Source organism: Orussus abietinus, unplaced genomic scaffold, assembly GCF_000612105.2.
Source record: "Orussus abietinus isolate OABI.00-Male unplaced genomic scaffold, Oabi_2.0 scaffold64, whole genome shotgun sequence".
Taxonomy (NCBI): domain Eukaryota; kingdom Metazoa; phylum Arthropoda; class Insecta; order Hymenoptera; family Orussidae; genus Orussus; species Orussus abietinus.
This window is the reverse complement of record NW_019394435.1, coordinates 290,140-358,881: the sequence shown is the minus strand read 5'-3', so window position 1 is coordinate 358,881 and position 68,742 is coordinate 290,140. Positions and strand designations below refer to the sequence as shown.

Here is a 68,742-nt window from a genome sequence, read left to right as displayed (position 1 = left end):
GTACTCTTGAATTTCCCGCAGAAAGTCCTGTAAAAAGAAACTTAAGTCACTTAACCAGCGAACAATGTCAAAACTACTTTGGCACCTTCTAGATGAACCTTTACACGAATTTGCGATACCTTTTCTTCCTATCCGAGGTTCGCCGAAGAGGAGCTCTCGGTCTAGGAGTCGGTGAATTGACTTTTTAAGTGACTTATGAATTATACCAACAACTTAAGTAGGCTCAATCGCTACTTAAGTACTCGTATATTTTGTCTCGTGCCTTCATCGCTATAGGCTTTAGACGTCCATTGTACAAACGACGAACGAGCTATTGAGATGTTAATATATATTATAAAGTATATATATATATATTGACGTTTATAAGTAATATTAATAACATTTATGTCTGTGAAAAATCCCCGCGCGCACGGGGATATTATTACGTTCAGAGAAGAACTATATACAATGAGAATACCTTCCATAATTATATACATATATATTTTTAACAGAATAATTATATGATATATACTACGCAGTATAGAAATACATCTATCGTTCTTTACGGTGTAGTCGCTGTTATTCAATGCATCTCTCCGTGTTGCATGTCAGTAGATTATACACTCGAGTGCACATGCATGTTTCTAAGCACATCTGTATAGAGTAGACCGAAGATAACATTATTTCCTTACACCGAAAATTACCTACACGTGGAGTCGAAAATGTCTACCATCGCATGATCGAAATACAAATTCCTAATTTCCTAATTTTAGACGGCAGAGATTTTGTTTCTAATCAATAGGCTCTCGTCGGATAACTGAATAAATTATTAGAGGCGTACTTGTAAGGCAGTGAAAAATCTGTTTCCCTTCCCACTGCTGTATATTGGTTGCTCTTGGCAGAATTTCGCCGAATATTAATTTGACAGTTTTTAAATATTAGACGTCAAAAATAGAGGTAAACCTCGGGAGGATTTTTCGCAGCATTCGACTCTCACGCATACTCGTCGAGTGTAGCGCCGAACGCACGCATACTCAACGTCTGGACCCGTAGCTTGGCGCTTGGCTGGTTGGGACGCGCGAAGATTTCTAGGAGCTATCGCATTCACACTGATTCGCTGCATGAGAGTTCCGTACGCGACACCGACGCGGGCCCCAAAGCTCCGCATCACGTCGACTTCGAGGCAACAATGTACTTAATAGAAGTAGATAAGTAGATAAAGTCAAATAAAGCGTCACGAGTGTTCTTCCTTTACCATCAAAAGCGAGCAGTGTCGGTAAGCGTAGGTAAGCCACCACCAACTGCCGCATGGTATTACCATCACGAGTACGTGAGCCGCCAACGGCGACTGGTAGATGGTACCGCCATCGCGAGTGCGCGAGCTCCTATCAGAAATTCGTTTCGCCGCCCTTGGGGGCAAAAAACCGTGAAAGGTAACGTAGGAAACCAGAGGGCAGCACAGGATGCGATCGCACGATTCTGCCCGTAAGCAATCTCCCAACTCATCTCTGGTTTTACTCCGAAATTCCACCTACAAATGAATATTCATCGAGCGTAATTCGGGGCGACCTGTATTAATATTTCCGGTTCTCGACCTTTCAGTCTTGGCCAAAACTTTATTGAAAGCCACCATCGATGTTACCTCCCGAAATTTACCTTAAATAAATTGAATCCTTTCATTTATCATCATGAAATTGTTCACTCAACTCACTTGGTCTCCTTTTTCTTTTTTTTCTTTCAAGACTCGTTCGCCCGGACGAATGTTTACAGCTTGTCTTTTCGTAACATTAAACGCACGTTTTATGCCCCACACCAATGCAGATTGTGCACGTAGATGCACCACCACTGCACGAGAGATGCTTATCGCAGCACTTTTCAGCACAGTGGTCATTTCCAGTGGTGACCTTAAACGAGAACCGCAGAAAATGAAGTCACGGTTCGTGTAATGAGTCCTTTACAAGGATAGCTTGGAAGTGTCAATTAACTTGGTGAAATCATTTGATCGATTGCGGATAGTGACGAGCCCGTGGCAGTGTGGGTGAGCTGGGACATCATTGCGGTGGCCTTTGGAAAAAGTTCCATCGAGGAGTTGTCGGAAACAGCAGTGCTCTTCTAGGGCTCGAAAGTCTAAAAGCAAACAGTGGATCTAACATTAATCTCGAGAATGTTGTAGCGTTTCCTGGGGCTCGAGTCTCGCCGTCCAGGCGGAAATGACAAAGTAAAACCGAGTTTAGGTGTAATGGTATTCCCACCTGGGGTCACCGGGTTAAACGAAGCATTCTCGACGTCTCCTTTCCGAGGCTCAGTACACGGCAAACCTTCTCCGGTAGAATACAAGAGGGTCCCGAAGAGGCCATCAACGTCGACGTTGACGGTGTAAACGCCGAGGCCGCCTCCGCGGCGTTCCAGTTCGTCGTTTGACGTTCCATTGAAAATCTCGAGGTTGCAGACCTTACCTAGGTGCTTCAGAAATGTCCCAAGGAAACGGCGGCAACCCGACGCCGAAGAAACGCGAGATCAACTGGATCCTCGTGCTCTGGTACATCCATCTCCACGTGCTGGGACTCTACAGCTTGCTTCTCCTCTTCACCGAGGCTAAATGGATGACGGTGTTCTTTAGTAAGTCAACGTCGTCTCCGGAGACTTGTAATAACGATTTCTTACTTACCTGCATTTATGAAAAAATTCTTTAACACCGAGAGGCATTAGCCACCGGATTTAATACAATGCTGGAGGACCTTGTAACGACGTCTTCTTCTTCATCTGAATTTCAGAAAATTCTTATACCATTCTTCACCAAGGATCGTTAGGAGATAGGGGGAGTTTGCGGTGTCGTTATCTCTTTTACCTAATTAAAAAAAAAATTCTTTTAGCTTTTCTTATCATCGGCCTGGCCCAGGTAGGAATCGCTGCCGGTGCTCACAGATTATGGACGCACGAAACTTTCGAAGCTTCAAAGCCCGTCAGGATTTTTCTGATGTTGGCGCACACTCTGGCTGGGGTTGTGAGTACCTTTGCAAAATCTGGGGTAAAGTTTAGAAAAGCGAGGAATTTTTAGGCGAAGAAAAAAAAATGATCGAGTTATCGGTTCCTCTTAAGAAGTCAACTGACCTCGTCTTCCAGGGTCCGATTTACGACTGGGTCCTCATGCACAAAATCCACCACAAGTTCTACGGCACCGACAAGGATCCGTTCAATCACAATAGAGGCTTCATTTACAGCCATTTTTTAACCAACGTAATGACCCCCCATCCCGATCAGGAACAAATCGAACGAGATATCGACATGCGCGACATCGAGAGTGACGGAGTCGTTTGGATTCAGCGGAGGTACTTTAACGTAGCGATTAACGTACAAAGTCATGGCGAAACACATTATCTTTCTTTTTTTTCTTTCCATATCCTGTGAGTCGTCCAATTACTTGCAAATTTAACCGTTCGAAATTCACCCGAGTTCTCGTTTCTAAATTGCGAAATGAGGACGACGTGGGCAATTATACACTTTACTCGGGTTTAAGTGAAGCTCCTCAGCTTAGCGTGTATTGTTTTGCAGGTTCTACTGGTTGATGTTCATCATAGTTGGTCTTCTGCTTCCGATAAATGCTCCTGCCGAATATTGGGGCGAGTCGATAGCAAATTCCGTCCTCATTCTGGGTTTCTTCAGACTCGCCATCAGCTTGCACATGTCCTGGCTGGTGAACAGCGCCATGCTCATATGGGGCCTGAGTCCTGGAGACAAGTTAATGTCCATTATTGATACCGCCAAGCTCCTTTACAAACTGTTTGTTAACATGCCCAAGAGCCACGGTACTGTAATCATCGACGGCGACGGTATTCACAGTATGTAGGGAACAGCACCGACTACCAGCTGGAACAATTACAAACATTTCTCTATCCACTCTTCTGTATTTCTATCGTATAAACATGCACATTGAATGCACTACCGTGGCTGAATTATTCACATAAGAAATTGCGAATGCATTGACATTGGCCGCGAAACGTTCCATTATGTCCCGTTCATTACTATTAATGTCCATTAACGTCAAGAAAAACTTAAGCATTGAAAAGAACTCTCTCGTGACCTAATAAACACGTGTTTAGACGATCGAATAAACTCCGTCTGAATATCTAATGTAGAAGTACTTATCACGAAGGAAGTACCCAAAAGTAAAAGGACATTTCAGGATACCGTCTAAATGTCGACGATTTGATTATTAGAGCGAACTCTCTGTCGATATCCTGTATTCTTCTCTTCCCTTCGTTTAAGGGGATGTGAAATTGGCATAAGAAAGCTGAATCGTTCATAAAACTTTTCTACGAACGGGGTGTCTCGAATCGTTTCATACTTTAAAACGTGAATATGGAGACCCTAAGGTAGGTCCTGAAACTCAGGAAATTTCATTTTTTATATACTATTTTTAAAATACCTCATAAACAAATTTGAAAGGAATTGAAATTTCATGAGTTTCGGGACCTCCCTTATAGTCTCCCTATTCACGTTGTAAAGTTACAAACTATTCGGTAAACCGAGTTGGGAGAAAAGTTTTATAAACAAGAGCTCTTCGACGCCACTTTCACATCGCCTTAAGAAGAATTAGAACGAGGCTCAACTTTCCGTCATTTTCAGGTACCCAGTAGACGATAATTCGGTATTCATCGTGAGAAAATCCTACTGGCCGAATTATCACTATTTATTGCCGTGGGACTGGAAATGCGGTGAGTTCGGGACGTACGACAGTGGATGCATAACCTTCCTGATAAGGTCCTGGGCATCCTTGGGTTTGGTGACAAAGCTAAAAACCGCAACTACCGAAGCGATAAGAGACACCTTGGGAAAGGCCGCCACCAAGAAGAAGACTATGAAAGAGTCTCTGGACGAGCTGAAGAATGTATCCGAAGAGGACGCTATCAAAATGACGCTCCAGGCTGTACATTGATAGCGGGAGAAGTAAAGTTTCGATTAAGAAGTTAGGAGGAAACCTACGAATTGTCATTGCGCCCTTTATCATCGATTACGCAAGAAGCCGACTCGATCGTTTGCAACTTACTTCTGCGAACATGTCTATCGCGACTCTACATGGCCACATAGTGGTTTTCTTTAAAGAATTAATTGTGTTTAAGTGCCAGCCATCGTGCGACTTATTAACTTCGAGGATCATGTCGAAAAATTGAAGCATTGCGACACACATCATTACACCCTATCACCTTAGCCCGCTTTACGTAAATTCTGCAGCCAAGTTAACCGTATCAATTTCCCGCATTAAGTATTCCCGGCTCTAAAATAACAAAACACAGTGGATAAGATGATTCCCCGCATTAAAGTGTCTTAAAGAGAGATACGAAATATTTTAGAAAAAAATTATAAATTTGTCAAGGATCACACTGGAAGGGTTACGCCTGTAAAGTATGCAACCGAATGTACCAAGGTGCACTCGATGCATGGAGGAGCGAGTAGGTTTCGTTAACTTTATAAATTGAAAGATAAAATAATTCACCGACTTATACGACCCTACGACTATATTTCTCGCGTTCTTACAAAGACAAGTCAAGACAAAAAGGACTCCATCGAGAGTGCCTACCCCAGGACATAACAGGGCTTCGAAGTAACTGCTCAGCCTGACGGTGGTTTAGTTAAAAATATACTTTTATTAAATGTTTTATTTCAATTGTTATATATCCATTGTATAAGACACGGTACAATAAATGTAATTATGTGTAGCAATAATATCCATTCAAAATATCGAAGGTAGAGCGTGCTCCGCGATGCATCGGACTTTGGTGAGGAAGGGAGGGAAGTGAGGGGAGGATGCAAGATGAAAAAGCCACGTCTCGGGTGCATATGTAATCGCCGCATCTCTTTACAAAATCGACATTCAGACTTTATGCCACCCAAAAGCCCCGAGGAGACCTTCCTTGTTCCGAGTCTTGAGAATGAGAACCTTGCGAAAAAGGGGAAACGTCTAAATGAGCGCCACCGACCGCGACGATTTTGAAGAGACTTTTCAAAAAAGTGAACTTAAACCAAATCCCTTCGCCTCAACCGGTACAGGAGAAGTGTCATTTTCTTATCGTAAATAAAGCCAATGCGCACACGATTCCCGGATTCGAGAAATAAAGGAGCGACCTTCCACGCGGACAATGTATGGAATGCGCATTAGTAGGTTAGACGTGAGATTAAGAGTAGGTTTGGCTGTAACAACCTAATTTAAATAAATTACTCCTTAGTATATATACACATATGACGCGCCTGCGATGCGACGATACGCGCGAATCGCTCTTTGCAATCGCGCTGGATCGCAATATATTTATTTATATTTATATTTATATTTATATCTATGTAAGAGAAGTTCCCTCTAGTTCTCTGCCTTCCTCCGTTCTTTTCCCTGGGGCTCTTCCCTCTTCCCTCCGTGCCGCGCATTATCCCGGCCGAATCAGTCGACGATTTACCAGAATATGCTTCGAATATAATAACTTGCCGATGCAGAGACAATGACCGATACAATTTTATTGTAATTCACGTCCAACTGCTTTCTCGCCGCTTGTAAACTATAAGGGTCTTCTCCTCGTCCTCCTGTATCAGTTAGCCGCATGCCTTCTGCACGGGCAATCTAATGTATTCACGAAGATCGGGGAAAGAAGATGAAGCGGAGGTCCTGCTAGGTCAAAGGCCCAAATTTTGAATTGTTCGAAAATAATTGAGGAGGACCGGTCAACGGTGCTCATCCGAATAAATGACTCTCGCATACTTATCGTGCGGCTCATCATAGTTAGCCCTATGTACACCCTCGTCCGTACCTCGGCCTCTTCGACGTCTTACCTAATTACCTAACACCTAAGTCCTCTTTAAGTATCCGTAAAGGCGAAACCACCCCAGAGGAATCTCACTCGCAGCTTCCGACGACAAAAGAAAGCGGCCATCGTACGTATACACGCGACAGGAACTTAGAAGAAGAAAAAAGAAAAGTAAGATAAGCGAAAGGAAACAAATTAAGGAATCGCAAATTAGTGGCTGGCACTAGGCCATCTCGAGATAAATAAAAACCGCACGAGGGGGGATCTGTCGTTAAACAAATGCGTTTGTTCGCAACGTCTTGAGCACCTCATCGCACAGGAAGATTCATGCGTGAGTGGATGAGTGTTTCCCTAAAAGTCGTGCTGGAACGTTTCCAAGCTCGCCTTCCAAGTTTCTATGAAAGAACCCCCATTGGTATCTGCGGTTGACCTTTCAGGACTTCCGAGCGACTTCGTAGGAATTCGGAAGGAAATCGGAGAACTTCCCGCAAGACAAAGGAACGCGGGAGAATAATGTCAGGCTTGCACGTCTCGAGCCGGATGCATCGCGCCGTCTTTATTTTTCTTAGCAAGTTTCGGAGATATATAAACTAAGGGACTATATGTAGAAGAACGATGCACCTCCTCTGTGAAAGAATGTAACGTAAACGAAACCGACAAGGGAAGGAAAAAAAAAACATGAAGTACGCGACACTCGTAAACGAGTCATAAATTGCTGTATCCGTTTATCACAATTTTTCTAGGACTCGTGCCTCATTTAAATGCCATTCGATCTCACTGTGTAAATTACTGCAAGAGTACTTTTTCTGAACCTACGTTTCTGCAGATGAGGGGCCTTCCGAGACCAGTGATTACGCGAGATCCATTTATTCTGGGTACGTTTAAAGCGATTTCCCCGAGGTCCAATTCACCTGTTCAAATCCTAATTAAATCGACAATGGAAATGCAATACAAGACCGATGACGTGTAGCCTGACATTCTAACTCTAACATTTCATAGCGAAGGAGAACGGTTAAACACCGAGGACCCTGCTGGGCTTGGTCGAAAAACCGTCGAGGTTGTTGATGCAAGACGCGCTCTCTCTTCCTCTCGGCCTGATCGAATGATTCATCGATTCGGCGCATCACAAGTATAGGGATGATCGAGTCGAGTATCTGAAATATCTGGGATCCTAAGGGCCCGAGGAACCAGACGTAAGATTTCGTAGCCTCGGATCAACCGAACTATTAGCGATCTAGGTCCGCCTCTTTGGTCTGGGGTCGACAGGAGAGGTCTCTTCCGCAAATCAGATTTCTCTCCGAGACTCGACTCATCACCGCCGTGTATCGAGGTTAAACAGTGACCTGTGGCAAAACTGGAAATTAAATCGGCCTTCTTCGGAGTAGACGGTTACACGAGGACCGTTCACGGTTACTGCTCCTTTCCATGGTGCGTGATTACAGCCTTTTCTCGTTCCTCGCTCGGCTGGTCCTTGTCTCCCCATCCCCACAATTCGTGGGTGCCGTCTCCGGTTCTCTCCACCCGCCTTTTTATCGTGTCCACGTTAACGCTCTTCATTTCATAGGCCCAGCCGATCTTCGCGAAGAAGTCGATGAACGCCGTCGTGGTGTTGTACTTGTAATTCCCGAGCTCGGCCGTCTTGTAGTCCCACGGGAATACATGGTGATAGTTGTGCCAGCCCTCGCCCAGCGCCATAGCGGCAACTCCCTTGTTTTGTGCCGGGTTAATGAACCTGAAAGTCCCCAAGACACGTTTAACAGAATCGATACATTTTTTTTTCAGGAGTTAAAATACGCGTCGAGCCAATACCGCCCGAAGAGTCTCATTCCTAGCAACCGTTGCCATCGGGAATTGCGTAACTTCGCACAGTGAAATTTAAGTACCGCGTTACGTCAAGCGTCGCGGCTTTGAAATTGCTGCGTGCTCTATTAGGGTATCTAGGAAAAGTGACGGTCCCAGGAAACGAGGCAATTTCGACCGACTATGGTACCAACCTATCGTAGGGTTTTCCACCGAAGAGATGGGCGGCAGAGTTCACCAACCACGTCATGTTGAGAGTGAAGACATAGCGGAGAATGGCCGCGACGAAGTAAGCATTCGACCAGGTCTCGTTCCAGCAGAATACAGGAATGACGGTGGGTAGGATGAAGCAGAACAGCGGCATAAGAAGTACGTAGTACCTGGAAGAGGATACAGATTGATGAATTCCCGGCCCAAGAGATGCTCTCACTGACAAATTTAGATTAAGACAATATTTAGCTCCCGAGTTAAATCGGCTCAGTTCACTCTTCGGAGCAATGTTTTTCCCAGGCCTTGAATCGAAAAACCTCTTTGCGGATTATTATTCCATGATCGAGGACTCACTTTTTCTGGAACATCAAAATGGGGTCGCTCTTGAGGTCGCTGAGGTCAATTCCTTTTCCCTTTTCCTTGACATCGGGATGCTTGCGACACAGGAGCCAACCGACGTGGGCAAAGAAGAAGCCCCTCTTCGCATTGTGTGGGTCAGCATTGGTTTCGCTGTACTTGTGATGCACCCTGTGATCCCTGGCCCAGTCAATGGCTGCGTCCTAAAATTACACCAATCGCTGATTGACTACAAGAACACGAACCTTGACTCTTGGAAAGATTCTGGGTCCAACGAGCCAACAAAGTTTCAGGTGTCAGCCGAGGCTCGACTACGAGTATGCAACGGGAGAAGGGCCATTCGCTCGGCTACTCCTCGGCATTAAGCAACGCTTCGCGCACGTTGAGTTCCCTTCTCGCTAAACAACGAGTTAATTATATTACAGGTCGCAACGCGACACCAGACGTTCTAGATTAACGAGAAGTGCGTCCGCGAGTCCATGGAAAATTTTCACGTCGTATTCCTCTCGATCTATAACGTTAATTTAAAGAATTCGTTAATTATTGATAATGAAAAGTGCCGCTACCGGACTCACCTGGAAGGCAATGGTGTTGAAGATCATCAGAATCAATCTGAGTTGCCATTTCGCCTTGTAGGACCTGTGAGCCCAAAGTCTGTGCGCGCCTGCAGTGATTCCCAGACCGGTGCACTGGTACAGCAGGAAGGCTGGAAAATATAACATTTTTAATAAATAATTGTAATATTAGTTCCTATACAGCTGCTCCAAACTTCCCGACCCACGTCCCACAGTTTCGCCGCTTTAACAGGGACACCTGGCACAACCTACGAGGCTGTTGAATCGCATTCACGAAAATCTTGGCACCGGGCCAGAGACTTGAATGATATCCTCCTCGCGCCTCGTATCAACAAGTGCTACCAAAGATTTAGAGATGAAAGTCGAGATAATCCATTCACCGACAAAATTTGATGCTCCTAGACGCCGGCCAGTTTGCACGGTTCAGAAAAATAAGGACTGGTTAATTCTGCGATATCGTCGAGGTACTCGAATGCATTTTTCCCACCAGTTAAATCGCAGTTTAATCGGTCGTTTTAATCAGCAGTTAAACCATTAATATATTGCAGAGGAGATGCTATTAATGACTGGGTGAACGGTGTACCTCAACAGGTGATACCTCTGCATTTCACATACGCAACCGAGCATTCTTTGTAGATTTCCGAGGAAAAAAGTACAATACATCCACAATACCCCTCAGTCAATGTCAGATACGACGGTTAGCTGATTTCGTTTCTTCAACTCGTTAAACATTGATCTTCTGGCAGTCGGCAACAGGGCGCAGTGTACTTTTCACTCTCGTAAACCTTTGTACAATTGCGTCCAGCTTTATCGAGCACCTTCGTCGAGCTACGTGTAGAATTCCTCGAACTCAGTTCCAAAACATTCGAGGTGTTCTTCGAGTTCCCGAGTACGTTCACTAAGCCGAGTGTGCACATCAACCGAAATAATTTCGACCCTTCCCCGAACTTAAGACAAAAAGCTATTTAGGCACTTATGCTACCTGGTGCGTACATAGGTTTAAAAGAAAAAAAAGAAAAAAGTGGAACACCCGAGGTGCCTTCTAATTTTCCAAGAGCGTAAGTTGTCGAGGGAATAGGTGAGTCGTTCATCAACAGGTGACCACCTCCTCTTATTGTTAGCCACGGTAATCGAGGCACTCTGCTCCTACTCGGCTACCTCTTCTAGGTAGTTAATTATTTCCTCCATTCGTGCAAGGAATCAAATCGCTTCTACGTCACGTTAATTCCTTCGTCCAGGAGTAACCACCTCGATGCCAAGGAAACTGAAATCTCCCATAGCCTCCCCATGTGATTGATGAATTTAATTTCGGTCAGGAAGCATTCTTCAGCGTGTCGGATCCACCTCGTTCATCCGAGTTCGATTGATTTTCACCTGTCAGGTTTCGCTGGTATCGGGAAACGAGGTGGACAGGTGTGGTATTTAAAATTGAAAAGTGGAGCAGCCTGGTACTACCCTGATTCTTTCGTTTTTCAGGAGGAACGTCCTAGTCCCGATGCCTCGTTATTCGTCGGCTCGCCATTGTTCCTCAGGGTGGAAAGGACGCCGAAAATGAATCGTTCGAGAGATCCGAGATCAGCCGCGATATTTACCGAAGAAAGTGGTGGCCAGCTTAGCGGACGTGAATACGAGGTAGAGTCCATAGAGAGCTCCCAGGTGAAGATAAGAAAAGATCAGGACGTTCTTCCAGACGATGCTCCTCGTGTAGCTGCGCTTCTCCTTCAGGATCTCGGTCTCCTGGCCGGTCCGCTCTAATTCGATGGTCTCGTCCTCGAAGAGCACCCCCGTCGGAGTACTGGTAATATTAGGTGCCATCCTTTCCTGGTTTCTGCGGGGAAAAAGAGAAATAGAAAATTAGTCCCTTTGAAGGGGAAAAGAAAGAAAAAAGTGAGGAACCAAAGTAATTTCTAAAACGACCAAACGGGGACATTTTTCACGCTAAGGGAAAAATGCAAATCAAATCGGCACGTCCTTCCAATCCCTCGAGACAAATTACTCGACCCGCAAAGATGCATACTTAACGTCTCTTGTTCTTTACATAAATTAGTATACAAATACAGGATATATTACGAGGGTGATCAATCACCTCGAGCGGCAAAAACTCGGGGAGAACGCGAACCGAAGGATTTACGACGTTACCTCGTTTTCTACTACGAAGCGGAAGAAAAAAAAAATAAAAAGATGTAACCACGTCCTAGAGAAGAAGCGCCGTACTATGTAGCACGTACCGTCACGTCACTCAAGAAATGTTCATGACTCGAGCGATATCGAGCCCCTGGTAATAAGAAAAGACAGCGCGAAATGCCAATGAAATGCCAACGCACAGCACCCACTCCACCGCTGCGTCACTCCTTCGTATAAATCCATAATGACCAAGTCAAGGGTAAAATGATGTACGCCAAGGGTAGAATCATATATATACATCCCCGTACCGTAAAAGCCCAGCACTCCCACATTACAATTCCTGTCACTCACCGACATCAGCCCACCCATAAAGTACATTGTGGGCCCCTCCGCGCCACATTCTCTATTCCCCAGCATATGCGATCAACAAGGCGCAAACGAAACGTGCAATAAGAGCGTACGAAGTGACAGCACTCCACCTAACGAAGAAGGAAAAAAATAAAAAAATAAAGAGAAATAATTCCCCCGAAATTCCCACCAAATTCGCCTTATCAGGCCTATTGTATGAAATTCGTCGCGACACGAACACCGAGGGTTTGGAGCGAATCGGCTATTCGAAAGTAACGGCACTATCTCGCGTTACTCCTCGATCGTTGGGGACGAATCGAAACGCGGGGTCTCAGGTGGCAACAGAGTGCCGGTCGAGTGATCTCGGAGACCGGACTCCCACCGTCCTTCTTTGGTCGCCTCTTCTTCTTTGGCAATTACCGGCTCGCCGAGTCGTCGGGCTCGAGTACGGTCCGTCCATCTGGCCGAGTAGTCACTGGGAAAGGCACCTGACTTCGCGGCGCGCCTACGGGACGCATGGACGATCGTTATTGGGGCAGCGCACGGCCAGGGCTCGGGTCAGCGGCTGGCTCCCGCGGCGAGTAGTTCGACCCCGGCGCGCGGCCCGTATCGGCTGGGCCCGCGCGAGTGGAACCTCCCGAAAGCGGGGACCGCTTCGGGTATGGAGCGCTGACTGGCGGATCCCGAGGTCCGACCGCTGATGCGGGCGGTCGCGAGTACTCGCGAGCACCGCCGACCGACCGCGACTGTAGCCAGGGGTTACTGGCGGACTCCCAGCGGGCACCCGAGGGCTCTACGTGCCGGGGGCGAGAGCATCGCTCCTCTCAGCCGTACTCCGCGCCCCGCGGAGGCCACCTATCGACTGCCGGCAGCATCCGGAGTCGGCTCGGTCCGCGCAGGCGCGAGCCGGGACGCTAGGAAACGTTCCGCCGTCCGATCAGCTGATCGTCACTCCAGAACCTTCCAGAAGGAAGCGCCTCCCCCCGAGACGGTTCCATATTGATTTCCAGCGAAGAAATCACCTCCGCGAGAAAGAATTCCCGTGACAGGGTTTACCCGATATCGATACAAATGTTAGGGTTAATGATATGGAGTCGATACAGAAATTTGAAATATGTTACGTATTTTGTTAGGGGGTTAGGTTCCGAACCTCGGGTCATCGAAGTTAGATTTCCTGGGTATAAATGGGAATAAATACGAAATGGAATATGACGTCACTTCCGATACTATATTCGATACCCGAAGCGAACTTTCTGCATGAGGTTTAATTTGCAGGATCTGCATTATCATGGAAAATTGTCGGTTTGACCCGCAATGCCGAGGAGTACCGGATCAATTTCGGCGAAGCCAAGAAATTTCATTAGCTAGAGAGATCGGGATTGCTGTAATTAATTTCAGCTGGAAAGTGGATTTGGAGGGCGGAGATAATTTCTAGTCGACGGATTATGCTAGATGCGAGACGCAACGGGATTGGAAATTGGCACTCCGGGCGAGTGGAGGTAAACATTGAAGTCGAGAACGAGAAGATTTGTTGATCTCTCCGAAATATTGCGGCGAGGTCTAGAATCTACCACGTGGTGCTCCGATATTGGTCGGGCACGCTTGAAGCGTCCCTCTGCAAGACTCATGTAGACCGTACATACTCCGAGACCCCGGTAAACGTGTACCAGGTACGATTGACAGGGACAGGGTTTACCGTGGTGCATAAGGGGAGCCGACAGAAAGGAAGGCAGTTGAGGCAGCTGCTCACGTAACGTCTACTCGATAACGGGGAACGATGACTGTTGGAAATTCACTGAAGGAATTAAAGGATGCGACGTAAAAAGTCCTTAGAAACAGGCGCGCCCGAGTAAGAATAAAATAGCCCACATTGTCTGAATTTTTGAAAATTTTTTTTTTTCAATTATGGAAGTTCACCGAAGGAATTAAAGGATGCTACGTGAAAAGTCCTTAGAAACAGGTGCGCCCGGGTAAGAATAAAATAGCCCACATAGCCCGGCATTGGACTCGAACATTGTGCACATTGTCCGAATTTTTGCAAATTTTTTTTTTCAATCGTAGAAGTTCACCGAAGGAATTAAAGGATGCGACGTGAAAAGTCCTTAAAAACAGGTGCGCCCGGGTAAGAATAAAATAGCCCACATAGCCCGGCATTAGAGACGAACATTGTGCACATTGTCTGAATTTTTGCAAATTTTTTTTTCAATTATGGAAGTTCGCCGAAGGAATTAAAGGATGCGACGTAAAAAGTCCTTAGAAACAGGCGCGCCCGAGTAAGAATAAAATAGCCCACATCGCCCGGCATTAGAGACGAACATTGTGCACATTGTCTGAATTTTTGCACATTTTTTTTTTTCAATCATGGAAGTTCACCGAAGGAATTAAAGGATGCGACGTGAAAAGTCCTTAGAAACAGGTGCGCCCGGGTAAGAATAAAATAGCCCACATAGCCCGGCATTAGAGACGAACATTGTTCACATTGTCCGAATTTTTGCAAATTTCTTTTCCAATCATAGGTCGTCCAGGTTTTGAAGAATTTCACGCAGAGGTGCGCCAAGCATGACGGAAGGGAGCTCTCATACGCAGGAGGTAGCAGAGTACTTAGTCATACCGACGTCGCAACCGGTTCATGCCAATTAATCCTTACAGGAGGTGGAAACGCGTTCACCGACGCCGCCGATGGACGGTCGGAGTGACCAACTTCGACGCCGGCGTCTTTATCGGAGCCACGACGCGATTTATGTAGCGGCCCCGATCAAGGAGAAGCTCCCTGCAACTTCCGCCGTTACGTACGCCCGATAACCATGTGCGTAAGAGGCTGGAAGGAACACGCGGAACTCGGATCGCGACGCGTCGCAGTTAACCCTGACACCGGTGGCCTTGGCGTCGACGTCACGAGCGAGCGTCGACACTCGCGCGAACAGCTGACTGGCGAAGTCGTCGACCTACACGACCGACTACTCCACGAGCGATACGAAAAGCGGATTCGAGAGATCTTGCTCAAATTAAACGCAACCTCGGTATATCCTCCCAAGTGTAAGGGTGTAACAAAATTGGCGGCGACCACTTGGCATTCTTGTCGAGAATGGGTGCAATGTTTACCCGTCATAATTAAAATATACCCAACCGTCATGTCCTGGTTTCTAATTAATCATTGCGGGTAAACTGTGCAGGGTGGAGAGAGAAAAAAAATGGAGCAGGTCTTTTCATTATCAAGTGTTCAACAGGGATAGTCCTGGGTGAACCGTGATCACCGATTTTGCTGCACCCCGTGTGCACGTGAGATTCTAGGCTGGGAGACAACAATTCGATTTTTAATGTATTTTTTTTTTTTTTTAATGGAGAAGTGGAGGTTACTAAAAGGTGCAGTCCGAGAATGGCGTTGAAAAGAGGATGAAGAATTGTAAAAGCGACGTTTATACCGAGGATAGGTTCGGCAACGACCTCGGTGCACCTCTGTGCAGTCTCTTGCGAACAGCTGAGCCGATAAGTCAGTGACTTCAGTGGTTGCAATGAGAACGCCCTGGCTGCAGTGGATTGTTACCTGCACTTGAACAGGGAAGTGGCAGAGTGAAAGGATGTACAGGAGCCGCCTTGCTGCGAGGCATTACTTCAAAGACGTTTAAATGCTCTCATTGCGCCGACAGTCGCCCCTTTGTTACTCAACCTTCTAGCCAGACCATTTCCGGGTGGCAATTCGGATCTTGACCGAACTTCCGGTACCACCCATCTTTGACGTAAGTGGAACCCGGTGGAAAATTATCCTTCGGGCTCTAATGCGGAATACAGATGTTATATAAATATTGAGAAGGGGAGGTTACTCCTTGACCAAGTCACCGAGTATCCTGCTGAGAGTATTGCCCTCCGGAAGAGAAAAGGGTACCAAGAAAGTGTGCGGAAAGCCTGAAGAAAATCTGCAGAAAACCCGACGTTTGAGCCGCATGCCTAACCGAGCGTCGCTCACCTGTTTTGAATGAAGCGGTCGATTATGTAAATTACGCAAACCAAGATTTAAATACGGAGAGTGGCGGTACTGGTAGTACTCCGCGGAATTCATGCAATCAGCGGCGTATGATCCGTCCTGTTAGTACCGGTAACCTTGCCAATGACTCGGCCGAGAAATTTCCAGTTATACGAGATATTTATTATACAAGGGAACCTCTCGGTGGATAACCAAAATAGCTCACATTTCTCGAATAAATCTGAAATTAAAATTTTAATAACCCCTCTTGGGAATCAGAAAACGTCTTGAATTCAATCAATACTATAATGCTAATTTCACGTGGTTTCAATTCAACCTCGATAAAAAATTATTTTCCCGCATAAGACCCTATATGTACACTTTGATGAAGAGTTGCACATCGGTCGTTAATAATTATTCATCAGGTATTTCCGACGCACAAAAACGATTATCACCGTAACGATGCGAGTAGTCGGTTTTTCTTTATGTGTCCAGGAAGAGATCGTTCATAACCTCAATACATGGATCAAGTAGATTCAGCTTCTCGGAAAATATCTCGGACATCCAACGACCAGTGGAAAATCCAGTCCTGGTCGTCCGGAGGAAAATTCGATCCTCCACGTTGGTCGGGCAAAAACCCTACCTAGGAACAATGGCTTGGGAGTAGTCTACTTTCCAACACCCGAGGGTCCTCGTCCGCCGAGTGGGTGGCAGCCTTACAATTACGTGCGAATCCCGTCAGCCGCGAGAATTAATCGTTCATCACCGTTCTACATCCTTTACGAGGCCCCCGATCCCGATCCCCTAACGCGTAAACTCAAGTTCAACAATCCCGTTAAATCGCTCTACGGAATATTACGAGGTCGTGCCAAAACTGCGCGTAAACTCCCGCGACAAAGAACATAATCCCTTCCGCCATACGGGCGAGATTCCCGAGGCCGTGCAGGCAATAGTAGCCCAAACGGTTTCCATACATATAGTCCAACGCGATAAACTTTTCACCCAACGCCAGTATATATACATACCCTATTCAAACGGTTAAACTTAACAGTAACACGAACTTCCTAACCTAAAAAGTCTAATCTTTTTATTAAATATATTCACGCTTACTGCGACGTAGGGAGTGATGCTAAAACGCCCTACATGGACCTCGCACACCACTACCCGGAGAGCATCACCTGAGCCCGCCAATTACCCCCTCCCTAACCACGCGCGCAATGGACTCGTCCTGACGCAACTTCTCGCAGGGACGTCGCGACCCGGCGTCGCGCCGGTAGGGCCACGTGGTCGTACGAAATTCGATGCCGGCACGGCGGCGTGACGCGAGCCGGCGGGACGCTTGCCTTGGATTCGCCGTCGGGCTCCAGCGCCGCTTGCCGCAGTCGTAGGTCCCGGAGTCGCGGGTCATCGGTTCGACGTAGGATGGACAGACGGCGTCCGACGTGTTGCTCCTCAAAGTAAGGACCGACGACTGAGGAGGATCGCGGCGTCCCGGCACGGCCGACCCCTTGCCGGCCACGCCGTCGACTCGTCGTTCGATTCGGCCGGCTCAGCCGAGCCGGCCTCGGCCAATCGCAGCCCGCCTGCCGACTCGCGCCACCTGGGCCCGACGAATCCTGCCCGCCGACCGGAAAGCGCGCTTTCCTATAGCCGCTGCGCGCGCACCGCCCCCCCCACTCCCCCGCTACCCGCATCCTACTGCTACGCTGGGACGTTTATACGTTCGAATTATCTTCCGAGTGGGCTCACGCCACTCGGTCTGACTCGGCTTGACTCGGTCTGCAGGGAGTCTGCGCAACCCCCGACCGCCGCTTTTCCGAAACCTCGCATTTTAGGACGAGGCGAATTATCGAATCCTGATATTTGAATCGGCAGTGCCAACCATAATATTCTAGCCCTATCTCGAGGACGAGATTTTTCCTTTCTAATGGCTTTTTGGCGGCTATTTGCCGACACTCGTCCGCATAGGGCTAATATTTGTACTATTATTTTAGTCTGGTGTATTAAGAATTTTCAGGGGAATAATGGTAAACGAGTTGTACCTATTATTTCAACAGGAAATGGAACCGTGGACGACTTTGTTATTATTGATCGATGTTATCTTTTTATTATATTCTTCGTTTTCTTTGGTAAGATACTTATGCTTTGTTTAAATCGGGAATTAAACCGTTCAGTTTTTAATACCAGCTTGGTTTCGGTATTAGTTTCTTACTTGCTCAATTTCTAGTTTAATTGAATTTTAATTTAATTTATAGTTGGCGCGACGCTTTAACCACTTTGGTACGGCGCTCATCGGCTGGCGGGTTCATACCACTGCCGTCGGCTAAAGTCGACGCTCGGCTGTGAGCGTTCATCTGCGGCTGTCGACTATAGTCGACGCTCGTACCGAGGTGGTTAAGCGACGAACCTCGAGTTCTTCACTCGAAGTCAACTTTTCGCTCAACCGCGTTAAATTCACTACTTTTTTATCCGATTTACGTAGCGACAGAAAGCGTCTCATTCGCGCTATCACATTTGCGAACTCGCGTCATTTGGTCTATCGGAGGACTTCGGTGAATTGCATCACAGAGGAAATTTCCAAGAGTTCGCTGACGTCTTCCGTGGCCATTTTCCCTTTTTTTCTGACATGTCAATTAGCCCCGACATATTTTCTTTTTTTTTTTCTGTGCGCGATTAATCACCTTTCCGTCCTAACAGTGCCTCCAAAGCATCGTGCAACGTTCTCGGCGCATTCCTATTAACATTTACGTCTTGAGATTTTTCCTTTCTTTTTTTTCCCCCCGACTTTTCGTTAACTCGCGCAATGGAAGTTCCTCCGCGATTGCACAATGTTCGCGGCAGATAAGCGTTAACAAGAATCACCGAACAACGACGTGGCTTTATAAAATTTGCAAGTGTACTGGAAAGATCTGGACATCTCGGCCAGAAAGAGGAAGGAATCTCCCGAGTGATAAGGACACCGCGATATCACGTGCTCGGCCAGGTTCAAGGCATGCCGGATAACGTTTTTCTTCCCGCGTATCGCGTTTCGCCCTATCGCGCGAAAGTTCACGCAAATAAGTGAAAACCGACATCGTGATACCTAAAGTCCCCCGGTAAAAAGGGGAAACTTCTAATTACGAGGCGAAAAAAAAGAAATACACATCCAACCGAGTCGCGTGACCACTTTAATTGCAACTGCAACTGCAACGGATGTTCGGCTTGGGCTGAAAATTTCCATTCACGTGACCCGAGCGAGCGTTGCTCGGGAGAGAAATTTTCCAGCTCTTTTCCCATACAATGTCAGAATCGAGCCGCGATGTCAATGACATGGCAATGACACGTGTTATCAAGCTCGATTTGGCCACTCGATGGACTCGAGGTCTTACGAAAACTCGCGAAATTACGGAAATCTAGTGACAGGGTTGGCAGCTTGAAGATCTCGATGATCCGCGCGTGCGGCTTGACACGTGTCAATAACAGTCACATGCCTTCTGCTAATAAACAAAAGTCTATCGAAATCGTAAAGGCGCGTTCCCGTTGCGGGAAAAAAGAAGGGGAAAAAAAATTAAAGCCGTTGGCGAGTGTCGGTGGTTTTAGCGGAATGCGAGCGTATCGTAATACTCGAGCAGTATGTACAATTATAAAGTTAGCGAAGGTCATGTTCAGGTAGCGATAACTGAATTGCGGCATAGTTACACAAGCGGTCATGATCTTGTCGATTTAGGCGGCCACGGTCACACCGAATGGCGTTAGAACTCCTAATTACCTGAAATTAGGGAGATTACTCAGGGACCCTTCAAAGGAATACTCTGCTATATACATTTTCACGTTGTCTACACTGATTCAAATGAAGTAAAACTAATTTTCGGGGTTCCAAGACATCCTAAAAAATCCTAAAATTACGAGCCGTGATTTTCGGATACATTTTGAGTGGCGGCAAATTCTGGAACGCGATAAGCTAGCGAGAAGTTTCATCGAAGATACACTATTCCGTGGTCAAGGCGACCGTATGTCGTGAGAAATGAGGTAATGAGGCGGTCGTGACAACGTGGAAGATGACGGCGAATTGATGTCACTTTTCTACCTCGTTCTATCCGAGGTTAACTTCTGCACGATATGTTTATGTACGGAAACATGCGCTGTCAGATGCTCGGATGATGATTGACACCGTTACGACGGATATCATCATTGCCCGTCACTTGCTCAGGGGATATATTTGAAATGGATGAAACATTTCTGTGGAACCTAAAAATGTCGGCGTAACGTCACGTTTCAAAGTATTAGGAGAACGAAAAATGGGGGAGAAAGACGCACGGGGAATCCTTAAGGAAATTGCGAATCGGCGCATCGGGCGATCACGCCCAAGATACGTTCTACAATTCAGAGTGCTCGGCACGATTCCGCGTGCAAATCAGGCTTACCCCATTTTAATCGAACAACTGTGAATTAGCGACAATTAACGCCGGAAACCGCGAGTACTGTCACCGCGTGTCCGAATCGCCGATTACGCGCGAGCACCGATTGTGCTGAATGGCTCACTGATTCGATTACACCGAACCACCGAGTGGCAATAACCCACATTATCATACTCGGCTTTGTCAAAGTGCGCTTCCTGCCGCGAAGAATTTTTAAACGGCTCGTTTCAACTCGATTAAAACGGGATTGATACACGGCGAGCTTGATAAATGCAACTAAGCAAGAGTTCCGGTGATTAGTCTGATAGGAATAATTTGTATACATACGATATTGTATACTTAACGAGTACGAAAGTCGACCGAACATACGGGAAATTCGACGAGGTGCAACTCCACCTAAATGAAAATGACACGTGTTCACTGACCGTGTACATGAGAATTTATAATAACTCATCGCCCATAATATCACCTGCAAAGTGATCGCCAGTGATAAGGAAACCACCTCGATGGCTGTTCCTTGTTATTTGACTTGCATTGCGAATTCGAAAGAAGACATCGAAATGTCTTGTTCAGGGAATCATTTGTATGCATCATTATATATTTAACGAGTACGAAAACCGACCGAAAGGGTGAAGTTTCGACGAGGTACAATTCCACCGATTATGCCAATGACCGATGTTTACTGACCATGTATGTAAAAATTTATGATAATTCGTCGTCCGTTGCAATAACCTCCGAAGTGGCCATCGGTGGTCTATAAACAACCTCGTGAGACATCCTTCATTATTCGACTTGTATTGTAAATTCGAACGAAAGCGTGGAAATTCCATTGTTCAGGAAACACGTGTATGCGTCATCGATGAGGGGTTTTCAATTTGCAAATTAACATGGACGGTGAGTTTCTCGCCGGGACGTAGAAGGAAAAAAAATCGAAGTTCATCTCTCCGGTTGCCGTTTCACTTGCGTTTTTGCACGTGATCCGTGCTTCATTTCTTCTTTTTTTTTTCTTGGTCGCTGATTAACCGGTCCGCGATTATCGGCTTAATGATATGGGAGGTGAAACGCACTCGACACGCAAACACGAGCAGATTATTGTTTGAACTACCGATCGATATTATCGATACCTGGTACGCGACGTGACATATTCCCTGTATGAAATTGACCGCTATCCGTTTGCAGTCATTTTCAATAGGATTTTCTTTTGATAGGGTTAATTTGCATTTAAATCATGCTTAAAAGTCCCGAGTTATTCCGTCTTGGAAGCTTCCAGTAAACCGTGGAGGATTTTAAGCTTTGCTATCCGTCTAGGGGAATTAATTCTCATTATCTACCCGCAACGCGTGTACTATGAGTATAGTTATCTGCGGACATTATACACGACTATCTCACGTGAAAAGCCGTACGATCACACGTGACACCCCTCCTATTGACTCCTACCACGTGGGCTAGATACACGGAAATAGCTCACCATACCAATACACATTTACAATCGGTCAACTGCAAGCGTACCTCCTCGGAGATGAGTCGATAATTCGCGAAAAGCGAACAATACCGGTTACCAATCACGATCGGATAAGCGTCTGCTACGAGCGGATCCTAGGCAAACGAAAAGTCGCCGACAATATCGATCAATCGAGATACCGGTTACTCGAGGACGTACCTAATTACGTGTGTGTCGATTCGAACCCCTCACTTATCAATCACGAGGAATCATTCGACTTCCTAAACCAATTAGTCCAGAAGTCCAACTTCCCCTCGAAAAGTATAGTTTACCATACCGTATTCACATTCAAAAACCAAAAGAAAAAAAAAAAAAAGAAAAAAATCACGTGCGGACACCGATTCAGCAACGACAGCGATTGAAACCGTGAAAAAAATTCCCAGAATGAACCGTAGTAAATCTTCCTTTCTGCTATCGAACCCGAAGTTTACATCCTTTAATTAGTTCATTTCTTCTTAATACCGCTTAACATTACCAAATAGAAAATTTCTAGTTACCAGGAAAAGTAACGTTAAAGTAGAGTTGTTTGACCTTAGAAGCTCCAAAGCTGGGCTTAATACGAACTACCGGCGGATTTTTTTTGTATAGGATGGGCCATTTGAAACCAGTCATTTTGACTGTTCTTGGTAGTTCTAGTGTTAATGATAAACGGAAGGTAATAGAGAAAATATTCGGGCTCCGATAACGGGAACTCGCGTAAATTTGATGAAACCGGTCGATTTACTTTGGACAAAGTTATGTCGTTAATTCCGCGCGCGGTGTCTGAGTGAACCGGTGAATTTTCACTTGGTACCCGAGGACCGATTTTCTGGATGAACTTGAAAACGTTAGGACACAGTTTGGCTGCTTACCTTTTTGGAAACGAGCCGGTAATCCGTGGGGTACAACCGATACGGCAACCACGACACGGACGAGCGAGTGGCGCGAAAGGGTGAGAGATAAGACACACAACAGTCCTGGGGAAACTGAGAAGTACATAGCACGGTTCGGGAGTTAAATATGTTTCGCGACTCGTGACCTCTGGGACCCGCGTTCGCCGTCGACGCCAGCGCCGACTAGCGGACGCCGACTGAACGACGAGCTGCAAATTCGGACTTGTGCGCTCCTACCGATCTACGGGCTGATCGCATCTTGATTAATAGCATCGCAATTTTAAATCACGGTTATCCTCAGGGTTGGATAATTCCCCATGTTTCGGGGTTCTTGACGTATATTACGTAACTAAGTAGTTTACCGAAAAAAATCGTAGAAAATCTGTAAATTACGTCTCTAATATGAAGAATGCCGCAGATGGACGATATTCGGCTCCTGCTAGGTTATAAACCTCTTTTAGCACATATGTAAACACGCAAATATTTTAAGGAACAATTCATTATTTGTATTCAAAATAGTTTAGAATTTTACGTTTTCAATATGGCGGATTTCACGGATATGTGATATATGTATTCTCGTGGTTAACGTATTTTAGCGCACGTATAAGCACGTAAAAATTGTTAAGAAATAATTAATTTGCCGTTTGTGTTGAAATTCTTTCGACTTAACCTTGTTTAATATCAAATTTCTAATTGGATTTGTTATTTTCTTTAAAAAAAGAGAAGAGCGTAATGTACTTTGCGCTCGCATAGAAAACCATGTATATTACATGACGTATTATCCTTATCCAACCCTGGTAAAAAAGAGAAATGGTGATGACGTCCTGGTTGATCCTTTTGGATGGGTACCACTTGTTAAACCAATCGGCTAATTATCGAGAGGTTCAATGGTATTATAAGGAAACATGTTTGCAGAGAACGATTGGCTTGCATTGCGGATATCTACCTTGAAGACGATCAGGGGCATCAATTCGACCCCATGGAATGTGGAACCTTATTCAACGGGGTAGATGATGACGGGTTTGTGCATTCCTGAACAGTTGAGGTGGTCTAAGAAAAGTCGTTCTTCAAGATTATGTAGGTCGGCTTCAATTCGTCAATGGAAACTGTCACGATTAAGCCTCGAGTAGACATCACTTGTCTAGCAGTTTCGATGAATGACTTGGAATGACTACATTAAATAGTTTCATCGGCTGTACAATTAATTCTAATTTTAATAAACTCGCATGAAAATCAGTGCATTGTGGAATTAACCGCTTCGGGGACACTGTAAACATAGCTTTCATAACGTTTGTTGTTCCGACGATATTGAGCTTCGGAGATAACCAGCTCGGCCCAAGCTCTTGTGCAATGCAGATACTTTCATATTAAGTAATCTCTTAATTATTCAAGGTTCAACAAAAACTCGCAAATTACGTGACGTATCAATTCAATTAACCTGGTACATGTTTGATTGCGAAATAATGAATGTAATATTGATAACGTAGGAAAATATTGCATTACCCGGTGTTAAGCTTCAAAAAGTAATCTATCGCACAGTCGTCGAAATCAACTTCCGTGAATGAAACGAGTAGATTTGCGTTTATTGGAAAATCCGGATTGAATGTTTAAGAAATGGCAGAATCGATCACTTCTCTTGCCACTTCTTCTTATCAAATATTACAATTTATTTCATAGAGCAACGACGCGATACAAGTCGGCGCCAAATTATCTCCGATACAAATCGATGGTATGATCATTTTTCTTGTTTTTTTTTTCCTACATCTTCCCTCTCTGGAGCGTAGTGTTTTATTCCTTGTTACAGACATGCGTAATGTTTGACTGGCAAGATAGTATTTATAGTGCGTGCCGCTGAACGCGAAATCACGTTGCGCAGATTATCTCGATTTAACACGTTCCCTGCCAAACCGTTTTTTGAAGACTTTCCGTTCAGGCCGCGTGGGGCGTATACGCCCCACGGTCAAATGAGCGCATCAGCAATAGTATTAAGATGCCCATAATTGACTGCATAATGAATTTTTAAAAAATTCTTCATTTTACAATGATATTACCAAATGGCTTGAACGGAAAGTTCAGCGTGGGGCGCATACGCCCCACGCGGCAGGGAACGTGTTAAAGAGGATCCTGGCAAAGTTTTTACAAAATTATCTTTTCTCTTTTCCAAAGTTAGTGCAACGAAGTGTCTGCAAGTTTGACAAGTGTACAGACATTTGAGTGATCATTCAGTGACAAGTGAATTGTAAGACATATCAATTTAAATTATTTTTTCTCTGATTCAATTAGTACCCTGCCGATTTTTTTCAATACAATTATCGATTTTTCATTGTTTAGGGATTTTTTAAGTTAGTGCAACGAACTGTCTGAATGTGTGCCAAGCATCCGGCCACTTGAGGAATTATTGAGTGGTTCGAGCGAATTATAAGAAGTATTGATTTGAATAATTCCTTTGCCTGATATGGCATCGGGTGTGGAAAGTCGAATCAGAACTGCCCGTAATGATCATGCAATCAGCGCGTGATTTCAGATGGCTGAACTCGTGAGAATCATATATATATGTACAATGATATTAAAAGACGACTTTTAAGTGACAATAAGACAATCTGTTTACACGAAGTGTGCTAAAACTGGATGAAAAATATTTCATTACTGGCGTCTAAAATAATTCCATTCGATTATATCGAGGCAAATGTCCGAAATTATTATTATCCACGTTCGAATATTTATTCCTATTTTCACATCGAATTTGACGACGTGCAATGATATAAGAAGTACGTTATCGTGCAATGCAAATCAATATCGATTGTCGAAACAGTGCACCACGTAAAAAACTCTGATAAGAGCCGATGTGATAATTTCAAGATCGGGCGATAGCTTAACATCTGGTTGCATGTTTAGATTAGTAATTCATGACACTTTTAACCGATTCTCTTTCTAATTCGGCAAATTCAATTTAGTAAATCGATAATCCTCGATAGTAAGAAGGTCTCCTCGAAAACTAGGCGGTACTCGATTCCGGACCAAAAGTCGAATTAATTGCTTGATCCTCGATCAATTTTAAAGTCCAAGGTCCGAGAAACGTGAGGCCATATACAAATATAAATTCCATAAAACGAGATTCCATAGAAATACAGTTATTCGCAATTACAGGCCGGCTCGCGGCGATACTCGCAATTAATGCAATTAATGCAATTAATGCCTTCGGAAATTTTCGAATGTATTTTCACCGACGAGGAAAGTCGGCGGCTACTTTTTAATTTCGCGCTTGATTTCAATTTTGTTTCCGTTATGCGTATGAAACATGCGACCTTCTTCGCAGTTCAACTGTTTCGTATGCGTAACATTCAGACGAATCCAAAATAATATTACCGCTCATTACCACATAATATAGATTCACCTTGCAAATCTGTACAATACGCGGGTAAAAGATTCCCGCGACCTTCGGAATGGTGCACCTTGTACCCGATCATTTATGAAAATTCCGAAATAATCCCATTGGAGGACATCGAGTCGCCGTCGGAGACACGTCCTTCTTTCCTCGTAAAAAGAAAGTGGAAGCCGTCAAACAGCCCCCAATTTATAGACCCGATAACAGGCTCCAATTAATATTTTAAGATACCCCGTTAATCCCTGATACGGTCACAAAATTGTCGAGACTCATCTTTATCCAGACAGGGTACAAAAGCCGAGTTAAATGTAGAATTTTCAAGAGAGCCACAGCACGTTTAAAGTCCAAAGAGTACGAGATGAGCGTACATTCGACTGATACACGTAGACATCTCCCATTTAATCGAATTTACGGTTCGGGGCAGGACCCGACCATTTGATCGAGTCAATGTTTTGATATCTCTCCCGCGGTTATACGCAAAAAATAAGATAATAATATGCAGACGATACCACGAGGGTCTTACACAATGGAGAAAAAGTCATCGCAATAAGTCATGGAAACGTTATTAGCAGGTGCCATTGCACATCTCCACGAAGGAAGACTTTCCGCGGTGCGATCATCGCCAATTGTCAAATCGCTTTATTGAGTGTCAATCCAGTTGAGTTGTTGGTTACATAATTGCATCCTAGACAAATAACGAGCCTTTTTAGAACTTCTTGTCCAGAGGTCGTGATCCACTCTAAAATACAACGAGATACATGCGAACTTTCGTTATCAAAGTACGATGCAACAATGCACACGTGGTTAGGATAATTCCAAGATGTCCATTATCCTACTCTGGATCATAGGAGGTATTACGATCCTCACCACGTGCCTCGGCATCGGTAATCTCTACTATTACTAAATATTAATAATAAAATTACTAATACTAAATATCGTATAAATCTTCAATGATGGTAATACGCAGAACGAAGCTCACTGTACCGAATGTCGTGGTGATAATAATTTTAGAATTATTGTCGCAATGACCCTCGGTACAGTGAGCTTCGTTCTGCGCGTTACTATCACCGATGATTCATACGATGTTTCGAATCATGGAGATCACCAATCCTGGGACACGTGGTAATAATCGTAATACCTCCTATGACCCAGGGTAGGATAAAAGACATCTTGGAATTACTCTAAGCACGTGGGCATCGTTGCACCGTACTCTGGACTGTGATAACGAGAGTTTGCATGTACGTCGTTGTATTTTAGAGTGGATCGCGACCTCTGGACAAGAGATTCTAAAAAGACTCGTAATTTGTCCAGGATGCGATTACGTAACCAGTTGTTCAATTGTATTGGCATATAATAAACCGATTTGGCAATTGGTGATGATCTCACCGTGGAAAGTGTTCCTTCGTGGAGATGCGCAACGACACTTGCTAATAACATTTCCATGACTTATTGCGAGGACTTTTTCTCTTCATACGATATTTTGAACCGTGGAGATTATGGCAATGGAGGCTTACGTTTTGTTGGAACAGTATTTTTGCAAAGATGACGAGGGTGTGCTGTGAATTGCTTTTAAACGTGACGTTAATGTGTCCTCGGACATTTTTTTCCCTCTTTCTCGGTGTAAGTTCGTTTTGCTTCTCGACCTTCTTTTTAAAAATCGTTTTTTTTTTCATTTTTCTGTCGTAGCATATTTTAACCAACCAGCTTTCAAGTCTGGAGGATAATGATAGAACTTTTGCTCTCAAGAACAATACTAGGGAGCTTTATCAGATATCGCTCAGCGCTGCCTGTCGAACGCATATGAACCAGGTATTATACAGTTCCATTGTTTTACCTATTCACCGATAGTGCGTGAAAAACGTGCCGATAGAATTAATCCAAGGTCGAAGTCCCGTTGGTTCTCCATCGAGTTTGAATTTGTAGAGGATGAACTTTGGCAATGTTTTTTTAACTCCACGTGCTACCTATTCAAGGGATTCTCATAATTTGCATACGAATGACTCATAGACGCTCTTTGATCCTTGGCAATGCACAATCGAGTGACGATGTTCATATGCAATGACCAACGTAACCATAGTGTGTCGCATATGAAACAGAGATAATTTTCACCAGTGTATGTTTTCACGTGACAAATTCATTGTTGATTTTTTTTTTAGAGAAAAGAGTAAGTCTCGGAAGATTAGCAGAAATTGAATAGAGCAGATTGATTTAATTTATAGAATCTTTGACATAGCGTACACAGGGTCATAATCGTCACGGATTACTCGAGTGACCCAAGTCATAAACCCTGTAATTCGGTACATTTGCTATGTAATAAAATTTCCTAAGAATTGATCCTCTATTCCGAGAACCGAATGTATTCAATTTTAATGTTTCAATCACTTCTCCTTCCCTCCTCTACTTATTGGTTTAGGAACTTCATTCCAATTTTCATAACTGCCGTCACCTCTTTGCAAGGCGATACTTTTTATCAAGTCCTTCGGTGGCTGCTTCAAATCATAGGCCATAGGGACCCGAATACCGGGCTTTGTCAAGTAATCAAAAGCACCATTATTAAAATCTATTTTCGTTGAAAAGTTAAAAGATCAGTTTCGCTTTTTCCGGAAGTCACAGAAATATAACGAAAAATTGAAGATATGGTAAAATTGAAGGAATTTTATAAAAGCCATCGAATTCGCAGTTTTGGAAATCAGCTGGCACGCATCCTGAATATGTCACAGCTATACGTCGTAAAATAGTTAGAACCCCTTTGAACGTGTCGCAAATCTTTGTACGCAGGTATTGCCAAAGACCTCTCTACGTCTAGAAAAACATCCTCAATGATAACATGGTGATAACGCCTGTTCAATTAGTCTATGGAGGATTATTTTTGTGAAGTATTCGAAGAGGTGTGGTACATATCGAGGTGGAGAAAAGAGTATCTCCTTGTAAGACTGTCATGGTGTAACGAAACATGTACCATGTGCACATGCATGGGTCAGTAACCTCCAATGATTTCGCATGATCTAGCAATTTGTACACTTAGTACACGAAGTGGCGAAAGCTTTATCGCAGTAAAATGCGAATCAGTGAAAAGAGAAGATAATACGTGTATCAGTGACCGGCAGTCTGGAACACGTTGTAAAAGCAAGTACCTACATGCGTAACTGGATAATGGGTCGTTCGACGTGCAACAATGATTTTGACGCATGGCATGAATTTTTCTTTTTGTGTCATACGGCTTATAAAGTACAACTTCTCATTCTCAGTACAGCCAGAGATCTTAATATTACTAACCGTAACCGGTGAAACTAGATAGTGTTACGTGTCACACATAATGGTTCTGAATTCTATATCACATTAGAATTGCGGGTGATATAAATTAATGAGTTATTATCGCCAACAAATTATGTGCCATTATTCATGCATGGAGGGCGAACGCTTATTTTTCAATTTCCAATTTTCATGTGAGTATTGAAGAATCGGGCAATCGTATCAGGGGTATCAGTCAAGGTCGCATTAAAAATAAGACGCACAATAAATGGCATTCAGGAAAAGGAACACTTTCGATACAGATAAGAGATATGTCACAGGGTACCGATGATACAGGTCAGAGTCAGCTCCCTGCCACGAATTGATAACGTGATCGTCCTTTTTCATTCTTTGCTTTTCTTCATAATCTCCCCACTTTTTTATCTGCCAGTGGACACGCGCGACCTTTGACTTCAATACATACAGACTAATAATATATACCGTTTGTCATTTCAGAATGAAACTCAGCAAATTGCTTAAGAAATTTCGTTTCTTTGTTACATAACTTAAAATGTTAACTATAGATAGTGCGTATTAAGATTCGATCATATGCTATTAATAAGTTCAGTGACAATGATTAGTAGACGTAGATCGGAAATTCATTAGGAATTTGTCGTAAACGTCAAACATTTTCACAAATAACTGCAAAATCAGCAGAGGCCTGTCATAACATTGCATATCAGGTAACAAGCATCTGGATATTAAACTGCAAGACCAGCGAATTCAGGAGATAACGTGAATGATAACCTATTAGACCTTCGGTACTAATCGTTCAAACGTATGAATGGACTCAGACGGCACTCTGAAAACTTTGTACGATTTCACCAGGTAGGATGCAACCCGATATGCACGACGTCATAAATTGTAGCCGCTGATAAGGGGCGAGATAGAACTGATACGTAATAAGAAATATAAAAATTAAATTTTGCGTAACTAGGAAACTATCATTATCCCACTATTGACGCTGGATGATGAGTAGGCAAATTTCTAGATTAAGGACTAAAACCTTCGCTCTTATCAACAATGACATTGGATTCGACTAGGTTACTCACCGAGGTTTCCTGTCGGAGACCTAAAGGCAGGATAATATACAGTTCCAATGTTTAACCTACTCATATATAAAGCATGGCAATATCGCACAAATAAACTTGTGCAGGGACATTTAAATTTCAGATACCCTTTGCACGCTTTAAGTACTCCATGACTTAATTCAGTGTCTTAGTGATCACAATTTTCATGCAATATCAATTCTATGCTTTATTTCAAGACTCGGTATGGTGCAAGGAAGAGGGCAAACGCTACAAAAAATAACATTCTGTTAATTACCAGCGATACAAACCTACATTTTCATAATCGCAATACCACAAGGAAACGTAAATATACAATTTGGCTTGAGCGCTCGGGGTTATAATTATCACGGATTACTCGAGTGACCCAGGTCATAAGCCCTGTAATCTAGTGCCTTTGCTATATAATAAAATGACCTAAGAATCGTGAGATGGGATCCTCTATTCCAGAATCCGAAAGCAGAAAATTTTAATTTTTCTTCTCCATCTCTTCTACACTTATTGGCTCAGGAACTTCATCAACATTTTTATAACTGCCGTCACCTCTTCGCAAAGCGATCTTTTTAATCAAGTCCTTCGAGGGCTGCTTCAGATCATAGGCCCATCCAATTTTTGCAAACATGTCGATGAGGCCAGCAGTCAAATTGAGAGAATAATTTCCGAACTCGGCCGCCTTGTAATCCCAGGGAAAAACGTGATGATAATTGTGCCATCCTTCGCCCATCGCAAAGTGAGCAACGAAGATGTTTTGCGCAGGAGCAATGGACCTAAAATGCAATTCTTAAATTTTGCAAATTTAATGTAAACATACTGCTACCGATATGCGAATATTCTTTCCTAATTTATATTATATAAGTCGAATATTAGTTTTATTAGGTACTTGTCGTATGGTTTGTAGCCCCAAAGATGTGCCGCGCTGTTTATAGAGCCTATCATGTTTATACAAAGGACGTAACGTATGGCATTTATCGACAAGGCGTTGTACCAGGTTTCGTTCCACAAGTAAACCGGCACTATTATTGGCACGATGTAAGCAAAGAGGATCTTCACGAATTCGAAGTGCCTGCGAAAAGAAATAAGAATGGAATGTAGGATTTGAAAGAATAGAGAATAAGATTTGATCAGTTGTATGTAAAATACAGACCGACGATTTATATGCAAATACAAAATTCGGCTTATTTGCAGCGTCAGAACATTAGTGTACATACTTATCGGCAATTCGTACGACAGGATCGCTGAAGACGTCGCTCATGTCAATCAGGCGTTCCTGTCGACGGACTTCAGGATGTCTTTCGAGCACGAGCCAACCAACGTGCGAAAAGAAGAATCCGCGCTTGCTGTTATGCGGATCCGCATCCGTTTCCGAACATTTGTGATGAACGCGGTGAAGCCTTACCCAATGGCTGATCCGAAACTAAAACCGACGTACAATTTGAATACACAGTCATCGATATTTGTGTCTGTACCCTTTATTAATGTACAATCATAGCTGGTCAAATGAAAATAATCACTGCAGTTAATTCTCGTAGCTTCCACTTCATTACTCCTTAAATGGTTATTTCTTGTTACTACTTCTCGATGACCGGGTTATTAACAGAAAATTGTTGTTAACTTGTTATTAACATAAAATGTGCAGTTTCTTATCTTACTCTAGGTCGTCACGAGTCAGGACGAATTGTGACTTACGTGACCAGCCGTGGCGTAGCAAATAAGCAGGATAATTCGGAGGGGCAATTTCGCCTTGAAAGACCTGTGCGACCAATATCGATGCACTCCACCGGTTACACCAAAGATACTTGCATACAACAGAAAGGTGCCTTAACAATGAATGTTTTAGGATTACACTTTTTGGAATAATGACACTTTTCACAAAAGTAAAATGACAACGGCTTACTCCACAACCATGTCCTCTTGCATCCCAGGTAAGGAAGCGTTAATGCGGCGTAAAAAGACCACGCGTGAAATGCAATGAGGAAGAGGGCCCTATCCCATCTGACTTTTGTCACGAAATACCCTCCTCGCCATTCTTCATTTGATTCCGCCTTATTTTGTTCTTTCAAATGTTCAGAAGATTTCATGCAGGTCTCCTCCAAGGCGTCCGAAGGCTCCTTCGGGTTCGGTGCCATTTCTATTCTGAGATTCCTATTAAAAACGTTAGGTGAAATAAGTAACCGCAAAACGCACTTACTTTTAATCGAAACAATGTTGTTGTCGTAAATGGATGCTCACCTCTAAATTTTCTGAATACCCGCAAAAGGGAAGTCTCCGTTTTTCTAAGTCCCGCAAACGAGCTTCTTTTTGGTCCTTTTACACTGAATAAGAATGTAAGAAAAGTTACCCACTTTGAAAAAGAGTCTGTAAACCTTAGAGTGCGATTAGTTCTGGAGGCGTCATCAATATTAGGAAAAGAAGGTTCAACCTAGCACTTGCACGGCTGTGAAGAAACTAACAGGTTGATAAGACTGCATACATTTTAAAGAAATTTGCAATAGTTTTATACACTTCACAACGCAGATAAAAAGTGGCCTTCCGTATTACGTATACGTAACGAGCACAACTTTAGCTAAATGTTTGCAAGAACAATCGACTGTATCCGTTTTGCAAGTATGATCTTGAGGTCACCTTTTCGGCCTTTAGCTAAATGTTTGCAAGAACTAATAGACTTCATCCGCTTTCCAAGTATAATCTAGAAATCACTTTTACGGACGTTGCACAACTTCATCCCCGATGAGTGGTCGATAAGATCTAAACATGAAAACTACACGAGTTTAGAGTCTCTACGTATCCTAATTTCATTTGTCAAGGCAATTCATTATAACACGGAGTCTCGCGGATACATTTTAAAAATCTTCGAATTTTGTAGACTATTATTCATACATTACTCATCAGAGTTTTCTACAAGCGTATGTCGCAAATGAGTGCTCATCTCTAATTTTCCTGAATACTCCCAGAAGGCCGCAGGAGTGAAATTGCATGAATTTAATAAAAGCCGTCAAATTCGCAGTTTTGGAAATCAGTTGGCAGTAATACTCATAAGTAGAGCAATATTCCCCATTGTGTTGGTTAGAATGCATTTTCCCTGCTGTGTCAGCTTATCAATTTGTAAACATTTGATTTCAGCTTTACATCCGTTAGGGTTATGAATCCCACGACCTTTTTTCAAGTTCAAGTTTGCTAAATATGAGATGTCTGTGTACAGAAAGAAAAAGAGCAGGTAAACTGAACAATTCGACGCTGTGAAGGCCATTTTTGATAAAGGAACGTGACTTAGAATTGACTTTTCTACGAATTTTTTAGTAACGGTAACAATATTTATTGTAAGGTTTCTTTTTTACCATTTTCGAATAGTTAAGTTACCATTTAAATATAGTCACTTTCATTGCAAGACGTTGGTTAGTCTACTATTAGTAACTGCAACAATATTACCAGTACAACCGTCTACCATTGCGGTTTGGATAAATCAACTTCCAATTTGTACCGAACATTACCAAAAACTTTGTTCAAGTTTGTTTCGACAGCACAGATAGATGGCGAAGCTTTCTCAGACTGAACATTTATTACGAATTTGTCGTGAACGTTAAACATTTTCACAAATAACTGCAAAATCTGCTGAGGTTTGTCATAACATTGCACATCAGGTAACAAGCATCTGGATATTGAACTGCAAGACCAGCGAATTCAGGTGACAACGTGAATGATAACATATTTAAGCTTCGGTATCAATCATTCAAATGTTGATTGCATTCTGGAAACTTTGTACGAATCGACCTGATTGGTTGCAACCCGACATGAACGATGCCTTAAACTGCAGTTGATAAGGAGCGAAATATTACTGATATGTAATTAGGATTATAAAAATTAAATTTTTCGTAACTAGGAATACATCATTACCCCACTTGGGTTTGGATGACGAGTAGGTAAACTTCTGGATCAAGGATTAAAACCTTCGCTCTTATCAACAATGGCATTGTATTCGGCTAGGTTACTCACCGAGGTTTCCTGACGAAAACCTAAAGGCGGGATATTATACAGTTCCAATGTCTAACCCACTCATCTATAATGCATGGCAATATCGCACAAATAAACTAGTGCAAGAACATTTAAATTTCTAATGGCCTTTGCACGATATAAGTACTCCATGACTTAATTCAGTGTCTTAATGATAACAATTTTCATGCAACATCAATTCTATGCTTAATATCAAGACTCGGTATAGTGCAAGGAAGAGGGTAAGCGATAAAAAAAAATTAACAGTCTGTTAATTTTCAGGTAAAACCCATTACATATCTATATTTTCACAATCACAATATCACAATAAACGCAAATATACAATGTCGCATGCAAGACTTGCACGCACATAAAAAAGTACAGGTAAAAGGTGTCCTTCCGCATTATGTACGCCTAACGTGCATGGCTTTATTTAAATAATGACTCTATTTAAACAATAAATGACTCTATTTAAATAATTGCCGGGACTGAACGATTTCACGCACTTTACAAAGATACTTTAGAAGGCACCTTTTCGAACGTTGCACAACTCATCCCTGATGAGTGGTCAATAAGAACTAAATATGTAAACTAGAGTTGGGAGTCAGGGCAATTTAACGCGAAGACTCGCGGGTACTTTTCGAAAATCTTCAAAACTTTTTGGACTAGTCCTTCATCGTCTCATTCGCTTTTTGGTTCGGGAACTTCGGCCCAATGTTCGCGACTTCCATCTCCTCTCTGCAAAGCCACCCTTTCGATCAGGTCCTTCGATGGCTGCTTCAAGTCGTACGCCCACCCAATTTTCGCGAACATGTCGATGATCGCAGTGGTGCTATTCAGGGAATAATTCCCTAGCTCGGCTGCCTTGTAATCCCATGGAAAAACGTGGTGGTAGTTGTGCCAACCTTCCCCCATCGCCAGATACGCAACGGCCATGTTCTCCACCGGGGCTATGCTCCTAGGGAGCAATTTTAAACATTTTTTTAATATATCAATTTTTTTTACACGGAATATTTCGATCGTTCACGAGACGCGACACTTACTTGTCGTATGGTTTTGAGCCCCAAAGATGAGCCGCACTGTTTACACTCCATGTAATGTTTAATCCAGCTACGTATCGGACGAAGAGCTGGCTCATGCTGGATATGTACCAGGTTTCATTCCAGAAATACACTGGCACGAGTATGGGCAGGAGGAAAGCGAAAATCAGTTTCAGCAGCAGAAAGTACCTGTGGATAATAATGAATTATTAATTTTTCCTCTATATTTTCACACCGCAGGAGTAAATGGGTACTAGGCTGTGAAATTCTGAGTGACATGTCAAGCGGTTTCGAAATTCGGGGAATAACAGTGCCGAGGTAAAAGTGCATTGAGCAATGAAGAGACTTTCTTCGAGCAGAATGTACGAAGGAGCGTCATCGAGTTGTGATACGTTTGACAGCTCGTATCATATCATGCAGCCGTCACGAACTCGATTTGTGACTATCATGGCGAAATTAAAGCCGATTAACCGGATCGATAAACTTCTTCGTTCGTGGCACGACCTCTTCTTTCGAAGTCATACACGCTTTCTTGTATCGTGGAAAAAATGCAAAGTTTATAAGAATTTCCACTGAGTATCCACTATTGATAAATCCAAGTGTATGCAGATTATTATATGCAAATGTATACAGTAATCGTTAGCACTTAATGTGCAATTAATATGTATTGCTCATTTATTATTTCAACCGAGATTACGTATCATTGTGCGTACAACTGTAGTTGGCTCGTTGGTTATCAGTCGTATGTTATCGAGGATTAATTGCCGTGCAATCGCGTTTGAATTTTAGGGCTCATGAGTGCCCCGAAGAGATCGGACGAAGAGTATTAATTATAAGATAATTGTAAAATAATTGTAAGTAATTTTATAACGTCCCGAAGGATTACTCACTTTTCGCCAAATTGGACGACAGGATCTTCCAGGACGTCACTCATGTCTATTTGTCGGCCCTTCCGAAGAACTTCGGGATGCTTCTTCGTCATGAGCCATCCGACATGAGAGAAAAAGAAACCGCGATTACTGTTGTGCGGATCAGCATCCGTTTCCGAAAATTTGTGATGAACTCGGTGATCTCGTACCCAATTGTAGACCGAATTCTGAAAGAATCAAATTTAATTTCAATGTTCAACCAATTAAAGAATGCCACGCCACTACCTGCTACTCTATTGGTTCTTTCAACCAATTTCGATAATTTTATAATTTCATCACTTTTACTTTGCCAATTGATGAAATTCTGTACGTCTTGAACAGTGCGTTTCCTTTTCACAGTTTACATCGCGTATAACTCAGGAATGAACATGGAGCTTTCCATCATAATTTCTAATGATCTATGAAGGGTTACGGTGCCAGCTGCTATCGCTCGATCTTTACGATCGTTATAAGATCGTCATCGCAATTCTCATTTGCTCGAATTGTCTCACTGGCAAGGGACATTAAAATTTCATGCGCCAGTAATTACTCCAGTACTCGTGGAACGCCGCACTTTTTAACGCAGTCTATGCTTTATTTAAATACATTTACCTGTCCAGCCGTACAAAAGCAGATCAGAAGGATGATTCGCAAAGGGATATTGGCCTTAAATGATCGATGCGTCCAATATCGATGAACACCGCCAGTGATTCCAAATCCAGCCATCATTCCCACGAACACTCCTAAACATCAAAGCAATTATTACGAGCCCCCAAAAAAAATTTTCCCTGAAACCTAAAAAGGAAATTAAATTGATCGGATCTATTGATTTAAAAAAAAAAGAAATTAGCGATAATCGACCATCCAGCTGAGTTCTAATCGAAGAATTCTAGAAAGAAAAGACCAGAAAAGGGACACAAAAGGCATTGATTGATTTCCACTGTACGAAAATGACGAAGACATATTCCGGCAGGCCCTCCACCTTCGTTAACGTCAATCGAATGGCGTCACGTATAAATATTTAATATCTTCATCGGTCGCGCCCTTCCACGTGCGAAGAGACATTTCAGTCATTTCTCCGAGGTTACTTTGTTGCGATCGCCGTGCATATTTCGAATTTGTTATTCCACGGTTGCGTTCTATGTTTATTTAGACTCGGCCGGTGATCTTTCGGAAACAGATAATATTTTTTCGAAAAGATACCGTGCAGTGTATACTCGTGTGGGATGGCTGACGCATGTGTAAACGTGTGCAACTGCACTCCGTTTTTCGCGTGTTTAATGTTTTTCGTTATGTAAGAATTGCGAAATGTACCGTGCATGCACCGTGACTATTACCTTACGCGTGCATAAGCGAAACAGACGCATTTTTTTTAATCGCCGAGCGGTGCGTTTGTGTGGGCATTTTCTTATTTCGCGTTTAAGCCATCAAATGAAGACGATAACGACATCTTACCCCAAAGTATGGTCCGCTTGCAATCTAAGTAAGGAAACGTGAGCAGGGTGTAAATCGACATGATGTGGAAAATGGCGATGCTGATGACGTTTTTCCATATTATCGGCGTCTTGAATAACTCTCCTTCCCACTCTTCCCGCAGTTTCGTCTCCGGCTGTGGTTTCTCATTTTCGGCACTCTTGACACAGAAATTCTTCGACTCGGTCGAAGTCGCCTCCACCGTCAAGGTGGTGCTGGATAGGTTGGGTGTCATTTCGCCGTAAATTGCCCTGTTGAACAATGAAATGAAAATAACTAAAAATATTCGATGCTTAACATTACGACTCGTGGTTTGCAAGGCGCGTCTTCGCGCCAAGGCGCTTCTTTCTTTTTTTCTATTCACTGTTTAGTTTCTACTTTTCACTGCATATTTATTATTTCATTATTATATTTTTATCGTCTGGGAGTGCATGAAATTGTTGCAAAAATTTTGTTACCCTGTACGTGTTAAACTGTCGATCCCACGAGTAACGCCGTATACAATTGCACTTGATTCGTCCACACAATCAAAACTTGACTCGAAATGTCGATTTCGACGCACCTGTAACTCGTCATACGACGACGATCGCTGTCTTACACTTCGCGAAATGGTCGTCTCTTCCTTATATCGCTGATTGTTTTACAATAAATCTTGAAAATTTGTACACTTTGTCATTTCCGGTATCGCAATCGGTATCGCCGCGCGACCACTCTTCGCGTTTCTCACATACTCGACTCGTCCTTTCTTTCTTTCTCTTTCGCTATTAAATATTGACTTTATAGGAGCGAGAATAGATCCTCAAATTTATCTGTACACTTATCCGTGTGAGCATCAGAGGAGGATTTAAAGGACTCGTGATGGCTCAGACGAGACCCGACCGTGTCTCATCGTTGCATCAATTTCGGGTGTGCTGAGTCGTGTGGCCAACTTTTAAAACAGCTGTATCAGCACATTGTTGCCCTGGAACGTTACTTACTTGCGTGAGTGTTCATTGTGATCGCTCAGAATTGATTCTGCACACTCGTGACATCTCAGGAGAAAATAAGGGTCTCAGATATGATTCGGCAACGTCCAGAGATTTGGATATTTCGAGTCTCGATCGCGATCATGAGTCACTTAGAAATTCCAAACAACGGGATTCAATTATCAGACCCACTCAATATCTCTCTCATTTGCGATGTTTATTTATCAACCCCTCGAAATCGAGTTAATCTCGCCTTCATTTGCACCGAAAAAATGACTTGTCAGTCAAATTGCGAACCGTTGATGTTCTTAAAAACTGTCTCGGGTCTTGAAAATGCAATCGTCGGTATATTTAGAGACACTCGTAGGTAAGTTCATAGGCGGAAAGGATCGTTAATTAGACAAAGAGAGCCTCGGCTCTCTTTGTTTCAATTTAATTCCCACAAACGAGCTTCGGAATTCACCCTAATCCACGCTCGAGTACTCTGTATCTTGACATCGTCGGAAAAACGTCATTAACGTGTCACCTACGAAACGTTATTCCCTAGATGACTATCATGGTTTAATTTCAGTGGATGGACTTGTGCAAAATGGATCCCTGGAGTCAGTCTCATGTGTTCACACTTGACGTGCACTCGAAGCACATCGAGGGTGGAAAAAAGCTCCCAAATCGTCAGGATCGGTGAGTGATCAAAGGATCTCCTTCTCTACCGTGAATTCGTCATCGGTTGATAAACTCACAGTCTAATTAATATTGTTCAAGGTGCATTCGCTATTCAGGTATGAATTTTACTCATTTACACATTTCGTATAATCATTTGGCTAAATTATTAGCCGTTGGATAATTCAAACGTCGATTTTAATTGTAAGTAGATCATACCTTTGTTGCGGTGAGTTATACTCAGTTTGACTCGATATTCGGATCTTCGGAGCAGTCCGTGGCATTTATCTAGCTACACGTATCAGTCAGGTGGATTCTTCGTAAATTAATAAGTTAGACCTCATCAAAGTTAGCACTAACCCTTTCCTAGCTGTCGAGTGTTTCGACAAAACGAGAATCGATCGGCGAATCTTGGAAGCCACTCCGGAGACTTGCAATATCTAGCTTTGGCTTATCGACTTTGCCATTCGCGCGAAGAGCGATACCGAGCTCGCCAGGATTCGAGGATTCGTCCCTAAGGATCTCGCATTTCTTCGAAATCCCGCAGGACCGTCGAGGAATGATAGCAGGATGTTGGGTCCTTGCAATCTTCTCGATCGGAGTGACCGGAAGCTGCATTTCGCCCTCGCCCCTCGTCTTGCAAATGATCTTGGACTATGCTCAGTGGAGAACTTGGGAGGAAGTGGTTCTCTTCGATGATCTCAATTCAACCAGTAAGCATCTCTTTTACCATTTACTATGTTTATAGTCGCGAAGTGTTCGACTAGTGTTTATTCACGGAGCAAAATAAAAGTGCAGGTTTTAGCGCATCTAATTGCGCGGTGCCGAAGGGGATATTGCTCTTACGACGTAAAGATGAGAATTGTGCAACGTGCGTCTGATTTAATGAGTAATGTTCATTTTTTATTTTAATTAGTACTTTACGAGGTGCAGATGGCAAAGGTCGCGGATCTCTCGCGTAGTTTGGTTATTAATTTTTTATTTAAAAAAAGACTGACAGTGCAGAGGAAGTTAGTTGTACAGGCTGAACTCGAAGGAATCGACATTATAAAAGTAATTTCACTGTTTTCGCCGATATGAAATGATTTCTTACCGTCTCTGAAGGTACGAATCGCTTCGGCCCTCGCTGCCAAAGTACTCAGGTAATTCGTCCAGGTACTCCACCAGGTGGCCAGGTGGAGGGAACTGAATCGGTCGCCTGTCGCTTGGATTCTTATAAAAGCTGCACAACGGAAGACCTCGTATCCCCACTATGAAGAAATTTTGTTTTTGGTTGGGCAGCCCCTCGATACTGTCCAGGAAGATCCAAGAGTGATTATTTTGGACATAACGAATGCCTTTCCAAATATATCTTTGCCATTCCCAACCTCTTTCCTGGGGTTAACAATGGTCAGGACTTTCCCCAAGCTTTTCTCTCATAAATTAAATTCCCTATTTCAGAACCAAATTTTAACCTTTTCAGGTCTTAAATTTCTAAGACCCCTACGCGGCTTCATCGACAAATCAAATAATCAATTAAACAGGGAAACTTCGAGTACTTTGCAGTGAACCACAGTCAGTTAATTATAAATGCAGTTTTCAGTCGATTGCAAAATATACCTTCACGTGAAGTGAAATTCATTCTGGGACGCTTCTTCGTAATCGTTGCGAATGTTTGTCAAAGTGTGTCGGAAGTCATAACTGCATACATATATTTTTCTTAATTCCCCTGTATATGCGGCTTATGTTGCAGGTTAATGTCTCGATTTCATTATGTGCCTAAATTTACCTAAAAGTATATAGAAACCATACTTATTCGTCAATTGTTTACGTAGAAGAATATAACTGTTACAGTGAAATATAGAAGACCGATTTAGAATCGTCAAGCTTAGAAAAGTTCGGGTGTTTCAAAAGACAGGAAACAGAGACCTCGATAACACGAAGACAAAGTTCGAAGAATCGACGCCTAAAATCAATTTCATCCATGTGCCCAAATCGTGCATGTGTTAATGATCTCGATGACTGCCTAAGGCAAATACGGCGTTGTATAAGGTCAGAAATAAAATCGGAAGAAATTAACGATTTTCTTCGTATCAGGGGTCAGAATTGCTTCACAGGTGATACACCTGTTCCTTGTTTCGAGCGATTCCTCCGATCCAATTGGCACAATCGCCTGTGCATGTATTAACGACACCTTCAAGCTATAGTCTAGTCGAAAAACAAGGTAATTACCAGTATATCCTATGTTTATTAATACTGGTGGCGGACGTGACTCTTAGCGCAGCCACACTCAAAGTTCTCACGAACCTCCCCACCCTTTTCTGGGAACTAATTGCATGAACTACGGTAAGTACCGGGGATATTCGGGGTTATTCGAGACAATGCCAAAATGGCTTTCAACAGCCGCGGTCTTTCTCCATTTCGTCACCGAGAAATGAACATTCGGTGGTAATTACAGGTCCTTAAACGGGGTTTCTTTTCTCTCGGGGTCGAACCCTGAAACGGAGCTCGACCTTTCTCCGCTCCTCTAATGAGGACTACTTACACTTTAAATCTAATAATTCGAAGAACATTTCCCACCGTTATTTTTCATATTATATTCCCTTGCAATGTATCCGTGGTATTGACTAGGGTTATTTTTTAATGCAATGCAGATTGTGCCATCAAGTACGCCAGGCCTTTGATCCAGTGCTTCGGCGAGAGAGGGATGAAGGTATCTATTCAGTCTTCTATCAATCCGGGGTTACCGGAAGCCCTCAAAATCCAAAGACATCGAGTAGGGGCCGTCGTCCTGTTGGATGGATTGAATTTGACATCGATCGAAAACGTCCTCCACGTGGTAAATCGTCTTACGACTTTCCTTCTCCTATGTAACAATTAATTAATTTCCACATTCTAAACATCCGACTACGTCTTACGCATTAGGCCTCGCAAAAGCAGTTGTTCAACTACTACGTCTCTTGGTTCATGATCACGGCGAGAAAGGTCGATACGATAATCGATTCCGTTCTGCGTCATCTTCCCATAGGACTGGACAGCGACGTGGTCGTAGGCACGTCCTATTTAAACCACTCGGACGCCAAAGAAATGACAGGACGCTATCTAAACAGGTGGAGTCATTTATTTCCCCCCGTTTGAGATCCACAATTCGTAAACCGACTTCACTTTGATTTACCGAAAACCCGGAGTCTCGATTCCGCATCGCCAGTAAGAAATATTTAACCGCACGCTTCGTATATCGCAAATCTTCCGCGGAGGACGTGATTTTCGCGAAAATATTTGCGAAAAGGTGGGAAGAGGCAAACGGAATGGTTGTTCTTTTTTCTCAGGACTTGCGCGGCTCTTCGGCGTTATGGAAGCACCTTCGAATTCCAACCGATGCCTCGACGCAAAGAGGACGAGAATTCCACGATGAATTTGCAGTACGTCATCCTGGAGAACAGGACGATGAGCTTCTATTTAACTCACGTCTACAAAATTCGCATTCCGGACAATTCTAGCCTGGTCGTGGACGACTTGGGCTCCTGGAACCCAGGCTCCTATTCGTTACGATTTCCAGTTAGCGTTAAACTCCGGAATAATTTCGGCGGATTGCCCATCGTGGTCGGTGTTTTAAATGGCAGCAACGATGGGCAAGCCGAAGTCACCGAGGAGGACGACACTCAAGGCGTCGTCCCTCTTATGGACATCATGACGTTCGTGGCGAACAGCATGAACGCGAGGTCAGCGAAAGCTTTTCCAGATATTGCGCGATCGATCGACTTTTTGAAGCCGTCTATTACGTCCGTTGCATCCAATCACGCGAAACCGTGACGCATCTCAGATTGCACCAACCCGCGATAGTTTATCACCAGATGAGATCGTTGGAATAAGGTCGCGAAATGGAGCCCGCAATTTATACGACGATCTTCCGGATACTATTCCGAAATTGCAATTTCTGCATTTTCAGTTTGTGGGATCTTGAAATGGGATGAGATGTTATTTTCAGCATGGAGATGGTTCCCCATGAGAAATTGGGCACTGTGACCAACAAGGCGTGGAGCAACCTCCTCGGGGATGTCGTTTCCGGAACCGTTGACATCGGTTTAGGGTACATCACGACTACTGACGAGCGACAACGAGAAATGAGTTTCACGCATCCCCTTATTCGCTATATGTAACTACCTGGAATATTGGATTTACTTCTTTCAGTCGCTTTTCTTTGAATTAATGTGCGCGTCTTTAGGAGGAACATCTACTTCCACCCTCCGGAGTCGGGGACCATGAGGGACATTTTCTTGCAGCCTTTTAACGACAAACTGCTTCTGGGGGTTGCGATGACTTACGTGTTCATCGTTTTCGCAATGGGCGCTATAAATTATGCCAGCAAGACGGTTTTCCAAGATGGCGGGGAAAATGCTGGCCTCGGGGAAGCTGCTCTTTGGTGCATCAGCATCATGTGCATGCAAGGCAAGAGTGTATCAACGAACTGGAATGAATTAATAATTGAATTAAATTAATTTGTGTTCGGACATCTGATTTCCTTCTGTTACAGGATCTCCGTGGACTCCAAGAAATCCTTCCGGGAAAACCGTACTTCTAGCGAGCTTGATTTTTGCTCTAGTTACGTACAACGCGTATGCTGGCTTCATCACTTCGATTTTGTCCGTCCAAGCCAGCGGGATAAAAACGCTCTCGGACCTTTTGCAAAATAATTTCAAGTTTGGTTATAGCGTTAGCGACGACGAGTACATTCGCGTGAGTTTCACGAGTTTTGTGTACTTTTCGTCTTAATTTTTATTCCATCCAGATGTGAAGAGTGTAAATTTAAATCTCGACATGTTACATAGAACGCGAATGACAGTAATCTTCGGCAGCTGTATATAAAGGCTTTTAATAGTCGGGAATCGCAGCTGGATACGACCTTGGGCCTCAAAAGAGCTGTCAAAGGTGGTTACAGCTTTTTCGTCAGCGCAACGCTTGCTCGAAGAGCTCTTCGGACATCTTTGATCCAAGATCGGTGTTCATTGAGCGAACTGGTCATTCCACAGACTTTCACAGTCGTGGCCTTGCCCATGGCTAATACATGTCCTTACAAGAAGATAATCAATCTAAGGTGCGAGGGTATCACATTATTTCGAATTAATCAAGAAGTGCTCCTCCGACATTCCGTTCTGACTCGACTCGATTTACTAACTCTAAATGCCGTAGAAATATTCTTCTATACGTTTAATTAATTTTTTCAGTATCATGAGAATTAGAGAACGCGGAGTCCTGGACAGGATATTGCATAGAATGATGCCAAGTATGCCAAAATGTTACACACCAACGACATTTCACAGTGCAAGACTGGCGGACGTGTACTCGGCAATTGTTATCCTCGCTATTGGGGTGGTCATGTCCTTTTTCATTGGCATTATCGAGAGACTCTGGTATAAACGGCGCAGACTGCGAGAAAGAATTCTTCGAGGTGTTAGGTTGTACCAAAAGAGAGCTCGACTTCATCCTCAGAAACACCCTGAAGGGACTCTGAATGGCTGGAGAGACCGTGAGCCAAATTTTGGAAAGCACCTGGGAATGAATTTTCCAAGCGGTCTGAAAACTGAAAATCTTGGACATTTTCACGAGCAATTTCTCCCGACAGGTTTGTACGTTGATAAGGACAACCCTGATGAAGATCCTTATCAGGAAGGTACGAACAGGGAAAATCAAAATACACTCCATCGGAGACGAAAATTACCAGTATGGAAGAGATCAAATGCGTCCCAGAAAGAGAACAGGAATTCCTCTGGAAATTCTGTGAATAGATCCAAAGAGACCTTCGTGACTTCATTTTCTCGGCACAAAACGAAGAAGGAAGACATTCATAATCCGGAGATATCAGTTGACAATTCGAAAACTCACGAGTCCGATGTCATTCCTTTTCAGCACTAATTTCTACATTGTTAAAGGCTTCTAGATCTTCCACCATTTGACTTTTTCGAAAAGGAACCATCCTCCGAAAATCCACATTTTCCTTTTACTCGAAACGCGTTCTCGATATGTTTCTCAATCTGCTATATTAGGCTGACGTTGAAAATGAATAAATATTAATTCCGTTGTCAAAATGTCTATCCTCGGTTTCCTGAAATCCCGGGGAGATACCAATGGTTGAATTAAGGCATTCATTCCTTAGGTCTAAAAAACGCGATAAAGACGTTAGTATTTCTGAATGTTCATAAAAGGATAATAATAATTTTCCCACGTTTTGCGGAAATTCTGAACGAGCGATCGATGCTTTCCATTCAAATATAAAACCGAGGCTATCCACGCATGGGCCTTTTTAATCCGAGGAATTTTTCTTTCCGGACACATTAACCTCGGGAAATGAATTCTCTTGATCGGGTCACCAGGAGTTATCAGCTTGCCATTGTGGCGTGTAGGGAAAAATGGACCAGCCGCTTTTATTGGAAATAAAATCTAGCCTGCGCTGAAGCCGGAGGCGATATCATAAGGCGAAGGTAAAGGTCGGATCCAAAGTCCTTCCACACTTTCCCAAGCAGTTGAAATGCAATTGTCGAGTTTATCTGCATTTAAACTCGACCGTGACCTTCATATTGGCATGATAATCTCGTGCTGGGACATCGGGTTTGTCCATGTTCCGAATGCTCCTGCAGTCTCGAAAGATGCCATCGTCGTTCCTACGAAGAGTAGAAGTGAAATAAAATAAATGAATAACCTCCATCGACGTCGTGCTTTTCAAAATGGCGGATTAACCTGCAGAAAAGGGAAACAAAGTCCTGCTCGCAGGTGCCATCGCACCAACCTCGCCAGAACTTGTACACCTCGAATGGTCCCATTTCGTCCAGGAATTCGTTGCATTTTTCCCTCAGGCTTAACGATCGTTTAAGTGTTTTCTTATAACAGTTAATTCGAAAGTAAGTCAGAGTAAACTGATGAATATCATTACTTCTTTTCCCAGAGCCCATCCGCCGTGGAGGGGACTAGATTTGCCCCTGGCATCCTGTCGCAGATATAATTTTTACCATCGATTTCGCGCAGACTGTAGCTGTAAAAAACATGCAATTAAAGTCCCTCAAATGTCGTTTAAATTGCACTAAAGAATTTATATTTTATAACAGTTTTACTGTTTAAAGGAGTAGTCGCAAACGGATCGTAAAAGAGCCGAAGCTTCTCCTTCATCGAGCCACTCTTCCGGAGACATAAGATCGTGCGTCTCTATCAGGGTCTGGTTCATCTACAAATGAAATGCAAATGAAACGTGCAAATGATATTTAATGCGGCTTATCGGAGTACGAATAAATCCACATCGGTAAATTAAATTTAACTCGCCCCGGCGACTGAAATGCCGGCCGGTAATTGCCCTTGATAATGACCTTATTACGTGTTTATTCCTCGAATGATTCAAAATAACTTTCTTTTACATAATGGGATATTCGATATCAATACATAAATAGTGATAAAATTCGGAGAGCTTGTGCAAATTATTTAGCGGGCTGTTACTTAATTTTTTTAATGAATGCCTAACCTGTTCGGCAATGGCGATGCAGAGGCCGCATCTAACACATGCCGAAGAAAATTGCACGTCAATGGGTCCACATGTAGATTGTGATGGTAAATACGGTATTTTCTGAATTATTCCAAATCCTGGAATGCCACAATTGCTGTGAGGACATTCGCAAGTCTCGTTTGAGTCTGTCAAAGGCCGGCAAGTCGTGTCTTCTTCGGAGGATTTGCAATGCTTTTTGTGAGCTCGATGTCTTCCAAAACCTTCGACTCGAATTATCAAAAATAGGAAAAGAAAAACCCACCACGGCCTGTCTATGCTTAAATGCATGACAATGTAAAGGTATAAAAAAACGGAAAATTAAAAGGTTATTAAGAAAGTTTGAGATACAGTTGTCTTTTTCTTTTTTTGTAAAAAGTTCGGAACTGGTCGGAATGAATTACCATGAATTTAATGGCGAAACTTCCGATTGGAATTTAGATTCTTGTAGTGTAGAATTATTTTCTTTGCTACCGACTGGTGGTAAGTATCCTGCATGTTCATCTAGGTCTCCTTGTTGATGGTAAAACACGTAATTGTCGGTAAGTCAGTTGATGATAAGTCACCTGAAATATGTATTTTGTGTTATCCTTGGAAGTCAATCCAAATTATTATTCCTGGTGAAATCATTCGCAAAATGTAGTTCCTTATGTGGATGTTAGATGACAATACGGTTCTCAGTGAGTAAAATTTACTAACCTTACTACGCCATTCATTTCATTCATTTCGTGTCGTTATAACCTAAAAATTGTGCATTCATGTTAGGTTGCATTAGGTCTCTCGAACGAAGTGTTACATACATAAATAAATATGGTAAGTACGTACAATTGACACTTTGTGACTTTATACGAATTGACATTAAATAACGCTTCTATTTCAGCCGATGACAAAAGGAAAAGAACTGGGTAAATCGAGAAAGGTTTTACATCCAAACAGTAGGAAGACCGCAGCGATAATAAAGAAAAATAAAAAGTAAGTTATTTTAATAAGTGCTGCTGAAAAGCCTGTATATATCTATTGTTTTTTTTTTGTAGAGTATCTAACAGGCAAAAATCGAAATTGGGTAAAGTAATCTCACAGAATATAGTAGCGGAGAAAATGATGTGGCTTCGTGACCACATGACTCCTAACGTTTCTCCGTACACCCCAGAGCTTACAGCGGAATTACTTCAATTGTAAGTAAAATTGTTAATACATAAGACCAGCCACTAACTTTCTTCTTACGAGCAGGTACATAGCACGTCACAACGAAGAACTAGATCAAATAGCTATAAAGCACTCTATTGGAGGTAAAAGGATGCGACAGCATGCAAGCAGAGAAGATATTCTTCGCATGACAAAGGCACGGGAACAAGAGGAATACGACACTTGTGGAATTGGTTATTACTGTTCGCTACTGGTCTTAGTCAATAACATAGGAGATTTAATAATTCGCCGCATGTATATTTTTAGAAATTCCAGACGTACTTAACAGCACGCAGTGCGACCTTCTACGGACCTGGGAAGGAGAGCTGCGTTACCTTCCTAACTTCAAATTCAGAAGATTTGGGAAGAAGCACCTCAAAGAGCACCTTAAAAAACAAAGTAAGCAGAAGGAAAGCTCTACGAATGAAATAAAAAAGGGAACCCAAGATGAACCTGAGCAGGAATTTATGGATGTGAAATAAAAGCAGAATGTAATTTTATTTTTGTACGTCTAGTTTCACGTATTCTTAACATTTCCCTTAATATATGCAGCGTAGACAAGTAAGATAGACAAAGCAAGCGAAGATCCATCGAGCCGGAAGTCGGTAGAAAATTTTCTAAGTAAAAGAGTAGCCTGTAACGCTAATTTCTTGACAGCACCCGGAAGGGGTCCGAGTTAAGTGGGACGATCTTTGGTAATTTGTATTTCATTACTACTATCCGGTGATGCCGGGGGCGAAGCTCTCGTCCTCCTGACCTCCTTCCACTCTCGTCAGTTCGCACCGTGATCGGTGTACCACCACAGAAATCGGCTTCTTTTATTCTCCGACCAATCTGTAAGCGGGACGAGTTCGCAAAAGATTTCGGCACGGTTTTGAGAGAAAACCTGTATTAGAAAGGCGCTAGGAAACGTGCCACTCATCGCCTACAATTGGAAGACTCGAGTGTACAGTATCACGTCTAAACCTTATTCTTTTCAAATCGATCAGAACACCCTGTAAAAATTTCAAAATAATTACCAATTCATTATCGACCTTTTCCTTTATTAACACTAGGCAATTAATTTCTCTGTATACAACTATGTACGATTGATGTATGTTTTTAGGATGTTCGCGATAATTTAGCTAGACAAAATCGTTCAGGAGAGTTCGTCGAAATTAAAGGATGTCCTAGCCGCTAGTCCAAGATGAAACCATTTTCCAGCATGGAGAGTATCTTCCGGTAACGATGCGAAGAATAAACTCCGGTAAAGCAGTAAAGCTATTCCCAGGGTAATGATATCGTCAGCGGCCTGAGTGGTGTGAACAACCAGGGAGCCATGCATGCGATCCTTTCTTCGGCCACAAACGATCGGACCTGCGTAAATGTCGCGAAGGAAAGCCTCTTGGCCTTTTCCCCATGCGGATTTCGTTACATAAGGAGCCGGCTGGATGCCAGAGCCAAAGTGGAAATCAGAATCGAGCTCTCGAGGAAGAAGAGACCAGCCAATGGCGAGAATTCTCTGCGCAACGTCGACGTAGGTAATGCCTAACGAGCAGCGATCGCCGATCCATAAATCCCAATAGACTCTCGTAAAACCCTCTTTTCGTTTCCCGGACTTTACCGGAATGCCGAGACTCCTGACCGCAAAGAATTTCTCTGGATGCTGGATCAACGATGGAGCCGGTCACGTGGCCAATAGTGAAAGTCACCGACTACGCCGCTTACTTCACCAAATCATTCCTGGTGTACCAACGTGCAGACTAACACCATACCGGAGAGTCATACCACTATCTTAGGAATATTAAGTACATTATTAAGCCACATTTTCTCGTTAACTTTTAAATTATTTATTATGATGGCAGGCAAGGAACAGCGAGGGAACCGCGGTCGCACGTGGCGGGTGAATCGCAGAGACGAAGAACCCGTACGACCTATACATTATGTGTCGCAGAAGATTTTAACAGCCTCGTGAGATGAGCAGAGCCTCAGGGGTCGACCCACATTTCGGGCCGAATCTTTCTTTTTTCGGCTTTGCCGGCACCGGACTTTCTTCGTGTCCAGTATCGAAGCCGTGCTCGTCAGGATTTACATCCCATGGGTGGTACCCGCGACAAGGAGGTCACCGTTCCCCCGACATTGAGGAAAGTGAGAAAATGCCCGAAAATGAATGAACGACCTCAGCTATACAGTGCATCATTATTCCATAGATGGGGGAAGTCTTCGAGGTAATGCCAAGGTGTAATTTTCGCTGATCCGTGGCCATTGGTCCGGTTGAAAAATATTTACCTGCAAAATATCGGTGGCACCGGGGCACGGAAGAGGGAACAGGTGCGTGATTTGCGGGGCCCTTTGGTGATAACGCGTCAGGTTAACGATTGGATAATTGGCTCGTTATACGCTACTGTGTTAAGGTTCCATACCGGTTCGTCGTGCTCTTTTCTTTTCAGGACTCGAATACTCGGTCAGGGTTACGGCGCCGATCTCGGGCGTCCCTTTCGAGAGTAAAGGTAGAGCGTTTTCGTGCTTGGGCATAAACGCGGCGCCGCGGTGTCGTTAAAATTGAAGCTGCCTGCCGAGGTGCACTAACGAGTCAATGAGATGCAAGAGAAAAACGAGGGGCACTCTCTTAAGCCGCACGGAATTAATCTTCGCAATAGGTAACTTTCCGCCTCCTCGACAAAATGGAACCTCCGCATTCCGCTCGTCCGTTTCAGCCCTGTTTCCGGATGGAGAAATAAACTGCGATCGCAATCCTCTGGAATCCTGACCCTGGACATACTTGTCGAGGATAACAGTCACGCCGGACCGAGGAAGTTCCCGATCACCGGACGGCTCGATTCCGCGGTAATCGGCGCCGAGGTCAACCAATTAGCCTCTACGAGTGCACCCGTGCACGCGTGCGGACCTTCCACGGGAATACGCGAGATCGGCTCGTAAAGGGCCGATACAATGATCCCTTGCAGGAGTGGATTTCACGCCAAGATCGGTGTCCATCTCCAGGGAGATCGGGGAATTGGAAAATCGGCGACCTCTTCACCCTGGAGAACGATGGGAGAAACACGAAACTGGTGGAATTCCCGATTCGAATGCAGATCCACGTGCTTTGGGATTCCATCGATTCCGCCGATTCCACGACCGAGGGTGCACTTCACTCCTACATACAAATATTTCTAGAGACGACGTCCAATTTAATTTAGTGCTGAATTTTTTATACTTTGACATTTTCAGGTAAACACTGTGAGGATCTTTGATGATTACCTCCTCTTTTATTGCTGCGTCGGGTGTCGTCCTCTTGCCCAATTTTATAGGGACTTTTGATAGAACTTTTCGGACAGTCTTGAGCGCGCGTAGGGCTTTTTAATTACCTAAGTCAAGGATCATTTTCCCGATTAAACCCATTTTATCGTATCGTGCCTTTGCCTCATTTTATTACCGCTCGTGGCTGCTTTTTAGCAGCCGATATGCACGCGAGCTCACGACCGTCCAATGACCGGCGAGTAGGTAACATCTGCGCGAACGGCATAACAGTATACGTAACCGTATCGAGATTATGCAAGGCCGATAGCGGCCGATCGTAATGGCAGATGTTTTACGTCGGTAAACATAATATTACCCCAACGCTGTACGGGTGTATCCGATGGTGCGCGGTAAGACCTAACGGTGGGGCGCCATAACTCGGCATAATTGTAATCCGATTCTATACTGGAATTTGCTCCCCATTGGGCCTCTTTTCTGGACTCGACGGAACGCACGCGTTCCTCTTCCCCGAGAAACAAGCCTAATTTATGGGACTTTCTTCGCAGATTTCAAGACAAATGGGGAACTGGAGACCGGGACGATAATAGTTCCAGTTGCGACTCTTCAGAGGTGGATTCTTCGAGTTCGGCCATCTTGGACTGGAGAGAACCTCGTCTTCAGGAATCATCGACGTCTATCTCGCCGATCGGTGCCCAAAGGAACGTTGCCGTTTTATTAAGACTCTTCATCAAGCCGAGGGCCTTTGCGATTAAGCGGTCCGCAGCTGGAGGACCGGAAGGAAACGCCATCGTACACCACCAGAGTCAGACCTTCCGGCATCTGATCCGTCCTAGTCGCGGGATACGAGCGGAGAAAATTATTCAGGAATATTAATGACAGCTCCGCGATCGCTGTTCCTTCTGGCTACCATGGTCATTGCCGCGGAATACTCTGTTGCAACCAATCGACATTGAGCGGCCGACATCTTAACGACAGAAGTTTACTGCGACTCGCGTCCAGGGTATCGGTTCGTATCTCGAGAAATGGCTTCGAATCGGCTCTGGCTAATACACCTGGATGTAGGATATTCCGACAATTATGCAGGAATGCTGCCGATAGTTCCATTCGCGAATGCCGTGCCTCATGGTTATCCCAATTGCGTTCTCGGAAGGCCACCTCTCGTAGTGCGAAAAGAAAAATCCCTGCGCCTCTAAGATAAACATTCTGAAGGATTTTCATTAGTCGGTACGCCAAAGAAACGTCCCAATATCTCTGGGGGAAAGTATCGACTCATAGAAGTAATTCTGTACCGGGAATATTTAGAAGATCGTCCCGACCGCAAGACCACTTGGTCGTAATCTCATTCCCTAACTGTTCCCCGTCGGATTTGGAAGGTTGTAATGTAGCGAGATTTATCCGGCCGTTTATCAGATATAATTCCGTTAGCGATAAATTACGTACCTTGGGTACTTACCTCGTGTCTCGGTTGTCCGCAAGGCCTCGTCCGAGATTCCTCTCCGAGAGATGAGCTAATCCCTCCGAAATCCGTCGTTTAGCCTGAGCTGGGATCCCCCATCTCGGAATCTGGGATTCTTGGTCGATCGATGGCTGGAGGACGTTTCTCCGTTGGTATTCCGCGGTTGTCGGAATCGCTAAAGCAATCATGACCGACACCAATACTCGGATAGGTTTAGCGCGCTGCTCCCAGATGGTTTCTCCGACCAGGAACCAACACCAACGCGATGGTGTCGTTATCCGTGGACCAGTCCCGAGATGCTGGGCAGTGCTGGGGACCGGAGAACCCGAGTGTCGTCGGTGAATGTAGGTCCTCGGGTCGCCACCTGTAATCTTCACCTCCTACCTTGCTTCTTCGCTAAAGCTAACTTGGAACCCGAGTGCCCGATGATGGCTCTCGAAATGCTTGAGACCCAGGCGCGGAGAAATTCGACATTCCGTCACATCTTTCCTCTCTTAACTTTGTATACAATCGGGGTTATCTACACACGCCTGGGACCCTACTCCCGAGTTAATACGATTAACTTCCGCATGCGAAATTGACAATATCGTATACGGCTTTAAACAATTGACCAGTGACGCGCTTCACAACAATGCGATATTTTTTCCGTGGGAATGTATTCCTAGGTGGAAAAAAAAAATTCATTTCAATTCGAGAATAGGTGCCCTGGTACCGCGACTGGTGAGTGCGTTACCGTTTACGTTTTTACGATTTTCCGTCCGGGCGGAAATGATTATAAAAGATATGGAATACGGCGGTACTGGATTTCTTGGGTATTCATCGGTTGGGCTGAAAGAGGGAGCCTTATCGCGTTTGAATTCCTTCTTAAAACCCTTTTCGGGGCACTGTCCGGAAAACCAGAGTCCATTCTTCGAGTCGACGCCGTCCCTTCGGACGACCTCGTGTGTCCATTAGGCGGAAAAGTCAGCGACCTCACGATCCCTCCCCACCCGTGGTGAATTCGTCGCTGTTGAAAAATGAGGAAGCTCCTCCGTGTTACTCCTCCGGGGTACTTTCTCTTAATCGAGTGCCTGCCCACCTTGCTCAGCAGGAGGAAGCGATTATAGCCCGCGTTTAAACCGCCAAACACATTATAGTACATATCGAAATCCAACTACGCGACGGGCACACACGTAGAAAGTAAGCGAAAAAAGGGAGAAAAGTCAAGTCCGACCAGTTCCCAGGGTGGACCTTTTGCCGTGTGCGTAGCATCCAATCGGCTGGAAGTCGTCTGAAATGTTGAAAAATGAGGAACACGTCCCCGGATGTTAAGACTGCTCCCCTTGCGGCGGGTACCATCGTCCCTCTCCCTCCTCTAACGGGTGGGCGCAGTTGTACACACATGGTATCCGAGTCGCGATGCGAAGGTACGTAGGATATATCTCCTGTACCGAGAGCGCGACTCGGCTTACCTGGCTCGTACTTACCTTAAGGCGAGACGAGGAGCGGAAAGGCGCGAGCCGAGTCGAAGGGGGAGGGAAAGAGAAGGAGCGAGAAAGCGAGGCGGAAAGAAGGAGTACGAAGAGGAGGGATAGGTCCGAAGCTACACCTTTCTCCGGGTCCCGACACCATCGGAGTCTCAGTCCTCAGTCCTCACCGGGACACGGGCAAAGTTACAAGATCTCGAGGAGGGAAGGTCGAGCCGCCTTAAGGTCGCATCGCGGCCGATTTCGCCCCTTTCGCCATATCTCACCATATTTCGCCCCCTTTGGACCCTCTCTTTCCATATCTCTGAGACTTCCGGTTCCTCTTCGCCCTCTTCGCTCCTTATCGCCAGGACTTCCGGCTCCTTTTGCCCCATATCGTCGGGACTTCCGATTCCTCTTCGGCCTCGACTGCCATTCGGGTCTCGCGCGCCGCAGACTTCGGCGCTCCGGAACCGGAAGTGCCCCGGTACCGGAAGCATCCGCCTTCTGGCGCCCCGCGAGGCGGGCTTAGGGTAGTGCCCATGTAACGGACTGCTCTCGGTGGTTCACCACGTCGGTTACATGAGAGTGATTCGACTCTTTTTGGATCTAAGTGACACTCGGCCCAGCCAAGGCGACTCGAGGACCCTACTCGCGGCCGCGAGATGTGGCGGCTTAGGTTTACCAAGTTGCTCCTGTGCTCGGCCGCGCTTCTAGTGGCTGCGAACTGCGGTTTTGCCTACGCCCAAGGTAGGAGACCCGACCACCTTCGGGTGGCGGATTTGATAATAAGTTAACCGTTTTATCATTTCGCAACGCGTTCCCTTACAGACCGATATTTTCGGTGACTTCCTGTATACACCGCGCGAGGCACACCGCACCCCCACGTTCTGAAAATTACCCTGTACTTGATAGGCGTAAGTTCGAAAGTTTGTAAAAGACGACGTGCATGTTATATTCTATTGTTAAATTATCAAGACCGGAGACGGAATATTCGGGGCGCATGCGACCCACGTTGTAGAGAACGAGCTGAATCAATTAGGTCGACTAAAGAATGGATCTACGGTACGCAGTTTCGCGACGCCGGAATATCGTTACGTTCGCGTGAAGTAATTGTTTACGGTCGCGGGTAATTACTTAGAGCAGGGGAAATGTCAAGTCAGATGCCACGGGGATACTGCGTCGTTTAACGGCGGTAGGATCCGTGATTACACGGCGATCGCGGCGGCCTATAGGAACAATAAGACGTAATTACGTGATGATAACGTGATCACCAACGAGTCAAAATAATGACACGGTGATCTTGCTGTCATTAGCAGGTTAAAAGGCCCCTCGCTGCCTCGGAGGTGCTCCTTGCGGACATGAATGGCCGAAGGACCATCTCTGGGCTGAAAGCCTCGCGATCGCTTCTAGATCGGCCAGCAACGCGGAACTAATGCTCTCGGCCATCCGATTATTTCATTAGTAACAGCTGTTCCAGCTGCCATCCTGCGAGGCGAGAAATAATTTAGTATTTTCATTACGCAGACCCCACCGATATGTCAGATCGCGGCCGCTTCCTCGTTGCCGGCTTGACTACGCGCATGCGCCGTAAATCCCGAACGGCGTCTCAGCTCTATTGTTGCTGCACACGCGAAACGCCGTATGCAATGTGACGGAGCATCTTTCCGGGACTGTAAATATAAATGAAATTACGGAAGATATCGGGTGATATAATTATTGCAGATTAATCTCACGTTCGAGCGATCTTGCGACGCGAAAATCGGTCCAATTAGGTCCACTTACCTTGGCGCGAGTGCGCGTACCGAGTGTCCGTACACGAACGCGAGTTACATGACAAATAGCGAATTCGAGCCCGGTCTCGCATTACCTAAACCGTGACTGCGAATTAATGATAATTTAACGAACTGGCTCGACATCCGAGCGGTTAGCCCAGTTTTTGCCGTGAATTATGGCCATTACTTATCGAGCGTTACCGCCGGTGTAATGGCGCTCCCGGAACTTGTCGCCGCCGAGTGACCCGATAAGGGGCAATGCTCGATTTCGAATTTAACTTTTTCATTAAAGAATAACCTTTGTCTCTTGGCGTAACGAGGCTTTCGTCATAAGCCCGTTGCCCTACATTTCGCTCGCGATTTTCCGGCGTTACGTTTCTCAGGACTTTCCTCAAATTGCGGAATCCTCTTCCCCTGGGCTGGATTTTCGACCGCGGGGTAATTACACTTTGTCTCGAATAATGGCCTCCCCTTAAGGTGACAATTATTCTTTGTGCAGTTTACGTAAGAGAGCGAGCATCTCGCGGTTTCCCAGCACTCGCGGAAGTGCCTCTTTCACTTACTCGCTCTCACATGTCGAGAGCAAGTGCCCGTGAAATTCGTGTGTCGTAATTCCCTGTCTTCGCCTGCCGAGAGGAATTGCCCTGGAATCGGCTCTTCTGGAGTCCTTTACAACCTGGCATGGACGATTGCAGAGAACTTTCGACTTTCGACGAGACTGGTCGTCGCCCGAAGGCGAGAATTACTTTTAGCGAGGTTTACGTAAGAGATATTTACTCACGACTCCTGGAGGAGGTTTCAATTGTTCCCGATTTTAGTGGGGAGAGATGGGAAACGTTCCTTGACAATGTATACCCAAAGGAAAGAAAGAATTGACGGTGTTGGCTCATTTTCTCGGATTTTCGATTCCTGGAATCAGACCTGGCGGACTCGTTGAAAATGTCCGGGACACCCGATCGGCGATTGCGAGTAACTTTCGCGTGGTTGGCAGTCGCCATTAAGGTCGTCTGGCCTTGAAGCTACTCTCTCCTTAAACGCTGATACTTATCAGGTGACAGTAACGAACCGATAGTTCCCAGTAGCCGATTCGAGGGCGCCGAGTTTCACCTATCCGGCTCGGAGACAACGTTCGTCCCTAAGTCAAAGTTTCCCCTAAAAAGCGCCGATTTGGGAGGAATCGACCAATAGGGAGGACGAATTAAGACTCAGGGACAAATTATCAAGCTTTCGACCGCTTTATACCGACTCGTTGGCCTTAATTCCTCGGACCAGATTTTACGCTCACTCCGCCATATTGAATCAAGGACCATCCTCAGGGGAAAGAACAAGGTCGGATAAAAAGTCGGACCTTCTGACTTATCAATTTTATTCCTGCCTCCGAATAGCCCCTGGGTCCCCGTAAACTTGAATCTTTACAGTGCTATTTAAGGACCTAACACTCGGGATACCGCCTCTTAGTCCTTTGACTCGTTTCTCTGCTTATGGAAATTGGCAAGTCGTTTGGAACGCGCCCTAAGAAGAAAAGAAACTGCCAGTGGGAGGAACGGTTCACTGGTCGAGGTGAAGGCCTTTCGATTAGGATTTATACCTAGTGATTTTCCATGAATTTTCCACGATAAGAATTCTTTTATCTTCTTTCCATGCTTTCCCCTCCTCGGCATAAATTAGAGCATTTCAGTGAATGTCTTCCATTAATTTCGTGTCGCGGTTTCATCGGGGTATTTTAATTCTGAAATAATTCTGGCTAAAAGAAAATTGATATCTGATCAGGCTTTTCACTTTCTAAGGACGCTTCCATTTCACTCGATTCATCGTGGACGGTTTTCCTTTCTTCGGGCATGGCAAGGTCCGACCGCGAGTCGAGAGATTCGCGCGTCTCGGCGTGCACTTCGCGGATGCATATATACACATACGCGAGATGCATACATACCGGGGACGTTCACTTTTATGTTAAGTGGGCTGGCATACCGATGGCATTCCGTGGTGCACGCACATAGGGGATAACGCGTGTCACCCGCCATCCTTCGGGATAAATTAAAGGCCCCATGGGAATTCTCCCGACGTCCTTGATAAACGCGCCGCGACCCGAGCGTTGCATCTGGGCCTAGAAAATTGCACATTATTTATTCCTTAATAAATTCCACTTTTTGGTTAAGATCCGCTTTTAGGAGATTAAAACACAGGGATCCAAATCGCCTCTTGATATCCTTATTTAATCCCTTTCAATTCCCCCGATGATGTTCCGTCCTTACCATGAGAAAAAGACTGCTTTGGACTAAAGAAATATACAAAAGAAATATTTCGTTAATTCCAAGAATAATTATTTCACTTTAATAAATTGTCATAATTCCGAATAAACGTTGGATCCGATTTATTCCAGTTTATTTCAGTTAAATAATTATTCTTTGGATATTTCTTTGGTTCGGTGACATTTATTTCTCAGGGTGGCCCCCGCGACTAAATGTTGCATCTATGCTCTCACTCTCTACAATCTGAAAAAGTGCATTATTAATTTCTCTTTAAAAGTTCTGTATTTCAAGAAGGATTCAATATTAGGACACAAAAAAAAAAATAGAGAGGGCTTTCTTTTTCCCTCCGCCATATCTCGTTCCTGGCACACGCGCTACGACAGCACGTGGCATCCGAACTCAAACGACCAGCTAAGAGAAATTGCGTATTTTTTTTCCCAAAAATGGTGTATCCTGGGAAAGTTGACATTTTATGAGATTTAAAAAATAGAGGGCTTCAAATCGCCTCTTGAAATCGGCACTCGGGCTTTCCTTCCCTCGGCAATACCGTGGCCGGTCTCAGAGGGAAAGTGTCCAGTCGCGAAAAACCTCTCGGGAAAAAGTGGGAAAAGACCTCCTTGGGGGAAAAGACCTCTGGAAAGCTCGTGGAACCGAGTTATGCCGCTAGAACGCCTAACTGGCTTTGGAACTCCTGCTCGGCACTCGCGCGCTGTGACCGTAACTCCATAAACATCGGTGCGGTACGCCGTAACCGCTAGAACGGCTCTTCAGGACTGGTCTTCGGACCTGGCCGCAGATAGTCGATAGTTCATCGGCTCTAAAAAAAAATCAGGACTCGTGCCCGCGACGTGATCATCCGGTCGCTCGTCCCCCGACGTCCGAACGTTCAGAAATCACGTGGCCGCGTTTGTGACGCCGCTGATGGCCGTGATGCAAGGAATTGCAGAGGAGCACTTTCTCGTTGTGAAACGACCGACCTGGGATGAGAAAGTCGAGGTGGCGGTATTTCGGCAATTATCCGCACTTTAAATAGGTAATGGGAGGGTTCCGGCGAGAAAGATGCCGACGATTTGTGGAAAGCGGCATTTTTTAGGGGAATATGGTGCTCCTGGAAGTTGCCCGGATTCGGTGGGTCGTTAGACAATTTCTCAGGCATTCGGCCCTCTCCAGGTATGGTAGGCGTTAACATTTCGAGATCTGCCGCTGTTACGGCGCACAATGAGCCGACTAAGTGCGACATTTCACTGACATTTGCCGCCATCACGACGCGCCGATTCGCTCAGAGTGCGATGCTTGGAATGCGGTATTTGCTTCTCTCCCGATCGAGCTTCTTGCTCCGAATTTGCCTGGCGAGCTTTCGATTCTTCCTCGAAATTGGATCTACATAGATGGAAAATTATTTTTTCAAATTAAACCTAGAGGAAAAGCGATGGAACCTTGTCCCTCGCCATCTCTTCGGAATTCCTCCGAAGTTGGATTGTCAAAATTTGAGGGAAATAATTCTTCTACCATTTTCCTACATCCCTGGGTGTTTAGTCATCAGATCGAAGGAGAATATTTCTGGAGGAAACATCTCCCAGGCTTCGCGCTCAGAGAAACCCGGGAAAAAAGTCCCGTGCCTTCACTCGGGGCGTCTTTTTGCAGAAGAAATGGCGACACCCCCGAGTGCCTCTGTCTTCTCGACTTTCATTGGCTGTCGCCTGAAGAAGCGAACCGAATCTTCGGGGAGGAAGTGCTCGGAAGAACCTCGATCCCGAGTCACTTCCTGCTGAGACCGGGATAGTAAACTTTAGTATCTTCGAAGCCTAATTTTTTTTTTTTCTTTCTAATTTTCAGATCATCGCGGAACCACGTTTCGTACAGTTGACAAAATTAACTTGTAAATAGGCTTTTGGAGGAAGTCACTTCATTTAATTTCTACACGTATAGGAGACCGCGAAAAGGGGAGACGTTCCGTTGCACGTCGCTATGCAATTCCGGCCATAAGTGGCCGTAAATTCTCTGGGTCAGATGCGACCACGTCTCGCGTTACTTATTGCTCGGCGACGTGTGCGATTCGTCGATGAAGGATCGAACATGAAGCCGCTTAACGGAGCCATCGGACGTGTCGAGGTTTCCAACGGGGGACAAAACCGTCGGCCGATCGACCCGGTATTTTCTCCGCGGGGTCGATATATATATATACGCTTTTGTTTGTCTCCGCGAGTAACCCAGATCCGGTAATGTTATGCAACCGTGTTAAAACTCGGTAACGGATTGCCCGACCGGAATTACGTGACCCCACTGGCGATTCCGCCATCCGGAATGCGACCAGAGGATCCGCCACCTCGAACTCGTCATCTGCTCCTTGAACTTGAATATCCTTCCTGCATACTTTTATTAAATTACCCCAGATTTTCATATAATTCGCCTATTGGCCAAGCCTATTAACTCCAGGAAAAAAAAAGTCTATCAAATTTAAGCATCAAGTGTTTCGCCGACAGAATTAAAAAAAAACTCTAAAGCTGGAGATATAAATTGGACGAATGTCAACCGTGCGGCATATAGAAAATCCATTTTCTCAGGTAGCCATTATTCAATTATTTGGAATTCATTATATTATATTATCCGCCCATTGACCAAGCCCATTAATTCCACATAGAAAAAAAAAATATATATGTAATTCTAAATATACAAATTTAAGCATCAAGTGATTTGCCACTGGATGTGGAGTAAGCCTTGTATGGGATAGATGTCAACCGTGCGACCCATAAAAAATGAATAGAGAGTCGTTATTCCATTATTTTGAATTTATTTTATAAAACTTAAAGGAGGGGGGGGGGGAGAAAACGATTTCTCGTCGCGATCGTCCTCGTGGAATAAATTCACCGTTGGGCATTGATTATCGGCGTGGCTTCGCAGCCGAGATTTGGAACGACTCGCGTGCCCAATATCCAAATAAATCTCCCCGAGACCAGAAACCCAAATACGTGTCTCGCCTCCAAATGGCATCGGCGACCTCGGAAAGGAGGGAGTCCCCTCGATAGCCTCGCGAATTCCATTTCGCCGGAATAATGAAGATCTCGAGGCGACCCCGAAAGAAGGTCCCCGTACTTGCGACACTCTTCGTGGGCATATCACGGATTACGCCACATCGGCGTAAAAGTTAAGAGTACAGTTCTCGAGTCGAGACATTCCTCTGGTGTCGGACTTTTCCGCTCGGTCTTACCGTTAGATTTCCTCGAGAGATTAATTAATTAAAGATCGAGCGCAAAGAGGTAAACGCATACGAGTCCAGGTGTATCCCTGTACGTGGAATCGAGGCACGATCTGGAAGCACGTGAAACGAGAATTCGCCTCCCGATTTGGGGCCCCGGGTTTTCCCTCGTGGCGTTTTAGGAATCTAGGCTGGCCACACCGGACTGGGCGCTCTTTCCATTCTTCATTTCTTTTTCTCTCGGTTTTCCCATTCCTACATCAGGCTCGAACGACCGGAATGGTCAGGCACGAGTCCCCCGAAAAACCGACTTTCCCTTCGATAGACAAGATGGCCTCCGTTGGCCCTGACCGAAGGAACGGGAAGTCAAGCCCAAGCTTGAGGAGGAAAAATTCCTGGCCGACTCTCGGCGGGTTTTTCTTCTTTTCTTTTTTTACCGTTTCGTGGCAATGATAATATTCGTGGATACACGTGGAAAGAGGTGTGGTCTTCAGAAATGGTCCCATGGGTCGAGTCGGTTTAGTTGGGTGGTTACTTCTGGTCAGGGAGGTGTTCGTGGGTTTTCGCTAATTTTAGGGTCATTTATTAATTGTTACATGGCAGGGGCAATATCGGGACGCGGGAATGGTCAGTCCTGGGGCTTAAAAACTACGGTACTTTCCCTTCACCATGACCGAGCACTGTAAGTCATAGTTAACAATGACTCGTGGAACAGGAACTACCGAGGAAGAAGCTCGGCAGCTCGAGTACCCCAACCGTGTCCTCTCGTGATTTTTTAATAGTCAGCCGGTCCGTCTCCGCCGGCTTTTTTCCATTTTTTACCACGCAACCGTGTCGAGATCGAGAGCGATTTCAAGAGAGAAAAGGCGCTCCTGTAACTTCTTCTCGCGCTTATTACATCATCGCGTGACTTATCGAATTAGAGGAGGATATTAGGAAAAAAAAAAAGGCGAAATTAGACCATTCGAGCCGGCTCGTCCAGCTGTTATATTTCGGACATGGCGGTCCAGAGGCACGCAACGCGATGGCACCTCATTTTCGACGTGGAATTTTAGTATTTCCTGTGGTTAAATGACTTCGTCAACGGGTTACGGTGGGGCGATGATTATACACTCATTCTCGGGCTCATTTCCTATTCTCGTTGGACGCCCATTTTCTAATATCCTCTGCTACGCCGTCTTGACGCCTTTCCCAACAAATGAGACATCTGTTATCATTAACTTCTCCCTCATGGGATTGGTATAAGAAAAAAGTCATCAGTCTTTTATCCGCCAGGAGGTTTACGATTAGAGGCGCCGGGTTTCTCGACGTTCAGCTACCGTTAGATCGCTCGATTCATTAATAAATCACGGTCCTGCGATTTGATGCCAGTCATTTGGTTAAACAGCCCCGACAACTCGCGGCTGGGTCGCTCGTAAAATCCATTTCAATTAGAGCTCTTGGGCGCGAGCAAGCTCTCTCATCTTCAAATTGCTCGAGGGACACTGATGACACTGTCACGAAATGTGTAATAACCATACCATTGTGGAATCGCCATTATAACCAGATGAGCACTCCCTGCGTTCATTACGCTAATTCGGGATCAAACCGATGCACCGGGCACAGCATCCATTTATCTAATTTATATCCTTTCCCTTGAATCGCCAAATTTTTATATTCCAATCCTCTGGGTTTAATGCAGCGGAGGCACCTCGTCATCGTCCTGGAATCCCTTAATAGATGAGCAAATCATTGAGTTTCAATTTTATCCTGCGACCAGGATGCACCACTCCGGCTGGACATGGGATTCGTTTCAATTAGAGCACCGAGGCGCCAGCAGGATCTCTCCGATCGCGCCTGGGGATGACATTATTATCATTAAATATGCGCAGTACCGAGGGGAGATATACGACGGACAAAAGGATGTGAGGCTGTTGAAACGGGATCGCTAACGACGGCCAGGTTGGCGAGGAAAAATCCGCACCGAGAGGCGAGTTATTCCTTCACGGCCGAGCGAGTTCGCCTCGCGGAACGCGTTGCATTGCACGCGGAGCCGTGGAGGGTGCACCATCGGTAAAAGATCGATTTACAAGGCACGCTTCTCGAGATCTCTCTAAGCGAGTCAAACTTTCTCCGCGATGAGAGGCAGGGACTTTTTCCCGAGTCCTCCCGGACGCCCGGGACGGCCGCCACCTCGAAAAAGGCGTCACCAGGTTGGAAAGTCGCGGATTCCTCGCTATTAATATTTTATTCGTCCAATCCTCCGATAAATTCCCATCGTAATACTTTTTGGCGACACCCTCTCGTCCATAAAGTGGAGAGGGAAAAAAAATTCTAATCTGCTTTTAGACCTTTGGATATTTTTTATATATTTTAGAGAAATGTCAATTTGCAAGGGATCCTTGTCGTAGGGGGATCTTTTCGGAGAGACGACGTTGAAGAGAAGTTTGAGGGTGAAAAAAAGTGAAAAAAAAAAAAATAAAAAATAAAAATTGAGGAGGGTGATTGAAAAGGGGATCTTTGGCGTGTCTTCCTCCAATGTGTCCTCAGGACGAATAGGAACAGTCAGCTCAAGGCCTTCTGGTCCAACGTCTCTGTCACTGGTTAGGAATTCCTCCTGCCCCTCCTTCTCCTTGTCTTTCCGTGAGCAGGAACGACTTTGATTGTGATACGGCTCGTAGGATAATTTCGTCGCCGGACCCTGGCTAGAAACAACTTTATAACCAGCTTCGCTCCTCGTCCTTCCAGCGGGGCAACGCACGTTTTACGGCGAGAAACCTCGGTTGGAAAATTAATACATAACCGTTGTTTAAATTTCTTTCCCCCCATCCGGACGACATAAAACTCGAGACACTGGTTGCGGTCGATATTTTTGCCTCGCTAGGATCGAAGGAAAAGGATTTATAAGGACGATAATCTAATACCGGCGCAATGGGCTCCTAAAGCTTCGACCGATAACTTGAAACGGAGCCCGACTGGCATTACTCTTTTTATGATAATGTTTTTTCTTCTTTTTTTTTTGTACACACAGTACGGACGTGACATCGCCGATTTATTTACCTTCCATTAAATTTCTTTGAGGTATTCGTAATCCGGGGAAAAAATTATTACTCGCTGGGAAGTGAAACGGGTATCGGGAAAAAAATGAGTTCCCTGCGTCGACGCGTTTTGCGGTTTAAATGGCGAAGGAGGAAATATTGCGAACAATCGATGGGGGTAATATATGATTTTCCTGCCGAGATTTCCCCGATTAGTTCGATTCTATGGCCCTCTTAGAAGAAGATGCTTCTCCGTTGGCATGTGTTCGGGAACATTGATGCAAGGACGGTTGGAAGGAGAGTCTTCCGTCATTATCAGTCGACACTTCCGCGTCCATCTCGGCGGAGTGGCTCCTTTTAGAGCCTAATAAGTGTTCTCGCTCTAAGGAAAGGTGAACATCTCTAACTGTCTTCGCCTCTCGCGTCCTCGTATGCGTAATGGTAATACCGTTGTCAGAGGCTGTAATTATTACGGGCGCAGATCTCTCCCTCTCTCTCGGTGCGCTGGACAAACAGCCCGACGTCCTTCGCCAGGACGATGACGACCGGAATCCCGTTGTACCCCGACTTCGTCCTCCGCGATCGCCGATTTGCATTTCTCCAAGACTTTCAGGCAGGTGAGGACCTTACCTCTGACGCGATGCACGGTTTTAGCTGGCGATGACGATTCCGCGGGGAGAAGAAACAATTTTTACCAATTTTCTTTTTTGCGACATTCTTGCCAAGATTCCAACGAATCGGCGGAAGAGGTCGAAAGCAATTCGCGGATTTCGCGCGTAGTAAAAAAGAAAAGTTCAAATCTGTCTTAGAATTTTATGTACAACTTTGAGACGTCATTCCTTTATCGGTGGTTTTATGGGAACAATGGGAATATATGTATCGTTGGAGAGGAAGGGTAGGAGAATGAGACAAATTCAAGGAAGTCTCAGCTCGCAAAGATGATTTCCTAGGAGTCGGGAGGAATTTAAACATTTTCTTGGGGTATTCTCAGGGGGTCTATGGGGTTTTGAGGAGACGGAGGAAAGAGGAGAGATATTTCCCGGTAAAGGGGAAATTGCTCGGGTTCGGACGACATTGGGAAACCGGAAAAAATGGGGCCTCCACTTGCGAGTTCATTTCCGCGATGGATTTCGAGGCGGGCATTATCGGCGCAAAACATAACCCCGGAGTAACGACCGTGGATTTATGGCTACCTGCCAGCAGGTCTAGAATGCGAGCAAGAACCGAACCGCTTTGGGGAGCTTTCAGAGAGTCATTAAGATGATTTCACACCGTAAACTGCGAAATCCCGAGAACCCCCTAGGTCGGAAACGCGCCGCGCCGTCTTTGATTCCGGCCGCGATTTTCGTCCCGCTCGGAGGAACGAAAAGCCCATAATTAGCCGCTAAACGGCACTAAAATCCGAGCTTTATCCCCCTAACGACATCAAAGTTAATCTCTCCTTTCCTTCCGTGGACTTTATCCCTTTGGGAATTAATTTCAAAACTATTCTCGGAATTGCGCGAAAGTGCCTCCACCGTAAAGGTAATTCTGTTTACTCAGGGTGCACCTCGAGCCGCCGGGCGATTATTCACTGCTCTGGCAATGGCAATCACGTTAAAATATTATCGCGAAATGGGGCTTGATTTAGGGCCGATTTATGTCGAGAAAGCCCCGACGCGCGTACGCGGCCGCGCACCAAGAGATTTATTCGGCAATCCCAGACGAGCGCCCTTGGGCGAGGAAGGAAACGATCCTGAAATGGAGCCTAATTGATCATGTCGCGGTTAAAATGGCGATTGCACGTTACCCTCTTGTAACGAATAGCGGAAGAAATGGTCAAAGGAGAGGGCCGATCGCGGCAGGTCCTGACGGAATCGACGCGATCTGCTCTCGTCGACGTAAACGACGACGTGCCGTCTTCAGGTACGAATTAGGACGAAGAGTTACCTGTGTGCTCGCTGCTCCTCTTCCGGGTTACTCCAGAGAAGCGCTCGTTAGAACGATCGCTCCAGGACCGCGGGGTTGAATCTCGCTTTTTGCGAATCCCCCTCGTCACTCGAGGTCTGCAATTATTCCCTCTTCCGCGTGGAACGCCCTGGAGAAAAATTGAGGATCACTTTTAATCACGGATCGTGGATTTAGGATCAGTGGTCACGATACTTCTAGGACTCCGCTATAGAATCCTGAGCAGAGTGGAAGAATGTCGGAAGTTTTCCCCTTACCAGGGTGCCGATATGCGGACACTCTCTGTCACGAGATCGCAAGCGAGATGAGCAACACCGAAGCTCGGGCTTTATGGGTTTATCAACACCTTTGTCAACACCTCTGACACCGGAATTACTCCTCTCACTGATAGGCACGGATGCATTTATCATGTGCTGTTTCATCTCGGGGAACAGTGCGGATTATTAAGTCATCGGTCCAGCGCAGAATCCCGGTTCGTTATGAGGCTGGCTCCTTCGGCTTCAAGGTGTCAGGGACTGATTCGATCCTTGCAGGATAAATATCCTTGACTGCGGATATCCCGAGGGAATAGGATCGAAGGGAGCACGTGGTTCACGGATGCACACGACCGAGTGCATATGACGTGCACGCGGCATGCACATCCTACCGGCATCTCTAGCGCCCACGCGCGGCCTACACGCTGCTGCATCTGCATCTGCACGGAGAAACCCTTTCCTACGCACACGCGTGCCGAATGTAATCGCTACATGACGAGCATTGTTTGCGCCTCGACGAGTGGGCGCGTCATTTTACTTTTGTTAATCCGGCTCCGCAATAGGCGCCCGTGAGCGAGCTCGTTACACCTGCGCAGCCAACCGATCAGGACGTCCCTCTTTAAAGAGCTACAGAAGCTGCGAGCAGTTTCAAGGAATCACCCAATTAAACCGGATTTAACATTACTAATTATTAATCTTTGAAGATAAAAATAATTACGTACTTTTTTATATATAAAATAAACGCGTAATTCATGGGAATTTACTTACGTCTCCTTGGAGGTACATTCGACGTTTAATGTGCAACTCCTTTGAATCGTGACTAACATTGGATTTAATTATTTTCTAAGGGGGACACTTATCCACGATGAGGAAAACCGAGGAATACATCCTCTCGCGCGAAGGACGAGACGCGTGGTTTAATTTCAATTTAAGTGCCGTCACCTTCGGGATGATGCTTTCCAATTTATAGATGGCATTCCGGAGAAGGTCGTTCATCGCGATTAGATCGGCTTGATCGTGTCATCGCGTCGAGGCATCTCGATTTTCCGCAAGGTTTCCACGGTTCGAAGGCCTTCCGTCCCGTTCTTCGGATTTTTCCAGAGTGAGGAGGCACACAAAGGACGCTTTCACCCTGACAGTAATGGCACCCTTGTGTCCAGGACTTCAGAGACGAATTTCTTTTTACATCGAGCCGCCGACTTTTCCGGGTTTCCAGCCAAGGGAACCGCTTCTTGCATGGCGAAACCGCGAGTCGAGGCGAGGAAAAGTCATCTCTCGCCTTTGGCAAGAGAGCGACGGTACTTTCGTCTTTTCTTCGCGCGCTTTAAGGTGGCTACAGTTAAGACGACCTGTACACCAAGTGCACCGTCTGACCATGCCGTCCATTTCCCCTGCAGAAAACCGCTACCTCTTGCCATGACTACCACCAACGGAATATTCACCTGGAAATCAGTGAAAATGATTTCCTCCTTTGACAACCGACTGCCTCTGATTTTATCCGAGGGCGTGTTCACTCAGGAAATCATGGATTTTAACTCGAGTTCCATTAACCGTGATCGATGTGCTTTATTAATCTTATATATTCGGCCCCGGCTATCTTGGACATCCATAAAGGTGGCCATGGCGCGTGCACGGCGGTGCCAGGAAACGGCACGATCCGCTAGTCGGCGCGCAAATAGTCATTACAAGTCCCGCCTATGTAGGTGCACCTGGAAGCTCCCTGGAGCGCCGAGCCAGAGGCTACCGATTACCGCCGAACTATCGGCACGCACCTCGTGACAAG

At 44.8% G+C, this 68,742-nt stretch overlaps 8 protein-coding genes across 13 annotated transcripts in view; 4 read left to right on the top strand and 4 right to left on the bottom strand.

The window, feature by feature from the left end:
• Window positions 1-819, top strand: part of LOC105697666 (acyl-CoA Delta(11) desaturase) — a 12,558-nt gene extending 11,739 nt beyond the window's left edge. For both annotated transcript variants that reach the window (XM_012421198.1, XM_012421197.1), the window contains exon 6: window positions 1-819. This exon is cut by the window's left edge and continues 1,369 nt beyond it. The gene's annotated coding sequence lies outside the window, so the exon portion shown is untranslated.
• Window positions 820-2,304: 1,485 nt separating this feature from the next.
• LOC105697582 (acyl-CoA Delta(11) desaturase) lies at window positions 2,305-5,696 on the top strand. The gene is made up of 5 exons (XM_012421025.2): window positions 2,305-2,598; window positions 2,853-2,983; window positions 3,103-3,308; window positions 3,532-3,717; window positions 4,606-5,696. The coding sequence occupies exons 1-5, from the start codon at window positions 2,451-2,453 to the stop codon at window positions 4,913-4,915; spliced, it is 981 nt and encodes a 326-aa protein (XP_012276448.1). The 5' UTR covers window positions 2,305-2,450; the 3' UTR covers window positions 4,916-5,696.
• Window positions 5,697-7,295: 1,599 nt separating this feature from the next.
• LOC105697580 (acyl-CoA Delta(11) desaturase) lies at window positions 7,296-23,023 on the bottom strand. 2 transcript variants are annotated; one of them, XM_012421024.1, is made up of 6 exons: window positions 22,895-23,023; window positions 11,305-11,540; window positions 9,713-9,843; window positions 9,135-9,340; window positions 8,765-8,950; window positions 7,296-8,502 (listed from the first exon to the last, which is right to left on the bottom strand). In XM_012421024.1, exons 2-6 carry the CDS (start codon window positions 11,525-11,527, stop codon window positions 8,181-8,183), a joined length of 1,068 nt encoding a protein of 355 aa, XP_012276447.1. In that variant the 5' UTR covers window positions 11,528-11,540; window positions 22,895-23,023; the 3' UTR covers window positions 7,296-8,180. The 2 variants fall into 2 exon arrangements, with proteins under 2 accessions (XP_012276447.1, XP_012276446.1); XM_012421023.2 differs by lacking the exon at window positions 22,895-23,023 and adding an exon at window positions 17,489-17,641.
• A 7,805-nt stretch (window positions 23,024-30,828) lies between these two features.
• On the bottom strand, window positions 30,829-33,136 carry LOC105697749 (acyl-CoA Delta(11) desaturase). The gene is made up of 6 exons (XM_012421369.2): window positions 32,888-33,136; window positions 32,553-32,800; window positions 32,345-32,475; window positions 31,867-32,072; window positions 31,539-31,721; window positions 30,829-31,425 (listed from the first exon to the last, which is right to left on the bottom strand). Exons 2-6 carry the CDS (start codon window positions 32,782-32,784, stop codon window positions 31,128-31,130), a joined length of 1,050 nt encoding a protein of 349 aa, XP_012276792.1. The 5' UTR covers window positions 32,785-32,800; window positions 32,888-33,136; the 3' UTR covers window positions 30,829-31,127.
• Window positions 33,137-34,939: 1,803 nt separating this feature from the next.
• On the bottom strand, window positions 34,940-40,889 carry LOC105697728 (acyl-CoA Delta(11) desaturase). Of its 3 annotated transcripts, none has more exons than XM_012421334.2 (6): window positions 38,629-38,937; window positions 38,049-38,317; window positions 37,206-37,336; window positions 36,576-36,781; window positions 35,689-35,874; window positions 34,940-35,603 (listed from the first exon to the last, which is right to left on the bottom strand). In XM_012421334.2, the coding sequence occupies exons 1-6, from the start codon at window positions 38,640-38,642 to the stop codon at window positions 35,327-35,329; spliced, it is 1,083 nt and encodes a 360-aa protein (XP_012276757.1). In that variant the 5' UTR covers window positions 38,643-38,937; the 3' UTR covers window positions 34,940-35,326. The 3 variants fall into 3 exon arrangements, with proteins under 3 accessions (XP_012276757.1, XP_012276759.1, XP_012276758.1); XM_012421336.2 differs by lacking the exon at window positions 38,629-38,937 and adding an exon at window positions 40,785-40,889 and having other exon boundaries at window positions 35,327-35,603; XM_012421335.2 differs by having other exon boundaries at window positions 35,327-35,603; window positions 38,525-38,937.
• LOC105697490 lies at window positions 39,611-45,583 on the top strand. Its single transcript, XM_023432294.1, has 11 exons — window positions 39,611-39,712; window positions 40,239-40,404; window positions 42,325-42,509; window positions 42,596-42,780; window positions 43,000-43,392; window positions 43,659-43,826; window positions 43,896-44,119; window positions 44,205-44,407; window positions 44,500-44,765; window positions 44,896-45,197; window positions 45,294-45,583. The coding sequence occupies exons 2-11, from the start codon at window positions 40,251-40,253 to the stop codon at window positions 45,581-45,583; spliced, it is 2,370 nt and encodes a 789-aa protein (XP_023288062.1). The 5' UTR covers window positions 39,611-39,712; window positions 40,239-40,250.
• A 987-nt stretch (window positions 45,584-46,570) lies between these two features.
• LOC105697489 lies at window positions 46,571-47,920 on the bottom strand. Its single transcript, XM_023432293.1, has 4 exons — window positions 47,895-47,920; window positions 47,178-47,313; window positions 46,777-46,886; window positions 46,571-46,697 (listed from the first exon to the last, which is right to left on the bottom strand). The coding sequence occupies exons 1-4, from the start codon at window positions 47,918-47,920 to the stop codon at window positions 46,595-46,597; spliced, it is 375 nt and encodes a 124-aa protein (XP_023288061.1). The 3' UTR covers window positions 46,571-46,594.
• Window positions 47,763-48,888, top strand: LOC105697537 (translation machinery-associated protein 16). Of its 2 annotated transcripts, XM_012420904.2 has the most exons (6): window positions 47,763-47,875; window positions 47,961-48,008; window positions 48,076-48,167; window positions 48,230-48,370; window positions 48,426-48,574; window positions 48,648-48,888. In XM_012420904.2, the coding sequence occupies exons 2-6, from the start codon at window positions 48,006-48,008 to the stop codon at window positions 48,860-48,862; spliced, it is 600 nt and encodes a 199-aa protein (XP_012276327.1). In that variant the 5' UTR covers window positions 47,763-47,875; window positions 47,961-48,005; the 3' UTR covers window positions 48,863-48,888. The 2 variants fall into 2 exon arrangements, with proteins under 2 accessions (XP_012276327.1, XP_012276326.1); XM_012420903.2 differs by lacking the exon at window positions 47,763-47,875 and having other exon boundaries at window positions 47,923-48,008.
• Window positions 48,889-68,742: the final 19,854 nt, after the last annotated feature.

What these genes read in the sequence shown, in the direction of transcription:
- LOC105697582 (XM_012421025.2), top strand. Translation starts at nt 2,451, where the DNA reads ATGTCCCAAGGAAACGGCGGCAACCCGACGCCGAAGAAACGCGAGATC. An exon ending in ATGGATGACGGTGTTCTTTA is followed by an intron (nt 2,599 to 2,852) that starts GTAAGTCAACGT and finishes AAATTCTTTTAG; the next exon opens with CTTTTCTTATCATCGGCCTG. An exon ending in CGCACACTCTGGCTGGGGTT is followed by an intron (nt 2,984 to 3,102) that starts GTGAGTACCTTT and finishes CTCGTCTTCCAG; the next exon opens with GGTCCGATTTACGACTGGGT.
- LOC105697580 (XM_012421023.2), bottom strand. Translation starts at nt 17,553, where the DNA reads ATGACCCGCGACTCCGGGACCTACGACTGCGGCAAGCGGCGCTGGAGC. An exon ending in TCAACACCATTGCCTTCCAG is followed by an intron (nt 9,341 to 9,712) that starts GTGAGTCCGGTA and finishes GTGTAATTTTAG; the next exon opens with GACGCAGCCATTGACTGGGC. An exon ending in GGTGGAAAACCCTACGATAG is followed by an intron (nt 8,503 to 8,764) that starts GTTGGTACCATA and finishes GGGGACTTTCAG; the next exon opens with GTTCATTAACCCGGCACAAA.
- LOC105697749 (XM_012421369.2), bottom strand. Translation starts at nt 32,784, where the DNA reads ATGGCACCGAACCCGAAGGAGCCTTCGGACGCCTTGGAGGAGACCTGC. An exon ending in GCTACGCCACGGCTGGTCAC is followed by an intron (nt 32,073 to 32,344) that starts GTAAGTCACAAT and finishes CGTCGGTTTTAG; the next exon opens with TTTCGGATCAGCCATTGGGT. An exon ending in GGCTACAAACCATACGACAA is followed by an intron (nt 31,426 to 31,538) that starts GTACCTAATAAA and finishes ATTGCATTTTAG; the next exon opens with GTCCATTGCTCCTGCGCAAA.
- LOC105697728 (XM_012421334.2), bottom strand. An exon ending in CAAGCGGACCATACTTTGGG is followed by an intron (nt 37,337 to 38,048) that starts GTAAGATGTCGT and finishes TTTGATGTTTAG; the next exon opens with GAGTGTTCGTGGGAATGATG. An exon ending in GGCTCAAAACCATACGACAA is followed by an intron (nt 35,604 to 35,688) that starts GTAAGTGTCGCG and finishes ATTGCTCCCTAG; the next exon opens with GAGCATAGCCCCGGTGGAGA.
- LOC105697490 (XM_023432294.1), top strand. Translation starts at nt 40,251, where the DNA reads ATGATAGCAGGATGTTGGGTCCTTGCAATCTTCTCGATCGGAGTGACC. An exon ending in TCGAAAACGTCCTCCACGTG is followed by an intron (nt 42,510 to 42,595) that starts GTAAATCGTCTT and finishes CTTACGCATTAG; the next exon opens with GCCTCGCAAAAGCAGTTGTT. An exon ending in GCGAACAGCATGAACGCGAG is followed by an intron (nt 43,393 to 43,658) that starts GTCAGCGAAAGC and finishes TGTTATTTTCAG; the next exon opens with CATGGAGATGGTTCCCCATG.
- LOC105697489 (XM_023432293.1), bottom strand. Translation starts at nt 47,920, where the DNA reads ATGAATGAAATGAATGGCGTAGTAAG. An exon ending in GAAATGAATGGCGTAGTAAG is followed by an intron (nt 47,314 to 47,894) that starts GTTAGTAAATTT and finishes ATGTCCTCACAG; the next exon opens with CAATTGTGGCATTCCAGGAT. An exon ending in GCATCGCCATTGCCGAACAG is followed by an intron (nt 46,887 to 47,177) that starts GTTAGGCATTCA and finishes TTTCATTTGTAG; the next exon opens with ATGAACCAGACCCTGATAGA.
- LOC105697537 (XM_012420904.2), top strand. An exon ending in ATAATAAAGAAAAATAAAAA is followed by an intron (nt 48,168 to 48,229) that starts GTAAGTTATTTT and finishes TTTTTTTTGTAG; the next exon opens with AGTATCTAACAGGCAAAAAT. An exon ending in ACAGCGGAATTACTTCAATT is followed by an intron (nt 48,371 to 48,425) that starts GTAAGTAAAATT and finishes TCTTACGAGCAG; the next exon opens with GTACATAGCACGTCACAACG.